At 49.6% G+C, this 72,089-nt stretch overlaps 1 protein-coding gene across 1 annotated transcript; it reads right to left on the bottom strand.

The window, feature by feature from the left end:
* Positions 1-34,165: 34,165 nt before the first annotated feature.
* Positions 34,166-58,352, bottom strand: BAX (BCL2 associated X, apoptosis regulator). The gene is made up of 6 exons (XM_075329436.1): positions 58,182-58,352; positions 44,435-44,483; positions 44,158-44,319; positions 41,330-41,465; positions 40,777-40,881; positions 34,166-37,332 (listed from the first exon to the last, which is right to left on the bottom strand). Exons 1-6 carry the CDS (start codon positions 58,285-58,287, stop codon positions 37,231-37,233), a joined length of 660 nt encoding a protein of 219 aa, XP_075185551.1. The 5' UTR covers positions 58,288-58,352; the 3' UTR covers positions 34,166-37,230.
* Between the last annotated feature and the right edge of the window lie 13,737 nt (positions 58,353-72,089).

The raw sequence follows: 72,089 nt of genomic DNA, 5'->3' as shown, positions 1-72,089 counted from the left end.
CGACCCCCATAGGGACTCAAAGTCGGGGTCACCCCAAACCACCAAGGGCTAAGGAAGGCGAGTCAGTAGTCACCCTCATAAAGTCAGCCTGAAGGATACCTGGTTCCAACCTGGTTCATCTCAGCTACGCCCGGGCTACTCACCCTGCCATCAGATGTGAGTAAAGCCCTTGAAAGACAGTTCTGCCTGTGTGAGTCATTCTGCGACTTGTGGTACTACAAACCTACATCGGGCCCTGGGGCTTGCCTCACTCTCAGGAGGCTATTCCAACTAACTGCACATACCATCAGCCCCAGGCGACCCTCAACCTGCAGTGGCGGTCTCTACTGGCCGCAATACTGAGAGTGGCGTCACGACAAGAAGATCTCCTACCTGTGACCAGAACCAGCTACGTGGAGTCCCTGAAGGTATGCACCGACACAACACCTGTGGGGCTTCACATCTGGCGTCACGAACAGGATAAGGACTAGACCTGTTCAGACAGGTGACCATGTGCCTAGGCGGTCCGCTTGAAAAATTGGAAGCGCCGCCATATTGCCACCATGAAAAGCGCGCTGAAAAACAACAGCAGCCCGCGCTGGAAGAAGTTACCGCCCACGAAGAGGTGTGGCTACCCAGAGATCCCCTGCAGAGTTCGGAGCTTGCCAGCAAAGAGAGTGGAAGCGTCCAGAGACGGCGGGAAGGAAAGGAAGCCACAAGCCTGCTGCTGGGAGAGGAGCTGCTGAAAGAGGCAGAGCAGAAACTGAACAGCTTGCTATCAGAGGCAACGGCGAGTCCACAGCTGGAGAGTCGTGCAGAAGAGGGCGCAGAAGAAATGGCGTCTGACCGCAGGAATCCAGAACCGGGCTCCGCTGCCTGGTGGTATCGGGAGCTGGCCCAGTTCTGCGACCGACTGGAGAACCGGGTCGTGGAGCAGATTAGAGAAGAACGAATGGAACTGCTGGAGATGGCTGCCGCGGTTCGGGCCTATGAAAGGAGAGCCGCGCGCCGAGTGCCAGACAGGACGGCGATGACGCAGACCCCGATGCTGCCACCGGTGGGTGAGTCGAGTGATGCCCCGGCCAGCGCAAGTGCCCCGACCCCTGCTGCCACGCCCGCGGTCCCCGAAGAGGCGTCCGGTGCGGCGACGCTGAAGCAGGCCGCAGCCACGCCAGGTGCGGCCTTCCAAGCCCCAGCGGCCGCAGCGATGCCCTGCTCGGCCCACCAAGACCCGGTCCCTGCAGCAACGCCCAGTCCGGCCCGCAAAGAACCGGCTGCCACCGCGACCCTCATCCGCGTCGCAGGCGTAACGCTGACCCAGGCCGCCGCCCTGCTAGGCCCGGCCCGCCGAGACCCCACCGCCGCAGCAACGCTCGTCCGCGCCGCAAGTGAGGTGCTGAACCAGGCCGCAGCCACGCCAGGCGCGGCCCGCCAAGCCCAGACTGCTGCAGCGACGTCCAGTCCAGCCTGCACAGAGCCCCCTGCAACAGCGACACAGATCCAGGCCGCCGCCAGCCAGGGCGCGGCCCGCCAAGACCAGGCCGCCGCCAGCCAGGGCGCGGCCCGCCAAGACCAGGCCGCCGCCATGCCAGGCGCGGCCCGCCAAGAAGAGATTACCTCATCATTTACCCCGGCCTGCAAGGCCAGAGCAGACACCGCTCCCCAGTCCAAAGAGGTCCCTGCTAGGAAGACCCTGATAGGGGAGGACCCCGAATACTGGAAGCTGAAGGCTGACCTAGAGGCCCAGTTCCCGCAAGAGATGGTGGATCGGTATCTGCTCCCTCCGCATACCCCCAAGGAGATTCAGGCAGCCCCTGCAGCCGCACCAGAGAGTCCACCGCCCAGACCAGCTGAAGAAAGCCCATCCCCAGCACTGCCACCAAAGGAGTGCCAAGAAGAACTAAGGGGGAGAGGAGGCCAGGCAGCTGAGGAGCTGACTCCGGAGCCACCAGCAGTGGATCTATACTCAGAGCCGGAGATGTTGCCCTATTCCCGTTGGGATGAGGAAGACCTGACACCGTCCGCTGACGAAGATCTGCCTAAAAGTCTCACCTGGGAGTTTGCAAGCTGTACCACGCAGAGTTCAAGCCGCAAGACAAGGCGTCGCAACAGAACAACGCTGTCCCCTGCACCACAATCTCCAGAGCAGAGGGAAGTTGCAGCCAGAGACCTACAGGAGAAAAGGTTACTGAGAAGGTCCAGAGCCCAGGTCAGAGGACCCCTTTGCAGAGGAGTAGTGGAGGATTTCAACTTGAAAAGCGGATACGGCTTTATTGTAGCCCCTGGTATCAAGGAAGGAATATTTGTCAACAGAAGAGATGTAAGCGCTCATCTGCCTAGAGGACACCCTGGCAGAAACCTAAAGATGGGGGATTCAGTACAATTCACTATGCATGAAGGCGAAAGAGGACTGTACGCGCTTGACGTAGCACTATGCTCTAGCAAACCTTACAGCCACCCCATGCTACAAGAAAGAAAAGACAGAGATAAAGACACAGATGAAGATCAAGAAAGAAAAGACAAGGAACCTACAGATGAAACGACCACAGACGATGATAAAGAGCAGGAAAGCAGCAGGTGCCGCCGCCATACAGGCTCAAGCCCTGGTAAAGAGGAGTAAAGTAAAGGAAAGTAAGAAGTTACTGTTTCGACCAGTTTGAAAGTTTTGTTTTGCAACGTTCACGTTTAAGCATGTGCCCACAAAAACTATTGTGAGAAAAACCATAAACCTTAAGGCTATGAACTGGCTATAGCCACAAACTCTCGCAGTGTAAATAGTTACACCAGAGGGCACCACCGCCACCAGAGTCAGCCTGTTTAGGGGCTTGGCTCGTCTGCAACCAGGAGGAGCCCGTCCGTATATAGGGCCTTGGCTCACCTGCGACCAGAGAGCACGCCTGTTTATGGGGCTTTGGCTCACCACCACAAAGAGGGTACCTGGTCAGCACCAACTGTGGAGGCCGCCTCTGCATCCTGCCAGAAGAGGCTGAAGGCGCGGATCCACCAGGCCAGGTATACCCTGAAGACCACCAGACCATGAAAGCCGCCTCTACATCCTGCCAGAAGTGGCTGAAGTCGCGGCCAACGTGAGAGGGTTTTGGGTGGGTTAACGGACTTGTGGGTGGAGGGTGGTGATGTATGGTACCTGGTGCTTTTAAATGTTTTTCATGTTTTAATGTTTTATGCATTTTAAAATGTTGTCTTGCAGCCCGAGGACGTGCTGGTGATAACTAAGGGGGAATGTGGCGCCCCTGACCTGGTCAGGCACCACTGAGTACTGCACCCATGCTGGGGACAGTACAATACAGGTAATCCAGAAGGCTGACAGGGGTGTGGTACACAGGCGCATAGTGATCAGGTCTCACACATGTACCCATGAGAGGACCCCTGGGGATCCCAGGAGGGGGAAAAGCCTTGACCTTCACTGGAATAGTGGAGGGGGCCAAAAGCCTCCATCTCCTCTCAAGGGGTGTGGTAAGAGAATCTGGTTGCTAGGTGGCGTAGGCAAGAACAGGAGAGGAGGGGCAGTGAGTCAGTTAGAGGAGAACTCCAGAGGGCTCGGTGAGGAGCAGACCTGTGGGGTTGATGCTGTCTAACAGCGCCCGCGCAGTGGCTACTGACGGGGGAGAACGGTCAACTAGGAGTGCTACCTGAAAGCCAGCTTCAGCTAGAGAGAAAGCACGGAGTGGGAAGTAAGGGGACTGCTAGAGAGCACCAGGCCCAACCGGGCGGCAGATCCCGGAGCGAAGATAGATCCAGCTTTCTTCTGCTAAACCTGCCGGTGTGGGGCTCTCAAAGCCCACACCACAACACCACAAAAGCCGCAGCCACGTAACCGCAGTGAGGGCCCATAGGTCACAGGAGGCAAGCAGCTGGAGTGGCCTGGTCCGGGGAACAAGCAAACGGCAAACAAAAGGGGGAGAGAGGCTGCAGCATCTTCCCTGGGCGACCCCCATAGGGACTCAAAGTCGGGGTCACCCCAAACCACCAAGGGCTAAGGAAGGCGAGTCAGTAGTCACCCTCATAAAGTCAGCCTGAAGGATACCTGGTTCCAACCTGGTTCATCTCAGCTACGCCCGGGCTACTCACCCTGCCATCAGATGTGAGTAAAGCCCTTGAAAGACAGTTCTGCCTGTGTGAGTCATTCTGCGACTTGTGGTACTACAAACCTACATCGGGCCCTGGGGCTTGCCTCACTCTCAGGAGGCTATTCCAACTAACTGCACATACCATCAGCCCCAGGCGACCCTCAACCTGCAGTGGCGGTCTCTACTGGCCGCAATACTGAGAGTGGCGTCACGACAAGAAGATCTCCTACCTGTGACCAGAACCAGCTACGTGGAGTCCCTGAAGGTATGCACCGACACAACACCTGTGGGGCTTCACATGGGCAGTGGCCAGGTCACGACGGGGTACGCGGACCCTAGGCCGGGAAGTAGCTTCAAGCATCCTGGTAATTTACCCGACGGGGGTGAAGTCTTCAAGATTCATCCCTCACCTGCTCCAAAATTGGGGTACTAGTGCAACAAGGGGATAGGACTTTTCCCAAAACACAGTCCATCAAATCCCAAGCGTGAACCCTGAGAGCAAGCTCACTCCGTTAGCCATACGGGTAAGCGGGACCCGATTAGTTCCACACTATAGGGTCCAAACAGTGAACAAGGTGCCACGGAAAAGGTCACAGGCTAACAAGCAACACCAACGGCACGAATCCAGGCGTGCTCCCTCCTTGCTGCAGCCGTGCTCAGAATTCTGGTTTACAAGCTGTCAGTGTCATTATTCTCGGACTGAGTACGCAGAAACCCCTCCTTTTCCCAACGGCACCCCTTCACTACTGCCACCGGGCCTCGGGGCACAACCCCCTACCCACGGAGGGGTTAGACACCTTGCTGCCATACCACCGCCACCGGGCTCCCCAACAGCAGCGGTGGTACTCCATATTACCACGCACCGTGGGTGGCGTCATGAACTTCTAACTCCCCTGTACATATCCCCCCCCCCTTTTCAAATTCGAGTGTACACACGGACCCCCGTATCCAGAGACCCCTCGAGCCACCGCCGCTCCGGATCCGAGCGGCTCGGCGCTGACACGGGGGCGGTAAATATACGCAGATATAGGATTACTCCATTCTAGGTGCATTATTTTACATTTTTCAATATTAAATCTCATTTGCCAAGTATCTGCCCATTCTGACATCTTATCCAGATCTTTTTGTAGTATTGTACTAACAAGGTCAGTTTTTAATATCCTACATAGTTTGGTGTCATCAGCAAAGACTGACACTGTACTATCAATCCCATCCACAAGGTCATTAATAAAGAGATTAAACAGAATCACTCCTAGCACAGATCCCTGCAGCACCCCACTGCTGACTATAGCCCATTTAGAGAATGTACCATTTATGACTACTCTTTGTTTCCTATCTTTTATAGTGTTGAGCGGATCCGGATCCACAAAATCCGGATCCGCACGGTTTGAGAGCCCGAACCGAGTCCGACCAGTAACCGGGATTCAGGGTACACGATCCGGATCCGTTTTTTTTTTTTTTTTCTCTCTCTCTCTCTCGTTCTCTCTCGTCCCGGATCCGGCTCCCCATTGATTTACATGGACGCGTATTCCGGATCGGATCCAGACTTCTGCGGTAACCCGATCCGGATCCGCCGAACCCGGATTATAAACGATCGACTCAACTCTACTAGAAACGCTTTGTGTGCACAGGGCCAATGTATGGAAGGGTTATAAACGCTCTGTGTGTACAGGACCAATGGATGGAAGGGCTAAAAACGCTCTGTGTGCACAGGACCAATGGATGGAAGGGCTAGAAACGCTCTGTGTGCACAGGGCCAATGGATGGAAGGGTTAAAAAAAACCGCTCTGTGTGCACAGGGCCAATGGATGGAAGGGCTAGAAACACTCTGTGTGCACAGGACCAATGGATGAAAGGGCTAGAAACACTCTGTGTGCACAGGACCAATGGATGAAAGGACTAGAAACGCTGTGTGCACAGGGCCATTGGATGAAAGGGCTAGAAACGCTCTGTGTGCACAGGGCCAATGGATGAAAGGGCTAGAAACGCTCTGTGTGCACAGGTCCAATGGATGAAAGGGCTAGAAATGCTCTGTGTGCAAAGGGCCAGATGGATGAAAGGGTTAGAAACGCTCTGTGTGCACAGGGCCAATGGATGAAAGGGTTAGAAACGCTCTGTGTACACAGGGCCAATGGATGAAAGGGCTAGAAACGCTCTGTGTGCACAGGGCCAATGGATGAAAGGGCTAGAAACGCACTGTGTGCACAGGGCCATTGGATGAAAGGGCTAGAAACGCTCTGTGTGCACAGGGCCAATGGATGAAAGGGCTAGAAATACTCTGTGTGCACAGGGCCAGATGGATGAAAGGGTTAGAAACGCTCTGTGTGCACAGGGCCAATGGATGAAAGGGTTAGAAACGCTCTGTGTGCACAGGGCCAATGGATGAAAGGGCTAGAAACGCACTGTGTGCACAGGGCCATTGGATGAAAGGGCTAGAAACGCACTGTGTGCACAGGGCCATTGGATGAAAGGGCTAGAAACGCTCTGTGTGCACAGGGCCAATGGATGAAAGGGCTAGAAACGCACTGTGTGCACAGGGCCATTGGATGAAAGGGTTAGAAATGCTCTATGTGCACAGGGCCAATGGATGAAAGGGCTAGAAACGCTCTGTGTGCACAGGGCCAATGGATGAAAGGGCTAGAAACGCTCTGTGTGCACAGGGCCATTGGATGAAAGGGCCATTGGATGAAAGGGCTAGAAACGCTCTCTGTGCACAGGGCAATTGGATGAAAGGGCTAGAAACGCTCTCTGTGCACAGGGCCATTGGATGAAAGGGCTAGAAACGCTCTGTGTGCACAGGGCCATTGGATGAAAGGGCTAGAAACACACTGTGTGCACAGGGCCATTGGATGAAAGGGCTAGAAACACACTGTGTGCACAGGGCCAATGGATGGAAGGGCTATAAACGCACTGTGTGCACAGGGCCAATGGATGGAAGGGCTATAAATGCACTGTGTGCACAGGGCCAATGGATGAAAAGGCTAGAAATGCTCTGTGTGCACAAGGCCATTGGATGAAAGGGATAGAAACGCTCTGTGTGCACAGGGCCATTGGATCACAGGGCCATTGGATCACAGGGCCATTGGATGAAAGGGCTACAAACGCTCTGTGTGCACAGGGCCATTGGATGAAAGGGCTACAAACGCTCTGTGTGCACAGGGCCATTGGATGAAAGGGCTACAAACGCTCTGTGTGCACAGGGCCATTGGATGAAAGGGCTACAAACGCTCTGTGTGCACAGGGCCATTGGATGAAAGGGCTACAAACGCTCTGTGTGCACAGGGCCATTGGATGAAAGGGCTATAAACACACTGTGTGCACAGGGCCAATGGATGGAAGGGCTAGAAACACACTGTGTGCACAGGGCCATTGGATGAAAGGGCTAGAAACACACTGTGTGCACAGGGCCAATGGATGGAAGGGCTATAAACGCACTGTGTGCACAGGGCCATTGGATGAAAGGGCTACAAACGCTCTGTGTGCACAGGGCCATTGGATGAAAGGGCTACAAACGCTCTGTGTGCACAGGGCCATTGGATGAAAGGGCTACAAACGCTCTGTGTGCACAGGGCCATTGGATGAAAGGGCTACAAACGCTCTGTGTGCACAGGGCCATTGGATGAAAGGGCTACAAACGCTCTGTGTGCACAGGGCCATTGGATGAAAGGGCTATAAACACACTGTGTGCACAGGGCCAATGGATGGAAGGGCTAGAATTGCTCTGTGTGCACAGGGCCATTGGATGAAAGGGCTAGAAACACACTGTGTGCACAGGGCCAATGGATGGAAGGGCTATAAACGCACTGTGTGCACTGGCCCATTGGATGAAAGGGCTAGAATTGCTCTGTGTGCACAGGGCCATTGGATGAAAGGGCTAGAAACGCTCTGTGTGCACAGGGCCATTGGATGAAAGGGCTAGAAACGCTCTGTGTGCACAGGGCCATTGGATGAAAGGGCTAGAAACGCTCTGTGTGCACTGGCCCATTGGATGGAAGAGTTATAAACGCTCTGTGTGCACAGGGCCATTGGATGAAAGGGCTAGAAACGCTCTGTGTGCACAGGGCCATTGGATGAAAGGGCTAGAAATGCTCTGTGTGCACAGGCCCATTGGATGAAAGGGCTAGAAACGCTCTGTGTGCACAGGCCCATTGGATGAAAGGGATAGAAACGCTCTGTGTGCACAGGGCCATTGGATGAAAGGGCTAGAATTGCTCTGTCTGCACAGGGCCATTGGATGAAAGGGCTAGAAACGCTCTGTGTGCACAGGGCCATTGGATGAAAGGGCTAGAAACGCTCTGTGTGCACAGGCCCATTGGATGAAAGGGATAGAAACGCTCTGTGTGCACAGGGCCATTGGATGAAAGGGCTAGAAATGCTCTGTCTGCACAGGGCCATTGGATGAAAGGGCTAGAAACGCTCTGTGTGCACAGGGCCATTGGATGAAAGGGCTAGAAACGCTCTGTGTGCACAGGGCCATTGGATGAAAGGGATAGAAACGCTCTGTGTGCACAGGGCCATTGGATGAAAGGGATAGAAACGCTCTGTGTGCACAGGGCCATTGGATAAAAGGGCTAGAAACGCTCTGTGTGCACAGGGCCAATGGATGAAAGCGCTAGAAACGCTCTGTGTGCACAGGGCCAATGGATGAAAGCGCTAGAATTGCTCTGTGTGCACAGGGCCATTGGATGAAAGGGCTAGAAACGCTCTGTGTGCAAAGGGCCAATGGATGGAAGAGTTATAAACGCTCTGTGTGCACAGGGCCAATGGATGAAAGGGCTAGAAACACACAGTGTGCACAGGGCCAATGGATGAAAGGGCGATAAACGCACTGTGTGCACAGGGCCAATGGATGAAAAGGCTAGAAATGCTCTGTATGCACAGGGCCATTGGATGAAAGGGCTAGAAACGCTCTGTGTGCACAGGGCCATTGGATGAAAGGGCTAGAAACGCTCTGTGTGCACAGGGCCATTGGATGAAAGGGCTAGAAACGCTCTGTGTGCACAGGGCCAATGGATGAAAGCGCTAGAATTGCTCTGTGTGCACAGGGCCATTGGATGAAAGGGCTAGAAACGCTCTGTGTGCACTGGCCCATTGGATGGAAGAGTTATAAACGCTCTGTGTGCACAGGGCCATTGGATGAAAGGGCTAGAAACGCTCTGTGTGCACAGGGCCATTGGATGAAAGGGATAGAAACGCTCTGTGTGCACAGGGCCATTGGATGAAAGGGCTAGAATTGCTCTGTCTGCACAGGGCCATTGGATGAAAGGGCTAGAAACGCTCTGTGTGCACAGGGTCATTGGATGAAAGGGCTAGAAACGCTCTGTGTGCACAGGCCCATTGGATGATAGGGCTAGAAACGCTCTGTGTGCACAGGCCCATTGGATGAAAGGGCTAGAAACGCTGTGTGCGCACAGGGCCAATGGATGAAAGCGCTAGAAACGCTCTGTGTGCACAGGGCCAATGGATGAAAGGGCTAGAAACGCTCTGTGTGCAAAGGGCCAATGGATGGAAGAGTTATAAACGCTCTGTGTGCACAGGGCCAATGGATGAAAGGGCTAGAAACACACAGTGTGCACAGGGCCAATGGATGAAAGGGCGATAAACGCACTGTGTGCACAGGGCCAATGGATGAAAAGGCTAGAAATGCTCTGTGTGCACAGGGCCATTGGATGAAAGGGCTAGAAACGCTCTGTGTGCACAGGGCCATTGGATGAAAGGGCTAGAAACGCTCTGTGTGCACAGGGCCATTGGATGAAAGGGCTAGAAACGCTCTGTGTGCACAGGGCCATTGGATGAAAGGGCTAGAAACGCTCTGTGTGCACAGGGCCAATGGATGAAAGCGCTAGAATTGCTCTGTGTGCACAGGGCCATTGGATGAAAGGGCTAGAAACGCTCTGTGTGCACTGGCCCATTGGATGGAAGAGTTATAAACGCTCTGTGTGCACAGGGCCATTGGATGAAAGGGCTAGAAACGCTCTGTGTGCACAGGGCCATTGGATGAAAGGGCTAGAAACGCTCTGTGTGCACAGGGCCATTGGATGAAAGGGCTAGAAACGCTCTGTGTGCACAGGGCCATTGGATGAAAGGGCTAGAAACGCTCTGTGTGCACAGGGCCATTGGATGAAAGGGCTAGAAACGCTCTGTGTGCACAGGGCCATTGGATGAAAGGGCTAGAAACACACTGTGTGCACAGGGCCAATGGATAGAAGGGCTATAAACGCACTGTGTGCACAGGGCCAATGGATAGAAGGGCTATAAACGCACTGTGTGCACAGGGCCAATGGATGAAAAGGCTAGAAATGCTCTGTGTGCACAGGGCCATTGGATGAAAGGGCTAGAAACGCTCTGTGTGCACAGGCCCATTGGATGAAAGGGCTAGAAACGCTCTGTGTGCACAGGGCCATTGGATGAAAGGGCTAGAAACGCTCTGTGTGCACAGGGCCATTGGATGAAAGGGCTAGAAACGATCTGTGTGCAAAGGGCCAATGGATGGAAGAGTTATAAACGCTCTGTGTGCACAGGGCCATTGGATGAAAGGGCTAGAAACACACTGTGTGCACAGGGCCAATGGATGGAAGGGCTATAAACGCACTGTGTGCACAGGGCCAATGGATGAAAAGGCTAGAAATGCTCTGTGTGCACAGGGCCATTGGATGAAAGGGCTAGAAACGCTCTGTGTGCACAGGGCCATTGGATGAAAGGGCTAGAAACGCTCTGTGTGCACAGGGCCATTGGATGAAAGGGCTAGAAACGCTCTGTGTGCACAGGGCCATTGGATGAAAGGGCTAGAAACGCTCTGTGTGCACAGGGCCATTGGATGAAGGGCTAGAAACGCTCTGTGTGCACAGGGCCATTGGATGAAAGGGCTAGAAACGATCTGTGTGCAAAGGGCCAATGGATGGAAGAGTTATAAACGCTCTGTGTGCACAGGGCCATTGGATGAAAGGGCTAGAAACACACTGTGTGCACAGGGCCAATGGATGGAAGGGCTATAAACGCACTGTGTGCACAGGGCCAATGGATGAAAAGGCTAGAAATGCTCTGTGTGCACAGGGCCATTGGATGAAAGGGATAGAAACGCTCTGTGTGCACAGGGCCATTGGATGAAAGGGATAGAAACGCTCTGTGTGCACAGGGCCATTGGATGAAAGGGATAGAAACGCTTTGTGTGCACAGGGCCATTGGATGAAAGGGCTAGAATTGCTCTGTCTGCACAGGGCCATTGGATGAAAGGGATAGAAACGCTCTGTGTGCACAGGGCCATTGGATGAAAGGGCTAGAATTGCTCTGTCTGCACAGGGCCATTGGATGAAAGGGCTAGAAACGCTCTGTGTGCACTGGCCCATTGGATGAAAGGGCTAGAAACGCTCTGTGTGCACAGGTCCATTGGATGAAAGGGCTAGAAACGCTCTGTGTGCACAGGGCCATTGGATGAAAGGGCTAGAAACGCTCTGTGTGCACAGGGCCAATGGATGAAAGCGCTAGAAACGCTCTGTGTGCACAGGGCCAATGGATGAAAGCGCTAGAAACGCTCTGTGTGCACAGGGCCAATGGATGAAAGCGCTAGAATTGCTCTGTGTGCACAGGGCCATTGGATGAAAGGGCTAGAAACGCTCTGTGTGCACAGGGCCATTGGATGAAAGGGCTAGAAACGCTCTGTGTGCACAGGGCCATTGGATGAAAGGGCTAGAAACGCTCTGTGTGCACAGGGCCATTGGATGAAAGGGCTAGAAACGCTCTGTGTGCAAAGGGCCAATGGATGGAAGAGTTATAAACGCTCTGTGTGCACAGGGCCATTGGATGAAAGGGCTAGAAACACACAGTGTGCACAGGGCCAATGGATGGAAGGGCTATAAACGCACTGTGTGCACTGGCCCATTGGATGAAAGGGCTAGAAACGCTCTGTGTGCACAGGGCCATTGGATGAAAGGGCTAGAAACGCTCTGTGTGCACAGGGCCATTGGATGAAAGGGCTAGAAACGCTCTGTGTGCACAGGGCCATTGGATGAAAGGGCTAGAAACGCTCTGTGTGCACAGGGCCATTGGATGAAAGGGCTAGAAACGCTCTGTGTGCACAGGGCCATTGGATGAAAGGGCTAGAAACGCTCTGTGTGCACAGGGCCATTGGATGAAAGGGCTAGAAACGCTCTGTGTGCACAGGGCCATTGGATGAAAGGGCTAGAAACGCTCTGTGTGCACAGGGCCATTGGATGAAAGGGCTAGAAACGCTCTGTGTGCACAGGGCCATTGGATGAAAGGGCTAGAAACGCTCTGTGTGCACAGGGCCATTGGATGAAAGGGCTAGAAACGCTCTGTGTGCACAGGGCCATTGGATGAAAGGGCTAGAAACACACTGTGTGCACAGGGCCAATGGATAGAAGGGCTATAAACGCACTGTGTGCACAGGGCCAATGGATAGAAGGGCTATAAACGCACTGTGTGCACAGGGCCAATGGATGAAAAGGCTAGAAATGCTCTGTGTGCACAGGGCCATTGGATGAAAGGGCTAGAAACGCTCTGTGTGCACAGGCCCATTGGATGAAAGGGCTAGAAACGCTCTGTGTGCACAGGTCCATTGGATGAAAGGGCTAGAAACGCTCTGTGTGCACAGGGCCATTGGATGAAAGGGCTAGAAACGCTCTGTGTGCACAGGGCCAATGGATGAAAGCGCTAGAAACGCTCTGTGTGCACAGGGCCAATGGATGAAAGCGCTAGAAACGCTCTGTGTGCACAGGGCCAATGGATGAAAGCGCTAGAATTGCTCTGTGTGCACAGGGCCATTGGATGAAAGGGCTAGAAACGCTCTGTGTGCACAGGGCCATTGGATGAAAGGGCTAGAAACGCTCTGTGTGCACAGGGCCATTGGATGAAAGGGCTAGAAACGCTCTGTGTGCAAAGGGCCAATGGATGGAAGAGTTATAAACGCTCTGTGTGCACAGGGCCATTGGATGAAAGGGCTAGAAACACACAGTGTGCACAGGGCCAATGGATGGAAGGGCTATAAACGCACTGTGTGCACTGGCCCATTGGATGAAAGGGCTAGAAACGCTCTGTGTGCACAGGGCCATTGGATGAAAGGGCTAGAAACGCTCTGTGTGCACAGGGCCATTGGATGAAAGGGCTAGAAACGCTCTGTGTGCACAGGGCCATTGGATGAAAGGGCTAGAAACGCTCTGTGTGCACAGGGCCATTGGATGAAAGGGCTAGAAACGCTCTGTGTGCACAGGGCCATTGGATGAAAGGGCTAGAAACGCTCTGTGTGCACAGGGCCATTGGATGAAAGGGCTAGAAACGCTCTGTGTGCACAGGGCCATTGGATGAAAGGGCTAGAAACGCTCTGTGTGCACAGGGCCATTGGATGAAAGGGCTAGAAACGCTCTGTGTGCACAGGGCCATTGGATGAAAGGGCTAGAAACGCTCTGTGTGCACAGGGCCATTGGATGAAAGGGCTAGAAACACACTGTGTGCACAGGGCCAATGGATAGAAGGGCTATAAACGCACTGTGTGCACAGGGCCAATGGATAGAAGGGCTATAAACGCACTGTGTGCACAGGGCCAATGGATGAAAAGGCTAGCAATGCTCTGTGTGCACAGGGCCATTGGATGAAAGGGCTAGAAACGCTCTGTGTGCACAGGCCCATTGGATGAAAGGGCTAGAAACGCTCTGTGTGCACAGGGCCATTGGATGAAAGGGCTAGAAACGCTCTGTGTGCACAGGGCCATTGGATGAAAGGGCTAGAAACGATCTGTGTGCAAAGGGCCAATGGATGGAAGAGTTATAAACGCTCTGTGTGCACAGGGCCATTGGATGAAAGGGCTAGAAACACACTGTGTGCACAGGGCCAATGGATGGAAGGGCTATAAACGCACTGTGTGCACAGGGCCAATGGATGAAAAGGCTAGAAATGCTCTGTGTGCACAGGGCCATTGGATGAAAGGGCTAGAAACGCTCTGTGTGCACAGGGCCATTGGATGAAAGGGCTAGAAACGCTCTGTGTGCACAGGGCCATTGGATGAAAGGGCTAGAAACGCTCTGTGTGCACAGGGCCATTGGATGAAAGGGCTAGAAACGCTCTGTGTGCACAGGGCCATTGGATGAAAGGGCTAGAAACGCTCTGTGTGCACTGGCCCATTGGATGAAAGGGCTTGAAACGCTCTGTGTGCACTGGCCCATTGGATGAAAGGGCTAGAAACGCTCTGTGTGCACTGGCCCATTAGATGAAAGGGCTAGAAACGCTCTGTGTGCACTGGCCCATTGGATGAAAGGGCTAGAAACGCTCTGTGTGCACAGGGCCATTGGATGAAAGGGCTAGAAACGCTCTGTGTGCACAGGGCCATTGGATGAAAGGGCTAGAAACGCTCTGTGTGCACAGGGCCATTGGATGAAAGGGCTAGAAACGCTCTGTGTGCACAGGGCCATTGGATGAAAGGGCTAGAAACGCTCTGTGTGCACAGGGCCAATGGATGAAAGGGCTAGAAACGCTCTGTGTGCACAGGGTCATTGGATGGAAGAGCTAGAAACTAGTGTTGAGCGGATCCGGATCCACAAAATCCGGATCCTCACGGTTTGAGAGCCCGAACCGAGTCTGACCAGTAACTGGGATTCGGGGAGCACGATCCGGATCCGTTTTTTTTTCTCTCTCTCTCTCTTGTTCTCTCGTTCTCTCTCGTTCCGGATCCGGCTCCCCATTGATTTACATGGACGCGTATTCCGGATCGGATCCGGACTTCTGCGGCAACCCGATCCGGATCCGCCGAACCCGGATTATAATCGATCCGCTCAACTCTAATCTTTTAGCCAATTCCTTACCCAGTTGCATATTGTTTCCCCCAGTCCTTGCTTCTGGAGCTTTAGTATAAGGCTATTGTGTGGTACAGTATCAAATGCCTTTGCAAAGTCCAAATAAATCACATCAGCTGCATTACCAATATCCAGGTTTGCACTTACCCCCTCATAGAACCCCAACAGGTTGGTTAGACACGACTTATCTTTCATGAATCCATGCTGTCTGTCAGTTATTATATTATTTTCTGCAATATATTTTTGCATGTCATCCCTTAATATGCCCTCAAAAACTTTGCATACTACTGATATCAGCCTTACTGTATGCACCCTCTTACCTTTCTTAAGTATCGGGACCAAATCAGCAAGCCTTCAATTCTGAGACACCAACCCTGTTACAAGCGAGTCTAAGAAGATGAGATACAGCGGTCTGTCGATTACTGAGCTCTGTATTAAGAATTCATATCTCAATAATGGGTTTTCAATAAAAAAAAAAACCTCTTCACATCTTTTTTTCCTAAAGAACGCTTTAAGTGCTTAATATCATTATCTGGCCCTACCCTAACAAAACATTATTGACGCATCGCGCCAAGGGTAGACCTGTAATAGGTGTGTGCTTCCAGGATTTACCCATGAAACGAAGATTTGGCTGCAAGCCTAAAAGCTTTCTGATGATGATCTCTCTTTTTCTTCTTTACCTTGTCATTTTGAGAATGACAAGTACTTACTTGAGTTGAGTGGAGTCACCACCTCGGAAAGCCAAATGGGCACAATCTAAGTAACCTGAGTCATAACCGATTGTCAGTTTCCATCAGGTGTATTGTTGAAATTCTCAAGAAGTCGAGGACATTCAATGCCCTGTCCAGATCAAATTGCTGACATCCTGTTGTTCTATGGCAAGAGGATTGTCTAGAACCTTTCATTTAAGGTGTAAAATTTAAATCATCTAAAGTTGAAATTTTCTTGGCCAAAGGTACTTCGGTCCTCGTGTTTGAGGAGGAACCTAAGGCTTCGGTATGGCACATGGAGTCCTGTTACCGATTTTACACTAGGCCGATTCGGTCCTGGTGCTTGAGGAGGAATCCAAGGCTTCTGTATGGCCCATGGAGTCCTGTTACCGATTTTACACTAGGCCGATTCGGTCCTGATGCTTGAGGAGGAACCCAAGGCTTTCGTATGACACATGGAGTCCTGTTACTGGTTTTACACTGGGCCATTTCGGTCCTGGTGCTTCAGGAGGAACCCAAGGCTCCTGTATGGAGCATAGAGTCTATTACCAATTTTACACTGGCCCGATTTGGTCCTGATTCTTGAGGAGGAACTTAAGGCTTCTGTATGGCACATGGAGTCCTGTTACCGATTTTACACTGGGCCGATTCGGTCCTGATGCTTCAGGAAGAACCCAAGGCTTTGGTATGGCACATGGAGTCCTGTTACTGGTTTTACACTGGGCCAATTCGGTCCTGGTGCTTCAGGAGGAACCCAAGGCTCCTGTATGGAAATTGAGTCCTGTTACCGATTTTACTCTGGGCTGATTCAGTCCTGGTGTTTGAGGAGGAACCCAAGGCTTCTATATGGCACATGGAGTCCAGTTACCGATTTTACCCTGGGGCCGATGAGCTTTTAGGGCGAACCTCTGCATGGAAAAACCCTATTTGTAACCTGTACAATTGGATAGTGGCTCACAAGATTAGGTGTCACTATCACTTTAATTTAATTATAGCTCCATCAAAAATAAACTTGTTAACTCACTTTCCTGATGCCACTTAAATTATGCTAATGTCACAATGTGACTACAGCATAGCGAGGGACAGGGGGCTGCTATGCTGTAAAGGACCCTATGGTAGAGGACCCTAGGCTATCCCTAACCTCAGGGTTACCCCTAATGGTGCAGATGCTGGAGTCCCATGCCTGGCTATTCTCTATTCTCCCACCAGATCTAATCTATTACATCCCCCCATCCCAGGGAAGGGAAGGTCAAAAGTGTGACAGTATCATAAATTAATAGAGACAAGCAGAAACCAAAACTCAGACACACTGCAAACTCACAGGAACAAACAGTAAGAGACTGAGGAGAGAAGCAAGAGAAGGAAGGCAGCAACAAAAAGACAACAAGGGTTAACACCACAACAATAATGCACAACAACCACGAGTAAGTCTGGATCACAACACCTCACCAGACCAGTATAGGTAAACTATAGCTAGCATTAATGAAATAGTCCAGCCAGCATATATAGGAATGGAGAAAACATGATTGGCTCCCACACAACATGTGATCAAAGGGACTAACAAGCAGCCGAGCAGAGATTAACTCTTTCTAGCATGCCTAAGTTTGTGGGTTGACGCCTGCGTCTCCCTGCACTGATCACAGACATCAAAGAAGTTAGCAGACAAGGTGCCAGAATCTGTAGCTTCCCCAAATCCTGACCCCGCCATGACAGTTGGCGATATTTGCAAAAATCTCCCTGCAACAGCCACCTTATCTAAATGATAGGATGACTTGGTATAGCAATCTGGCAATAAAGGCATAAAAATACTAAATTGTTCCTAGTCTTTGATTGACTGATGAGTAATTTATAGTGAGAATAGTCAGGGGGTTTTCTCCGGTCATTCTCACTCTGACATCTTCTCTCAAGTGAGAACTTCCGTGACTGATGGAGTTAATAATAATATTCGTTTTAAAGGAATTGTCCAATAAAGGCTAGCCCTGTGCATCTGCCTAATCAGGAAGGTGCCTGTCAGACCAACGTCTATGAAGAAAACCCGGCCTATGCACACAATATATGAATGCTTACTCTTCTTGACTGGATTGATCCCAGGACTACCTGACCACTCTCTTTGCCAAAGTATGCTGCAAGCAAAGTGAGCTTTATCTCTGCAGCATTGAAAGAGCGCAGCGGCACAGAAACTGAGGGATCCAGTGATCTGGCCAGATGAAGAGCAGTAATTACAGGGATCAAACAATAATCGGTAAGATTAAGGATCGCTGCTGTAGGATGACACACAAGGGATTAAAACTTAAACACTTGTCATAACTTTTTCTTTATGAAACAGGTAATAAGACTTTATGTGATCACGCAATTATAGTTCAGCTATTATTCTGAAATTATTAGAAGGAACCATTATGCCTCCCCACCGTCCTGGATGCAGTGTGATCGTCCCAGATTTGAGGGACATCATTCTGTGTGTGGAGGCATCATACTATGTGGGGGCCCTATACTTTCTTAGGTGGCACTGTAGAGACATCATACTATGTAGAGGCCCTATACTTTCTTAGTTGGCACTGTAGACACATCACACTGTGTGGGGGGGAACCATAGGAGGCACTGTAGAGGCATCATACTGTGTATGGGGCACCATACTTTCTTAGGGGGCACTGTAGAGACATCATAATATGTTTGGGGGCACCATACTTTGTTAGGGGGCACTGTAGAGACATCATACTTTGTGTGGGGCACCATACTTTCTTAGGGGGCTCTGTAGAGACATCATGCTGTGTATGGGACACCATACTTTCTTAGGGGGCACTGTAGTGACATCATTCTGTGTGTGGGGGGCATTATACTTTCTTAGTGATCACTGTAGAGACATCATACTTTGTGTGGGGCACCATACTTTCTTAGGGGGCACTGTAGAGACATCATACTTTGTGTGGGGCACCATACTTTCTTAGTGATCACTGTAGAGACATCATACTTTGTGTGGGGCACCATACTTTCTTAGGGGGCACTGTAGAGACATCATACTTTGCGTGGGGCACCATACTTTCTTAGGGGGCACTGTAGAGACATCATTCTGTGTGTGAGGCACCATACTTTCTTAGAGGGCACTGTAGAGACATCATGCTGTGTATGGGACACTATACTTTCTTAGGGGGCACTGTAGGGACATCATTCTGTGTGTGAGGCATCATACTTACTTAGGGGGCACTGTAGGGACATCATTCTGTGTGTGAGGCACCATACTTTCTTAGTGGGCCCCAACGTGAAGGATGATCTTCCCTAGGGTCCTGCCGCCCTGCATGGTGTCGGTTCCGAGGGGAGCAGATTCACTCTCCCCACAGCAACAGTGTGAACTTTCTCCTCCTTCCCACTGGAGAACCCCTGAGATGTGACTGCTTCCTTTCCTGCTGGAGAACTCTCTAAACTGCCTGCCTGAGTCTGACTTGCTCACTAGTTTTGTTAACTGTTGTGTGACTCCCCCCTCCCAGGCCCTAAGCTAGTGGGATTGAGGTCCCTGTTTGAGGACATCCTATAAAGACCACTCTGTCGGCAACTCTTTTATTACCTTACCCTACCCTAGCCCAGTCACCAGTGGGAACAGGGCAACCTGGTGTGCATTTGTGTGTAGGTGGTGAAACTGGGCCGGACCTCCTCAGGATCCGAGTTTAGCATTACACCCAAATTTGGGTGCAATACTCTGTGGCGACTGAAGCCTCAGGGGCGCCACAGTTATATCAGAATTTGGGGTGTTTCCATTACACTTTCCTCTGATTGTTGCACTGCTGATTTTGGCTACAAACACTGATGTAAAATATTGAACTTGAGAACCTAAGAGAAAGTCCCCTACAAATGTGTGGGAGACAATGACGGGCAGGATGTGATCTCTGCAGGCAGCTTAGTATATAACTAGTGTTGAGTGGATCCAAACTGTAAAAATCCGGATCCGCGCGGTTTCAGCGTCTGATCTCTCCCCCCCACCAATTCACATATATGGGTCCGGATTCCGGATCGGCTCCAGACTTCTTTTCCAACCCGAGACGGATCCGCCGGACCCAGATTATTAGAAGTCCGCTCAACTCTATCTATAACATAACATGTAAGAGCCAAGAAGGAAAACAGAAGGGCGTTATCAAACATCAGAAACCATGAATTTCTCGTCAGGGACAAGAAAATCAATTCAAAGCAAGAAAACTTCAGAGTAGAAGAAAAATTAACATTATTTTTGGGAGATTCGCGTTGCTAAAATGCAGCAAAATGGCAGTTGGACATCAAGGGATTAAAAAAGGCTATCACTCCTCTGTAGCTCTTCAGCCTCTTGGCTGTCAAGATGTTATTGAGGACAAGTCATTACCGCAGAGCCCGGAAGAGTGACCGTAGCCGGAGGGAACTTTGCGGCAGGACAATTCCAATTCCCGCAGAGTCACGCGCACACATCTTCTTACGGTCCATGAAGATGTGAAGGGGATAGCGGATGTATGGAGTTTCAAGGTTGACTTTTCAGGACTATTCCACCACCTGGAGGTAGAAGCAGGTTTCACAAGTAACTAAAAGGGAAGAAAGTCTAGGGCAACACGTCGCTCGACGCTTTAATATAGTCTAATCACGGACAAGTTGCACCGATGTTTTTAGATCGCCCAGCGTGGCTGTGAAATGCGGGGTCGTGGCACCTGTCTGTAACGAGGACGAACACGCAGAGCAATCTGCAGACACGGATGGTCTATTTTTCAATACACCATCTGATCACGGCCTTAAAGGAATAATTTTGGATGGAAATGTACCCAACCACATTAGAGCAGGACGGTTACCTGATGTTCTAACGTATAAATGTAGAACCAATGTCCATTCTTTTGAGATGACATTTATAAGGAGTATTCCATATTTTTCAGACTATGAGAAATGTTACGGGGGGCTGTCTGATAATAACCTAAAGGAGTATCAGACAGTCAGGGTCCACCGTGCAAAGACTCTGCTGCAGACGATGGCAGAGTGCAATACCTCTGTTAACTCACAGAAGGATATAATAAGTAAGTAAAGCAATTCCTCCCTTACTTGGAGGGTGTGTGGAATGATCTCTGTTAATAATCACAGAGACAAAGGCAATGTGTGCGAAATGGCACCTACCTAGGTCCGCTCTTCTAGTGGTGCAAAAGAGACGAACAGCAGCGTAAGCCGCACAAAGCTCCTACCTGCGTTCGCCCCACTAGTGTAGGAGGACACGAACCACTAGATATGGCACCTACCTAGGTCCGCTCTTCTAGTGGTGCAAAAGAGACGAACAGCAGCGTAAGCCGCACAAAGCTCCTACCTGCGTTCGCTCCACTAGTGTGCGAGGACACGAACCACTAGATATGGCACCTGCCTAGGTCCGCTCTTCTAGTGGTGCAAAAGAGGCGAACAGCAGCGTAAGCCGCACAAAGCTCCTACCTCTGTTCGCTCCCCTAGTGTGCGAGGATACGAACAACTGCCACAAAAGGATGGGAAGGGCACCACCCAGTGGGATCTCCAGGTATACAGACGAATAATGGGAAACAAAGAAAAAGAAGTATACCAAGCGCGGGATCACCACAGTATTAAATGATGAAAATTAAATTTTATTAGGTCATTAGATAACCAAAACACGAGACACATGTCTCCACACTGAAAAAATTACTAGAAAACACACAGTGACACAGGATAAAAACACTTAAAAAGCCATAGGCGTAAAAAACATGTCCGCCAGGAACCAATTATATAATGATGAATAAATATAACAGGGACACTCCAATCAATATTGCACAGGGCCCGTATCTGGCATGAAAGAATAAATGCGATAAGATACGCTGATGGGTATAGATGGTAAACATGTAATACGTTATTATATAGAGACGCTTGAAACTACACAAATACAACGGATCCCCAATAATGTGTAGTTAGCAACACGTAATAGGTTATTATGTGGAAACACTATACAGATACAAGGAATCTCCAATTATATATGGACGGCATGGGCTTTTATAGAGAGGCACTTAAACCTATACAGATACAAAAAATCTCCAATACTGTGTGGATGGTAACATGTAATAGGTTATAGTATAGAGACACTTAAATTGCACAGATATAAGGGATCTTCACTATGTACGTGAAGTAATATAAATCAGTAAATAGATCTAGCAACAAAGTACATGCGGGTCCCTATCAACACACAGTAACTCTATAACCACAGTATCCTTACATAAGTGTATCCTGAAAAAGAGCCCATATAGTACATAACAACATTAGGTCAGTAATTCTATCTGCATAGTATATATACCCGTATTTTACCACCACACATAGCCAGAGTCCCGGATGCTTAAGGCCACCAAAGAAATGTATGGGGCAGGTAAATGCAGCAACCAGGCTAAAAGCAGCACAGAAGCGGACCTACATCCATCGTCCCATTAAATAAATAGCAACCAAGCTAGTGGGGTGGATGAGAGGAGCGACCAAAGGGGTTCCTGGCATGGACACCCCACGCGTATCGCCACGCCATTTTCAATACTAATGCGGGCTCTCAAAAGGTTTTTTTTGCCCTATGTGTATGTGACAAAGAGCGGGCTCCCCTCTGCTCTTGCTTTGGATTCATCTTATCTTATTTGTCTATACTGACTGTATATGTTAATACATAATGACCTAAATATAATCTAGTCTATGGCAATTCTATCTCCTGGTATTACTTAGGTTAATCATATGAGACTTTACCAACTTTCCCTGTGCCTCTGGGTGATATTATATATCTACGCAATTTCTGCATGCCGTTCCAATCTGTATGCCGCCCCAATCTTTATCTGATTCTTGCATCTCAAGCATGTATACTTTACGGTATCCTTGGAAATGCTATCATATGGTATGTCTCTACGGTGTCCTTAGTGGTGCCGATTTGGAATGAGTACAGTACGCCATTACTCACTATCTAGGGGTGTTCATTCAAGAGACTCATCTTCGGTGCCCCGTAGATGATGAGTGGTATACGCCACCATTTGACACCTATTGATTTTTCCCTTGTTGGATCTACTTGATCCATTTTGACACCTAGTGATTTGTTCCTTGTAGGAACCATGAAGGCTACTGTATGGGTACAGGGTTGTTTACACAAACCTCTCCAAAAAAAAGATCAGAAAAATGATGGCACTCTGTATTGCTCAGTTGAGGATTCACTGATGCATATGGACATGTCCCTTGTCCCCCTCACATGTAGTATTGACAAAATTCCTGATAGAATCTATCCGAGGGGATAGGTTCTTATGGTCACTCTACCGTGTGTTTTCTTGAGAAATCTCCTCTCAAAGAAACTAGTATGAGTCTATAGGCACTTGAAAGTGCTCCGTCTACAAAGGGGTTAATACACCATCTTTTTTCCTCTTTACCTCCCTCCCCTTTGTTTGTTTAGCGCATGCGCACAGCACCGACTGGGTTACTGAGGGTATCAGCATATTGCGATGCGCTTATAATTATAATAGTAATTTCTCAGGTATGAATCTCGCTAACAAACAGCAAGGATAAGCGCCGCTCCTTGAGCATATTCTGTGTGTATTCAAGCGGTATTGGATTCGCGCATGCGCAATAAAAGATAGGGGAGGACGCTCTCCATGTCATGTGATCAAGCAAGATGGCGGCCGCCATCGGAGCTTCACCTCCAGCATGAAAAATCTTGCAGCTGCGAATACTGGTAAGCACTGATTATACTCCCTTAAATAGGACACACATGGCCATATCACATCGCCTTCTTTTCCCCTGAGTAAGCCACTGTATACGTGGCGATACGCGTGGGGTGTCCATGCCAGGAACCCCTTTGGTCGCTCCTCTCATCCACCCCACTAGCTTGGTTGCTATTTATTTAATGGGACGATGGATGTAGGTCCGCTTCTGTGCTGCTTTTAGCCTGGTTGCTGCATTTACCTGCCCCATACATTTCTTTGGTGGCCTTAAGCATCCGGGACTCTGGCTATGTGTGGTGGTAAAATACGGGTATATATACTATGCAGATAGAATTACTGACCTAATGTTGTTATGTACTATATGGGCTCTTTTTCAGGATACACTTATGTAAGGATACTGTGGTTATAGAGTTACTGTGTGTTGATAGGGACCCGCATGTACTTTGTTGCTAGATCTATTTACTGATTTATATTACTTCACGTACATAGTGAAGATCCCTTATATCTGTGCAATTTAAGTGTCTCTATACTATAACCTATTACATGTTACCATCCACACAGTATTGGAGATTTTTTGTATCTGTATAGGTTTAAGTGCCTCTCTATAAAAGCCCATGCCGTCCATATATAATTGGAGATTCCTTGTATCTGTATAGTGTTTCCACATAATAACCTATTACATTTTGCTAACTACACATTATTGGGGATCCGTTGTATTTGTGTAGTTTCAAGCGTCTCTATATAATAACGTATTACATGTTTACCATCTATACCCATCAGCGTATCTTATCGCATTTATTCTTTCATGCCAGATACGGGCCCTGTGCAATATTGATTGGAGTGTCCCTGTTATATTTATTCATCATTATATAATTGGTTCCTGGCGGACATGTTTTTTACGCCTATGGCTTTTTAAGTGTTTTTATCCTGTGTCACTGTGTGTTTTCTAGTAATTTTTTCAGTGTGGAGACATGTGTCTCGTGTTTTGGTTATCTAATGACCTAATAAAATTTAATTTTCATCATTTAATAGTGTGGTGATCCCGCGCTTGGTATGATACGAACAACTGCCAGACGCAGTATAAGGAACGTTACCCTAGCGGCAACGTCCACCTACGAGTCGAATCACAAGGCCCAGCCAGACCATGTGCCTCAGGCACCTGCCTATGTCCGCTCCCCTAAGAGGTAAGGATACGGACTGCAGCCAAAGCTGTAAGGTATAAGAACGCTACCCTGCCGGTAGCGCTCACCTAGCATAGACAGAGGAATGCTTAGAGGAACGCGCACAGAGCGTCTACTCTTATGCATGAACCAAGAGGACTGAGCGCCATGCGGCGTGTCAGGGTCTTATATAGACTCTGTGCCTCATCCAAGATGGAGGACACCAGAGCCAATCCGCTGCCAGAACAACAGGAGTGACGTCATGCTGGCCTATCACCGAGCAAGGCATCACAAGCACATGACCAGCGACCAATCGGCATAGAAGGTGTCAGAGACATGTGACCTCGTGTCAGCGATGGTGTCACCCGCACATGTGCAATGGCTCCAAGATAGGACTTAGTCTCCAGCGCTCGCACATGTGCAGTAGCAAGAAATCTGGACTTAGTCTCCGGCGCTCGCACATGTGCAGTAGCAAGAAATCTGGACATAGTCTCCAGTGCTCGCAGCAACCGTAACAAGAAGCCTTGTAGCCCATCTTCAGGGGGTTCAGGCAGTGACAGAACCCCTTTCCCACCCTCCAACCGCTTCCTGGGCAGTGACAGAACCCCTTTTCCACCTTCCAACCACTTCCTAGGCAGCGACAGAACCCCTTTCCCAACCTCCAACCACTTTCCAAGCAGCGACAGAACCCCTTTCCCAACCTCCAACCACTTTCCAAGCAGCGACAGAACCCCATCCCCCACACTGACCACTTTCCAAGCAGCGACAGAACCCCTTCCCCCAACACTGACCACTTTCCAAGCAGCGACAGAACCCCTTCCCCCACACTGACCACTTCCCGGGCAGCGACAGAACCCCATCCCCCACACTGACCACTTCCCGGGCAGCGACAGAACCCCTTCCTCCACACTGACCACTTCACAGGCAGCGACAGAATCCCATCCCCCACACTGACCACTTCACAGGCAGCGACAGAACCCCTTCCCCTACAATGACCACTTCCCGGGCAGCGACAGAACCCCTTCCCCCACACTGACCACTTCCCGGGCAGCGACAGAACCCCTTCCCCCACACTGGCCACTTCCCGGGCAGCGACAGAACCCCTTCCCCCACACTGGCCACTTCCCGGGCAGCAACAGAACCCCTTCCCCCACACTGACCACTTCCTGGGCAGAGACAGAACCCCATCCCCCACACTGACCACTTCACAGGCAGCGACAGAACCCCTTCCTCCACACTGACCACTTCACAGGCAGCGACAGAACCCCTTCCCCCACACTGGCCACTTCCCGGGCAGCGACAGAACCCCTTCCCCCACAATGACCACTTCCCGGGCAGCGACAGAACCCCTTCCCCCACACTGGCCACTTCCCGGGCAGCGACAGAACCCCTTCCCCCACACTGACCACTTCCTGGGCAGCGACAGAACACCATCCCCCACACTGACCACTTCACAGGCAGCGACAGAACCCCTTCCTCCACACTGACCACTTCACAGGCAGCGACAGAACCCCTTCCCCCACACTGACCACTTCACAGGCAGCGACAGAACCCCTTCCTCCACACTGACCACTTCACAGGCAGCGACAGAACCCCTTCCCCCACACTGACCACTTCACAGGCAGCGACAGAACCCCTTCCCCCACACTGACCACTTCACAGGCAGCGACAGAACCCCTTCCTCCACACTGACCACTTCACGGGCAGCGACAGAACCCCTTCCTCCACACTGACCACTTCCCGGGCAGCGACAGAACCCCTTCCCCCACAATGACCACTTCCCGGGCAGCGACAGAACCCCATCCCCCACACTGGCCACTTCCCGGGCAGCGACAGAACCCCTTCCCCCACACTGACCACTTCACGGGCAGCGACAGAACCCCTTCCCCTACAATGACCACTTCCCGGGCAGCGACAGAACCCCTTCCCCCACACTGGCCACTTCCCGGGCAGCGACAGAACCCCTTCCCCCACACTGACCACTTCCTGGGCAGAGACAGAACCCCCTCCCCCACACTGACCACTTCCTGGGCAGCGACAGAACCCCTTCCCCCACACTGACCACTTCCCGGGCAGCGACAGAACCCCTTCCCCCACACTGACCACTTCCTGGGCAGAGACAGAACCCCATCCCCCACACTGACCACTTCACAGGCAGCGACAGAACCCCTTCCTCCACACTGACCACTTCACAGGCAGCGACAGAACCCCTTCCCCCACACTGGCCACTTCCCGGGCAGCGACAGAACCCCTTCCCCCACACTGGCCACTTCCCGGGCAGCGACAGAACCCCTTCCCCCACAATGACCACTTCCCGGGCAGCGACAGAACCCCTTCCCCCACACTGACCACTTCCCGGGCAGCGACAGAACCCCTTCCCCCACACTGGCCACTTCCCGGGCAGCGACAGAACCCCTTCCCCCACAATGACCACTTCCCGGGCAGCGACAGAACCCCTTCCCCCACACTGGCCACTTCCCGGGCAGCGACAGAACCCCTTCCCCCACACTGACCACTTCCTGGGCAGAGACAGAACCCCATCCCCCACACTGACCACTTCACAGGCAGCGACAGAACCCCTTCCCCCACACTGACCACTTCCTGGGCAGAGACAGAACCCCATCCCCCACACTGACCACTTCACAGGCAGCGACAGAACCCCTTCCCCCACACTGGCCACTTCCCGGGCAGCGACAGAACCCCTTCCCCCACAATGACCACTTCCCGGGCAGCGACAGAACCCCTTCCCCCACACTGGCCACTTCCCAGGCAGCGACAGAACCCCTTCCCCCACACTGACCACTTCACAGGCAGCGACAGAACCCCTTCCTCCACACTGACCACTTCACAGGCAGCGACAGAACCCCTTCCCCCACACTGACCACTTCACAGGCAGCGACAGAACCCCTTCCTCCACACTGACCACTTCACAGGCAGCGACAGAACCCCTTCCCCCACACTGACCACTTCACAGGCAGCGACAGAACCCCTTCCCCCACACTGACCACTTCACAGGCAGCGACAGAACCCCTTCCTCCACACTGACCACTTCACAGGCAGCGACAGAACCCCTTCCTCCACACTGACCACTTCCCGGGCAGCGACAGAACCCCTTCCCCCACAATGACCACTTCCCGGGCAGCGACAGAACCCCATCCCCCACACTGGCCACTTCCCGGGCAGCGACAGAACCCCTTCCCCCACACTGACCACTTCACAGGCAGCGACAGAACCCCTTCCCCTACAATGACCACTTCCCGGGCAGCGACAGAACCCCTTCCCCCACAATGACCACTTCCCGGGCAGCGACAGAACCCCTTCCCCCACACTGGCCACTTCCCGGGCAGCGACAGAACCCCTTCCCCCACACTGACCACTTCCTGGGCAGAGACAGAACCCCCTCCCCCACACTGACCACTTCCTGGGCAGCGACAGAACCCCTTCCCCCACACTGACCACTTCCCGGGCAGCGACAGAACCCCTTCCCCCACACTGACCACTTCCTGGGCAGCGACAGAACCCCTTCCCCCACACTGACCACTTCCCGGGCAGCGACAGAACCCCTTCCCCCATAATGACCACTTCCTGGGCAGCGACAGAACCCCCTCCCCCACACTGACCACTTCCTGGGCAGAGACAGAACCTCTTTCCCACCCTCTGACCACATCCTGGACTGTATATTTGCCTTTATATATTTATTTTTTTTTATTCACTGCAGAATCTGTTTGGATTTTTAGACATGTTTATATTTAATTTTATATTTTAATTTTATATATTTAAATTTTATTTTTCATTCAGTGTGCAGAATCTGTTAATTTTGATTTTTATATATTTGTTATTTTATTCACTGCAGAATCGTTTATTTTTAGCCATTATATATTTTATTTATATATGTTATATTTTTATATTTGCTTTTTTTATATATTTTTTTATTCACTGCAGGATCTGTTTTGTTCAGACATTTTAATTGTTTTAATTTTATTTTTTATTCAGTGTGCAGAAATGATTTTTTTTATAATTTGACTTTTTATATATTTTTTATTCACTGCAGAATGTTGATTTTTAGCCATTTTTATATATTTTAATTTTATGTTTTAATTTTATTTTTTATTCAGTGTGCAGAATCTGTTAATTTTTTTTTATATATATGTGCTTTTTTATATTTTTTTATTCACTGCAGAATCATTTATTTTTAGACCTTTTTTATATATTTTATATTTTAAATTTTATATATGTTTTATATTTTTATATATTTTTTTTTATTCACTGCAGGATCTGTTTTGTTTAGACTTTAATATTTTAATTTTTTGTTTTAATTTTATTTTTTATTCAGAGTGCAGAAATGATTTTTTTATTTTTATATTTGCCTTTTTATATATTTTTTTATTGACAGCAGAATGTTGATTTTTAGACATTTATATATTTTAGTATACATTTTATAAAAGAAGGGAATTTTGTTACTTACCGTAAATTCCTTTTCTTCTAGCTCCTATTGGGAGACCCAGACGATTGGGTGTATAGCACTGCCTCCGGAGGCCACACAAAGCAATTACACTAAAAAGTGTAAGGCCCCTCCCCTTCTGGCTATACACCCCCAGTGGGATCACGGGCTGCTTCAGTTTTAGTGCAAAAGCAAGAAGGAGGAAAGCCAATAACTGGTTAAACAAGTCAATCCGAAGGAACATCGGAGAACTGAAACCATTCAACATGAACAACATGTGTACCCGAACAACCAAAAATCCCGAAGGAACAGGGGCGGGTGCTGGGTCTCCCAATTGGAGCTAGAAGAAAAGGAATTTACGGTAAGTAACAAAATTCCCTTCTTCTTCGGCGCTCCATTGGGAGACCCAGACGATTGGGACGTCCAAAAGCAGTCCCTGGGTGGGTAAATTAATACCTCAAGTTTGGACTGTAAAAACAGCCCTTCCCTACATGGAGGCAACCGCCGCCTGCAGGACTCTTCTACTTAGGCTGGCATCCGCCTAAGCGTAGGCATGCACCTGATAACGCTTGGTGAAGGTGTGCAGACTCGCCCAGGTAGCCGCCTGGCACACCTGCTGAGCCGTAGCCTGGTGCCGTAATGTCCAGGACGCACCCACGGCTCTGGAAGAATGGGCCTTCAGCCCTGATGGAACCGGAAGCCCAGCAGAACGGTAGTCTTCAAGAATTGGTTCCTTGATCCATCGAGCCAGGGTGGATTTGGAAGCCTGCGACCCTTTGCGCTGACCAGCGACAAGTACAAAGAGTGCATCCGAGCGGCGCAGGGGCGCCGTGCGGGAAATGTAGATTCTGAGCGTTCTCATCAGATCCAACAAATGCAAATCCACTTCATATCGATGAACTGGATGAGGACAAAAGGAAGGTAAGGAGATATCCTGACTGAGATGAAAAGGGGGATACCACCTTAGGGAGAAACCCCGGAATCAGGCGCAGCACTACCTTGTCTTGGTGAAACACCAGGAAGGGAGCTTTGGATGACCGCGCTGCTAGCTCGGACACTCTCTGAAGAGACGTGACCGCTACCAAAAAGGCCACTTTCTGTGAAAGTCGAGAAAGTGAAACCTCCCTCAGAGGCTCAAAGGGCGGCTCCTGGAGAGCAATTAGTACCCTGTTCAGATCCCATGGGTCTAACGGCCTCTTGTACGGAGGGACAATGTGACAAACCCCCTGCAGGAACGTGCGTACCTGAGGAAGTCGTACTATGCGCCTCTGAAAGAATACAGACAGCGCTGGGACTCGTCCGTTAAGGGAGCCGAGCGACAAACCTTTTCCCAAACCAGATTGCAGGAAGGAAGGAAAAGTAGGCAATGCAAATGGCCAGGGAGAGACTTCCTGAGCAGAGCACTAAGATAAGAATATCTTCCACGTCTTGTGGTAGATCTTGGCAGACGTCGGCTTCCTAGCCCGTCTCATGGTGACAATGACGTCTTGAGATAATCCTGAAGACGCTAGGATCCAGGACTCAATGGCCACACAGTCAGGTTCAGGGCTGTAGAATTCAGATGGAAAAAACGGCCCTTGGGACAGTAAGTCTGGTCGGTCTGGTAGTGCCCACGGTTGGCCGACCGTGAGATGCCCCAGATGCAGGTACCACGACCTCCTCGGCCAGTCTGGGGCGACGAGGATGGCGCGGCGGCAATCGGAGCTGATCATGCGTAGCCCTCTGGGCAACAGTGTCAGAGGGGGAAACACATAGGGTAGCTGGAACTGCGACCAATCCTGAACTAAGGCGCCCGTCGCCAGAGCTCTTTGATCGTGAGACCGCGCCATGAAAATCGGGCCCTTGTTGTGCCGAGACGCCATTAGGTCGACGTCCGGCCTCCCCCAGCGGCTACAGATTTCTTGAAACCCGTCCGGGTGCAGAGACCATTCCCCTGCGTCCATGCCCTGGCGACTGAGGAAGTCTGCTTCCCAGTTTTCTACGCCCGGGATGTGAACTGCGGATATGGTGAAGCTGACTCCTCCACCGGAGGAGCTGAGGGAGAAATATCCAACATTCCCTTGATGGACGCTAGAAGATCATTCACTATGGCGTCACCATCCGGAGTATCCGGATTGAGAGCGGTCTCAGGATCAGAGTCCTGATCAGCTACGTCTGCCTCATCATACAGAGAGTCCTGCTGGGACCCTAACCAGTGATGAAGCCGAGTGCCGCTCCCAGCGAGCTCGCTTAGACTGTCTGGGACTGTCGTCCGTGTCAGAGCCTGCGCCCTGGGATGCATGGGACCCCCCGGAGCACTGATTTGTTCCAAATGAGGGCGGCCAGGGAGCATTGTATCAACATTGCCCATGGTCCGTCTGGACTGCAAAGTCTCTAAGATGTTAGTCACAGTCACAGACAATCTATCAGCCGAAACTGCAACTCTGTCCCTGTCCCTGGACAGGGTTCACAGGTGGTTCCTTTGGCCACCTCTAGCAGAGACCCCTGCTGACCAAGTGCTACAGGGGAGCATTGCACACAATGGGGACAGTGGAACCTGCCGTGTGGAACAGTATCACGTGCAGTACAAGCAGCATAGAAAGCCTGTGCCTTGGCACCCTTGCTTTTTTGCTGCTGTTGTCTAGCCATCTAGAAGCATATAGCCAAGAATAGCGACCGTACAGTGCAATGTATAGCATACAAGCAGAAAGTACAAATGAACACTTCAGCACATGCAGTACAAGCAGCATAGAAAGCCTGTGCCTTAGCACCCTTGCTTTTTTGCTGCTGTTGTCCAGCCATCTAGGAGTATATAGCCAAGAATAGCGACCGTACAGTGCAGTGTATAGCATACCAGCATAAAGTACAAATGAACACTTCAGCACATGCAATACAAGCAGCCTAGAAAGCCTGTGCCTTAGCACCCTTGCTTTTTGCTGCTGTAGTCTAGCCATCTAGGCATAAAGTACAAATGGCATTAGTGGGGTCAGCACTTCAGGTGCTGCTTACCGCCCGCACAAAGGCGGGTGTGTGGTCGCCCGAATCCTGTGACTGGTTGCCCAGAGCTTGTCTCCCTTCTCCAGTGTCCATTATTCTAGCCCATTTTCTCGTCTCCAACAGGGATGACATTCCTTGTACAATTTTTTTTTTCTTCCACAGATAGTCTACTCTAATGCTCAGTGCTCCTGCTATTCTTTGGTCACTTAAACCGTCCAGGACCTGACATTATATAATTGGGGACCACTGAGCCCCCCGTTCTTTCTCTCGGTAGTCCTGGATGGTAAACCTTTACCCGCAGCGCCGCGCTACTACAAGAAAAAACTCAGACGCAAAAGTTCAGAATCTGATATTCAAGATTTTATTTCAATTGGACTGAACAGACATGAAAACCACAATTAAAAAGCCGTACAAAATATTACACACTCCTGAAAAGAAAAAAAAAAAGGATTCATGGTTATTAGGATATTGTGGAAATGGTTTGTTTGCATAGAGCCCACCATGATTGATCAGGGGAAGCACCGGGTACAGAAGGAACGAACCGGGGGCCGTCATTTATTACAGAAATTAAGGTCACAAAATATACTGGTAATGTAATGTCATTGTCAGTTCTGTATCCAGCCACTAGATGGCGAACAATGCCAACTAGAGATATAGAACCTGCATATTTGCTCCCTCTTGTGGCAGCAAAGCGTAAATACACTGTTTAAATTGGACATTTTCTCATATTAGGGGGTCTTTCCTCTACAAAACTCACTTTGGTGGTCCTGAGTTGAGCTTTCTTTACATAATTTCAATAGGAACTGTGCAGTGCTTCATTTACCCTGCGAGGGGGCACCGCAGGGAAAGTGAGTATTTAGTTCCCCACCTGTAACAAACGAAACCTTACATTATAGTATTATGGGGTGTTGTCCACTTTTGGGGACTTTTCTTTCACTTAAGTACTTGTATATGGGGCTAAAAAATCATTTTTGCAATTGGATTTCATTACAAATGTTAGCAGTTTCCCCTTCTATACCCTTAGTGTTGTACGGCTTATTGCTGGCTGTAGGAGTTGACTGAGAAGCAATCAGTGAGTTCCTCCTGACAACTGGTATGTGTCTTAGATTTATGACCACATCAAAGCATTTTTGTTGTATGGCCTATTGCTGAGTTGCAGAAGGAGTTGACTGAGAAACCATCAGTGAGCTCATTTATGACAACATAAAAGCATCTGTGTTGTATTGTCTTTTGCTCTCTGGAGGAGTTGACTGAGAACCCATCAGTGAGCTCCTGACAACTCATATGTGTCTTCAACGATTTATGACCACATCAAAGCATCTGTGTTGTACGGTCTATTGCCAGCTGCAGAAGGAGTTGACTGAGATTCTATCAGTGAGTTCCATCTGACAACACCTGTGTGTCTTAGATGATTTATGGCCACATCAAAGCATCTGTCTTGCACAGTATTGCTGACTGTACAAGGAGTTGTCTGAGAAACCATCAGTGAGCTCCTTCTGACAACGTGTATGTGTCTTACACGATTTATAACATCAAAGCATGTATTGTACGTTCTATTGCTGGCTGCATAAAGAGTTGACTGAGAAACCATCAGTGAACTCCTTCTGACAACTCATATTCAGAAATTATCTAAGACACATAGGAGCTGTCAGAAGGAGCTCACTGATGGTTTCGCAGTCAACTCCTTTTGCAAGGAGCAAACGACTGTATAACACTGATGCTTAGATTTCTGACCACATCAAAGCATCTGTGTTGTACAGTCTTTTGCTCCCTGTAGAGTTGACTGAGATACCATCAGTGAGTTCCATCTGACAATGCATGTGTCTTAGATGATTCATGACCACATCAAAGCATCTATGTTGTTCGGTCTACTGCAGGAGTTGACTGAGATACCATCAGTGAGCTCCTTCTGACAACTCGTATCTCTCTTAGATGATTTATGACCACATCAAAGCATGTATTGTACAGTCCTACTTCAGAAGGAGTTGACTGAGAAACTATCAGTGAGCTCCTGACAACGCCAATGTGAAACGGTGCACAATTTCTAATGAAACCGAATTGCAAAAATTATTTTTGACCCAAAATACATGCAGTTAAGAAACAAAATGATCCCCAAAAGGTGGTAAAATTGATCATGGATGATAAGAGTAGGCACAAACAAAACCTGATGTTTCCTGTGCGGCTCCACCTTTGGAGCAAAGGATCATCTATCTGCAACGGAGGGGCAAGAGGACATCCAAATCCGGCACTGCCGCATGTTACAGACATCTCCAAAGGTGGGGAGCGGATACACAATGTCATTTATTGTCCTTGGAACCAAAGCGTTGATTTCCATCTTTTCCATCTTTAATTTAAAAAAAAAAAGGCAGAATATGGCAACGGAGATAAAGTCGTAAATGGCAAAAAAAAATGTAAAGCATTAAATGATTGTCTATTCCTAAAAAATAAAAATATAGATCAATGGTACTGTGTGTGTTCAGTCCCAGTAAAGCTGGTATTGAGTGGTCACTGCCCACCATCCGGAAAAAGGCTGCACAGCGTGAGGCTGAGGTATAGTGGTATCAAGTATTTGTCCAGTAAAAAGTCCATCATTGCACTGACACATCCATCTACACCTACCGGTAAAGGAAAAAAATATACAAAAAAAGTGAAATAAATTAAAAAAAAAAAAAAATACAGGAGTGTTTAATAAAAATTAAAAAAAAAAATAATTCACAGATGGGATCGAATCGTTATTCCAATGTGAACTCTTTTCCCATGTTAAGTCCTACACAAAAAAAAAATAAAAAATTGGTGATTAACCCAGAAAGCATTTTAACACATGGCCAAGGTCATAATAAGCAGCAGTAACACATCTGCTATACTGCTTATGGCCTGTAGGTGGCACTGATGCACTACAGGTCATAAGAGAGAATTTAAAGGGGTTATATAGACTATATGCTACACAGCTCTTGGCCTGTAGGTGGCACTGATGTTCTATAGGTAAAAAGAGAGAATTTAAAGGGATTGTACAGATTATATGGTTTACTGCGAATAGCCTGTAGGTGGCACTGATGCTCTACAGGTCACAAAGGGATTGTACTGACTTTCTGCTATTCTGCTCTTGACCTGTAGGTGGCACTGATGCTCTACAGGTCACAAGAATTTAAAGGGATTGTACAGACTATATGCTAATGGCCTGTAGGTGGCACTGATGCTATACAGATCCCAATAGCAGTAATGAGAAAATTTAAAGGAATTGTACAGAATATATGCCATACTGCTCATGGCCTGTAGGTGGCACTGATGCTATACAGATCCCAATAGCAGTAATGAGAAAATTTAAAGGAATTGTACAGAATATATGCCATACTGCTCATAGCCTGTAGGTGGCACTGATGCTCTACAGGTCACAATAGAGAGAATTTAAAGGGATTGTACAGACTATATGCTATACTGCTAATGGCCTGTAGGTGGCACTGATGCTCTACAAGTCACAAGAATTTAAAGGGATTGTACAGACTATAAGCTAATGGCCTGTAGGTGGCACTGATGCTATACAGATCACAATAGCAGTAATGAATTTAAAGGGATTGTACAGACTATATGCTATACTGCTCATAGCCTGTAGGTGGCACTGATGCTCTACAGGTCAGAATAGAGAATTTAAAGGGATTGTACAGACTATATGCTATACTGCTAATGGCCTGTAGGTGGCACTGATGCTCTACAAGTCACAAGAATTTAAAGGGATTGTACAGACTATATGCTATACTGCTAATGGCCTGTAGGTGGCACTGATGCTCTACAGGTCACAAGAATTTAAAAGGGATTGTACAGACTATATGCTATACTGCTAATGGCCTGTAGGTGGCACTGATGCTATACAGATCACAATAGCAGTAATGAATTTAAAGGGATTGTACAGAATATATGCCATACTGCTCATAGCCTGTAGGTGGCACTGATGCTCTACAGGTCAGAATAGGGAGAATTTAAAGGGATTGTACACTTTCTGCTATACTGCTAATGGCCTGTAGATGGCACTAATGCTATACAGATCACAATATCAGTAATGAGAGAAATTAAAGGGATTGTACAGAATATATGCCATACTGCTCATGGCCTGTAGGTGAACCTGATGCTCTACAGGTCATAACCGGTATAGACAAGATAATTTAAAGGGATTGTACAGACTAAAATAGAGAGGGGAAAAAAATTACATTATAAAAAAAAATACTACTCCCATCACTCCCTGGCAGTCTGCGTACACAGCTCCTATGCAAACCAATGACTACAGGATTCACCTATAGTGTTTAGGATGCAGCCGTACGTCCGTCAGACTTCAAACTAGCGCTTCGGAGGGAGCATGACGGCCATATTTGACCCTGTTTGGGTTGGTCATCAAAACACACATACCGGCTTGGGAGCTGTAGATGCAAAATGACATGTTGGAAAGGGATCCTATGGGGGAGGGGGATGTATAAAGCCTGAACAGGGCAAAAATTAGCTAAACATTGAGGGGAGGGAGACACCTGTCAATCAAGCGCGCTCTTAGCTGTGACCGTACAGTCCCTTTAAATTCCTTCCATGCCGGCTGGTGCAGATCTGAGCTTGAAATTGGGAAAATCTGGATTTTTCTTCATTTCTTGATGTCTCAGCCAATCACAGATCAGTTCACAGTATGCAAATGAATGTCTAATTAGCCTAACGATATGGACTTTTGGTATTAGCACCTACTCCAGTTCTATTACAAATATTAGTCCTTGATGAACCAAATGTAAAATGCTTTCTTATTGCGGTTTAACATGGACCGACATGGGAAAAGCCACTTCCACCCGGTACCGACATGTACGGGAGGCTTCAGCCGGGTTCACATTGACCCCCGACGCGCAGGACGCGCAGGACCGTACGTCATCGCACTACGTCACCAATATTGCTCCGTACAGAACTGAAGCCGTAACCATTTTTTTCCTTTTACTTAAATAACGGAATTCATCTTCTTAAAAATAAAAAGGTGCAAACTCAGCGACGTGGAAAATTAAAACCCCATACTAAATCCATGAAAATCCAAGAGGGGGGAGGGAAGGAAGGGGGGGGGATAGATGTACATTCTAGGACTATGGTCCTCACCCTCCGACACCGAAAGGTAAGAGGCACAAATTCAAGTATTAAATTAAAAAGAGGCTTATTAAAAAGGCACGTGTTTAATGTAAAAAAAAAAAGGGAGGAAAAAAAAAAAAAAAAAAAGAAAAAAAGTAGACGCTATCCCAAAAACTGGTGCCAGAGGCCACGTGAGAGCCATTCTCGTGCAGCATGGTGGAAGCACGCGCTTTCAAGCTTTGCTGTCGTCAATGCTGGAGTGAATCCGGGGAGACGTTTGTGCTTCCAGACGAGCTGATGAAAGCTTCAGGACTGCGAGAAGTTCTTAAGAATATCGGAGGTAGGCAAAAGTGGCAGTGAGAACACCGGCTAGGAAGACCCCGACAGTCTGCCAGGTCGGGGTGCCAAAGTAAGACTGAAGACTCTCCTGTGGGGGGGAAAGAAAGAATAAAAAGAAAGACTTAGAGGAGAAGCTGTGACCATCGGTTTAGGGACACACAATTACTGAATTCGTTTTTTTCATTCAACCGCTCCTCGGCGGATAACATCCGGCCCCTCGCCCCCCACTGGCAGATAATGAGCTTTATGGCCAAGCCCGGTGACCCCCAAGCACAGTGCCGGGCCCCCCCCCCCAACCACAGTGTCGGGCGCCCCGCCCCCCCCCCCCCCCCAAGCATAGCTCCGGGCGCCGCCCCAACCACAGTGTCGGGCGCCCCGCCCCCCCCCCCATGCATAGTTCCGGGCGCTCCCCCCCCCCCCCCAAGCATAATGCCAGCGGCCCCCCCCCCCCCCCCCAGCACAGTGCCGGCGCCCCCCCCCCCCCCAAGCATAGTGCCGGGTTCCCCCCCCCCCCCAAGCATAGTGCCGGCGCCCCCCCCCCCCAGGCATAGTGCCGGGCGCCCCCCCTCCCCAGGCATAGTGCCGGGCGCCCCCCCCCCCAGGCATAGTGCCGGGGCGCGCCCCCCCCCCCGGGCATAGTGCCGGGCGACCCCCCCAGGCATAGTGCCGGGCGACCCCCCCAAGCACAGTGCCGGGCGACCCCCCCCAAGCACAGTGCCGGGCGACCCCCCCCAAGCACAGTGCCGGGCGACCCCCCCAAGCACAGTGCCGGGCGACCCCCCCCAAGCACAGTGCCGGGCGACCCCCCCAAGCACAGTGCCGGGCGACCCCCCCAAGCACAGTGCCGGGCGACCCCCCCCAAGCACAGTGCCGGGCGACCCCCCCCAAGCACAGTGCCGGGCGACCCCCCCAAGCACAGTGCCGGGCGACCCCCCCCAAGCACAGTGCCGGGCGACCCCCCCAAGCACAGTGCCGGGCGACCCCCCCAAGCACAGTGCCGGGCGACCCCCCCAAGCACAGTGCCGGGCGACCCCCCCCAAGCACAGTGCCGGGCGACCCCCCCAAGCACAGTGCCGGGCGACCCCCCCAAGCACAGTGCCGGGCGACCCCAAGCCGGTGTCGAACATCGGATGGAGCAGTGTAAAGCCGCCACCAGTGGACTTTGGAGGAGACGTTCTGTGCAGTGATGGATCGCACTGCTCTGTGTCTGATGGAGGAGTCTGGGGCTGGTGAATGGAGAACATCACCCCCTGACTGCATTGAGCCCAGAGCACAGTTTGGCGGAGGGGGATAATGCTCTGGGCTGTTATCGTGGGTCGGCCTCTTTTTTACAGTGAAGCAAAACCTTAACCCTTCAGCACAAGACATTAAGAACAATTGTATCTTCCAGATTTGTGGGAACAGTTTTGGGGGGGGGGGGGGAGGGAGACCCTTTTCTGCTCCCCATGACTGTGCCCAGTGCACACGGCCCATACAGACATGGAGGGGGAGTTTGGTGGAAGAACATGAGGACCTCACCCGTATAAATGAGGACTATCCGTCCACTCACACAAGAGCTTTTAGGTCCCCTTGTTCTTGTGATCAGTGAGGGGCACAGAGGCCGGACCCCCAGTGCTCACACATTAATCCAATTGATAAGGAAAGTGGTAAAAGCAGAAAAAGTGTGACCAGTAATATAATGTATCCGCAGTGCCCATACACCGGCAGAGGACAGCGAGCAGCCACCTCACTGCCCTGGAGATCGCTGCACACAACACTCTGCATTGTCCTCCATTGTTCCCGTGAGGCCGGCGGCCGTGTCGGGGGAGGGGCGCAGACATCTCTCCACCAGAAACACATGCAATAGGAAAGCCAAAACCTGCCCTAGTCTATGGTCAGGAGGGGGTACAGGGAGTACATGGAAAACGCCTCACTCATGATGAGCTCGCTCCACCCCCCGCGCTTATGCCATCGCGAGAGCTCGCTCCACCCCCCGCTTATGTCATCGTGAGAGCTCGCTCCAACCCCCCCCCCCCCGCTTATGTCATCGCGAGAGCTCACTCCACCCCCCCCCCGCTTATGTCATCGCGAGAGCTCGCTCCACCCCCCCGCTTATGTCATCGCCAGAGCTCGCTCTACCCCCCGCTTATGTCATCGCCAGAGCTCGCTCCACCCCCCGCTTATGTCATCGCCAGAGCCCGCTCCACCCCCCGCTTATGTCATCGCGAGAGCTCGCTCCACCCCCCCGCTTATGTCATCGCCAGAGATCGCTCCACCCCCCGCTTATGTCATCGCCAGAGCTCGCTCCACCCCCCGCTTATGTCATCGCCAGAGCTCGCTCCACCCCCAGCTTATGTCATCGCCAGAGCTCGCTCCACCCCCCGCTTATGTCATCGTGAGCGCTCGCTCCACCCCCCGCTAATGTCATCGTGAGAGTTCGCCCCACCCCCCGCTAATGTCATCGTGAGTTCGGTCCAGCCCCGCTAATGTCATCGTGAGTTCGCTCCACCCCCCGCTAATGTCATCGTGAGTTCGCTCCACCCCCGCTAATGTCATCGTGAGTTCGCTCCACCCCCCGCTAATGTCATCGTGAGTTCGCTCCACCCCCCGCTAATGTCAATGTGAGTTCGCTCCACCCCCCGCTAATGTGTCATCGTGAGAGTTTGCTCCATCCCCCGCTAATGTCACCGTGAGTTCGCTCCACCCCCCGCTAATGTCATCGTGAGTTCGCTCCACCCCCCGCTTATGTCATCGCGAGAGCTCGCTCCACCCCCCTGCTTATGTCATCGCCAGAGCTCGCTCCACCCCCCGCTTATGTCATCGCCAGAGCTCGCTCCACTCCCCCTTATGTCATCGTGAGAGCTCGCTCCACCCCCCACTAATGTCATCGCGAGAGCTCGCTCCACTCCCCGCTAATGTCATCGCGAGAGCTCGCTCCACCCCCCGCTAATGTCATCGCGAGAGCTCGCTCCACTCCCCCTTATGTCATCGTGAGAGCTCGCTCCACCCCCGCTTATGTCATCATGAGAGCTCGCTCCACCTCATGATTGTTTTCATAGTGTTCACTATATGGTAAAACTGATGTGTTGGTGGGATGCCTCTGGTCGGTACAAGTTGTTTTTTTTATTTTACTAGTTCCCTGCTGAGTTCTTTTCTGCTCTGGCGGCTGTAACAGGAACTACGCAAGGATAGCGACAGGAGTCATCACATGACCCTGTGTTACCATGGCCTCTGATGGCGGTGGGGAAAGGGGCATTCCCCGCCGCGGCCATTTAATTTGCGCGATTTAAGGGGTTAATAGGCACAGGAGGATCGCAGATCCATCTGTGCCTGCGAGACACACGTCTGCTGTTCAAATCAGAAGATGTGCGGTGATCACCAGCGGCTCATCGCAGCAGCCGGCAGTGATTACTCCTTCATGATTTAGGACGTAGCGGTACATCTTTAGTAGTGAAGGGGTTCTGTGAACAAAGCATTCAGCAAATTAAATAATGTACATTGTCCAACACATAAAATCTGATCAAATATATAAAAAGTAAGACCCCGAACTCACCCAGCCTCCTTGATCTCGTATCCACTGGACAACATGATCCCTGAGGTACTCCATGGTCCAGTCTATGATTGTGCGAATTATTTCTGGAACTCGCGACCACAGTGCCTGCAGGAGATTGACCACCATCAGCTAATTCATAACACTCAAAACACTACAAGTATGTTATTTGTATACATGCGGTCACGTGCCGACTAGACGTGCAGTTGGGCATGTCTAGTCAGAATGTGGACGGAAGTATTCAAATGCCATACGGCACACGCCCCGTATGGAGGATCCTGACAGTGTGCACGCCCCACATGGAGGATCCTGACAGTGTGCACGCCCCACATGGAGGATCCTGACAGTGTGCACGCCCCACATGGAGGATCCTGACAGTGTGCACGCCCCCCATGGAGGATCCTGACAGTGTGCACGCCCCACATGGTGGATCCTGACAGTGTGCACTGTGAGGAATCACAAGTCTGCAGTCACAGATTGTGACCTCAAGTCTGGACAACCCCTTTAAATGCAAGTAAGTTACTATACTATAGGAATCAGGAAACATGACGCTCACCTTAAGAACCAGTTTGCAGGCAAAGTAAAAGAGGGCTACTACACGACCCCAGTTGAAGTTGCCGTCTGCAAACATTTCAGTAGCCACTTTAAAGAAGACCTCCTTGGGGGGGTTGCCCTGGACCTGCTCAATCATCCTAAGCAGAAAGCAGCAGATAGAAAGAGGTCAGATACATAACACAGGTAAGATAGAGGAAGTCACATGTAAACACGTCTGATTAGTTCCAGCAGGACACCCGAGCTTCTCATGCAATAGCTCTGCGGGTAACAAGTCCCGTGATGTTCGGCCACTCCATTTTTATACAGTTTTCCAAACTGTGAGCAGAAAGCTAAAAGGTACAAGTAGCACAGGAGAGGCTGCAGAGTGCTCTGCATAGGCACCAAGTATGTAACAGGTAGTAGGAAGCAGCATGGAGAACATTCAGTGCTCAGAGCAGACCCACAGGTACCGGCATCCAGTGCACCCCAACATTGCTGCTGTTTAAGAAACCAGGCCCGTCAGGCCCAATGCATGGTAAAAACGAAAAACAAAAAAGCACTGTATTTTTCAGGCTATAAGACGCTCCTTCCAATAAACTGAAAATAGGAAACATTTTTCCTATTAATTTAAACTTCAATGGTGGTGTAAAGTGAAGGGGTTACCAACACTAATTTTAATGTACTATGGTAGAATAGGGAGGTAATAAATTTATTGATGGAGTTTCTCTTCAGTGTTACACACAGTTCTGCTACATGCACATTTGTGTGTGCGCACACAGTTCTGCTACCTGCACATTTGCATGCACGCACACACAGCTCTGCTACATGCACATTTGCATGCGCGCACACAGCTCTACTACATGCACATATGCATGCACACACAAAGCTCTACTACATGCACATATGAATGCACACACAAAGCTAGCTCTACTACATGCACATTTGCATGCACACAGCTAGCTCTACTACATGCACATTTGCATGCGCACACACAGCTAGCTCTACTACATGCACATTTGCATGCGCACACACAGCTCTACTACATGCACATTTGCATGTGCACACACAGCTCTACTACATGCACATTTGCATGTGCACACACAGCTCTACTACATGCACATTTGCATGTGCACACACAGCTCTACTACATGCACATTTGCATGTGCACACACAGCTCTACTACATGTACATTTGCATGCACACACAAAGCTAGCTCTACTACATGCACATTTGCATGCACACAGCTAGCTCTACTACATGCACATTTGCATGCGCACACACAGCTAGCTCTACTACATGCACATTTGCATGCGCACACACAGCTCTACTACATGCACATTTGCATGTGCACACACAGCTCTACTACATGCACATTTGCATGTGCACACACAGCTCTACTACATGCACATTTGCATGTGCACACACAGCTCTACTACATGCACATTTGCATGTGCACACACAGCTCTACTACATGCACATTTGCATGCACACACAAAGCTAGCTCTACTACATGCACATTTGCATGCACACACAAAGCTCTACTACATGCACATTTGCATGCACACACAAAGCTCTACTACATGCACATTTGCATGCGCACACACAGCTAGCTCTACTACATGCACATTTGCATGCACACAGCTAGCTCTACTACATGCACATTTGCATGCACACACACAGCTAGCTCTACTACATGCACATATGCATGCACACACAAAGCTCTACTACATGTACATTTGCATGCGCACACACAGCTAGCTCTACTACATGCACATTTGCATGCACACACAGCTCTACTACATGCACATTTACATGCGCACACACAGCTCTACTACATGCACATTTGCATGCGCGCACACAGCTCTACTACATGCACATTTGCATGCGCACACACACAGCTCTACTACATGCACATTTGCATGCGCACACACAGCTCTACTACATGCACATTTGCATGCGCACACACAGCTCTACTACATGCACATTTGCATGCGCACACACAGCTCTACTACATGCACATTTGCATGCGCACACACACAGCTCTACTACGTGCACATTTGCATGCGCACACACACAGCTCTACTACGTGCACATTTGCATGCGCACACACAGCTCTACTACGTGCACATTTGCATGCGCACACACAGCTCTACTACGTGCACATTTGCATGCGCACACACAGCTCTACTACGTGCACATTTGCATGCGCACACACAGCTCTACTACGTGCACATTTGCATGCGCACACACAGCTCTACTACGTGCACATTTGCATGCGCACACACAGCTCTACTACGTGCACATTTGCATGCGCACACACAGTTCTACTACGTGCACATTTGCATGCGCACACACAGCTCTACTATGTGCACATTTGCATGCGCACACACAGCTCTACTACGTGCACATTTGCATGCGCACACACAGCTCTACTACGTGCACATTTGCACAGACACATACTATACATTACCACATCTTACAGTCCTTGCTGGCATCTGAACGGCGGCTGCAGGAGCTGAGTGTCTGAAGGACCTTCTCTATTAATTTAAGGTCATTTCAGGTCCTGCATGCGCTGAAAGTTCTTTGAGTTATTTTATTGGCAGGTCCTTCATCTGCTCAGCTCCTTCAGCCTTCGTTCAGGCCTCTATAGCTTCCTCTCCTGCTCTGCACCGGTCACATAGATCAGTGTGCGGCAGGAGGGGAAAGTGCAACTCTCTGCAATCGGGGAGGACATAGCGTCAGCGTTCTTCTCCATCACAGGACACCGCCTTCAGACTATAAGATGCACACTCCTTTTTTACATTTAGCATTTTATACTGTTCAAAAGGGTACATTTTGGGGAGTCCATACCTCTGCAGCTCCATGTTCCCGTCCAACTCGTCCCCAATCTTTCGGAGGCAGTCGCACAGCCTTTTGGTGGAAGAATTCTCCTGTATCTGCTCCATCCCTCCCAGCTCGGGAACTCCCGGCGTATCCGAAGCCGAACTGCGCTGCACCCGATCCATGATGAACCTGACGAGGAAGAGGAGTAGAAAGACGGGACGGAACGTAATCAATGGGGGAAAGCTCCTGCGTGAAAATAATCACAAAGGGCTACAATTCGACCTTGCAATTTATTAATACTCACCCGCGCAGGAGTAGATCACCGGTCTGCATGATTTGCTCTGTCGATACACCTGCGATGGAAATTAAAAAAAAAAAAAAAGGATGAATTTATTTCAGCAAATATGCAACATAAAATTGAAAATATTCGACAAAAAAAAAACAAATAAATAATGAACATATCTACACTATTGGAAAATTTGCAAGAAAAAAAAAACAAACCAAAAGATGCTTCTTGAAAGTATTTTTCTGGACGTGCAGATGGCGCGCGCTCGCTGAATTTCCTGCTATGACTCGCTCTCCCATCTCGGTGTGTTGACGCACAGTCACCCGGTCTCCAAGACCACAGACGGCTCCTGTCCTCCTACCGGGACCGCAGCACCGAGCTCCGGTTACAACACTGAAGTCTGCGAGGAGGAGTGAGGTCACCGCCACTTCAAGGGGCTCTCCACGTCACACGGATGAGTCAGCTCCAGACACTCATGTGAGCGCTGCAGGCGATCACTGGCCTCCGCTCAGCCGAGAGACACTTTTCTTCCCGCTAACGAACATGTCAATTCTTTTCAGGGCTTTTTCTGCGGTTTTCACCATAGGATCGGTGGGTCTAATGGGTTAATTAAAAACCCCAGTTAGGCCCGGAATTGATCCAGGGTATCTGACCGGCACGTAAATGGTGCTGGGGATAGGGGAATATTTACCGAATCACCGGTGCGGCTGTACACTCCTGCAGCTCCTCCACTTCCCGGCTCATTCCATATTCACTGCGTTCATCTGTGATTGACTGCAGTCAGACGCGCCCCCATCTGACTGCAACCAATCACAGGCCCGGTCTACGGGTCTACACAGATAATGAATGAGCCGCGCATTCAGCGGTGACCTCACTCAGGCTATTTACGGTCACAGGTATCGCCTGTGACCGCGAGTGAAGTGACCGCTGATCCTGCGGCTCATTAATTCTCTGGAGATCACAGCGGGCAGTCATGTTTTATGGCCGCCCGCTGCGATGTTCAGATGTAGCAGAGCTGAATCGTCATGGGACCTCGTGTGGATTACGTCGGAGCTGCAGGGGTGATTATAGGGTTAAAAAAGAGGTGAAAGAGGGTGGGCTTTTTGCATTTTATTTCAAATAAAGGATTTTTCGGTGTTTTGTGTTTATGTCACTTATTACAGATTGGTAATGGCAGGCGTGTGAGACACCCCCATCACCAATCTAGGGCTTATTCGCAGGTATGAGCTGAGATTAACCCCTTATTACCCCGATTGCCACCGCACCTGGCCAATTCAGGAAGAGCCGGGTAAAGTGCTGGGATTGTCGCATCTAATGGATGCGACAATTCTGGGCGGCTGCAGGTTGATATTTTTAGGCTGGGTCTCTCCAGCCTGAGAATACCAGCCTCCATCTGTGGGCTTTATCATGGCTGGGTATCAAATTTGGAGGGTATCACACGCTGTTTTTGTTTTATGGGTCCCTCATATATTGATAGCCATCCAAGCCTGTAGCTGTAAGTTTCTTCTGTGCTGGGGATCAAAATATGGGGGGACCCCCCATGTAATTTTTTATTTATTTCTTTTTAACTGTACAATAGACCCACAGACTCCAGTGGGGGGATGGGGGGGGCAGAGAATATGCATGAGGCTAATGAGCAGCACTGGAAGTAGGAGGGGCCGCGGGAGCAGGTATGGATGATCCTAGAATGTATGAGCTCCTTCCAGGTTAGTGGGTGTGACATTGGCCATGTTTTCTCCCTTCCACTACAATCATACTTCATGTGATAAGGGCCTGTTGAAGACGTCATACCTGAAAGGAGCCCATACAGTCTAGCATCTACCGGAGACTAGGAAGTATAGCATGCTTGCTTTACTTTTTTTTTTTTACTACCAGAGTGCCGGATGCAGGTCCGTACCGTCCCAACCCAGCACTCTGGTACTCTTGAACCCTTAAATGTCTTGACATCACGGAAGAAACTGCTGTAAAAACGCCACAAAAAACGCACCAAAACTGCAGATGACTCCCAGGAGACATCCTGCCACAAGATCAGGGTTTGGTCAGGGAAAAAAGCACCATAGTGAACCAGACAGGACTAGCAAAGCGGCAGCCAAGGAGGTAAACCCCAGTCCACCAGTTGCCCCCCAGACGGATCAGGCGGGGGAGGTGCTGAGTATCCTCCTCTTCATTTCCCGCTACTAGTTGATGAGCTTTTCATGTTTTTGAGTCATAAAACTCAGCAGAGACTGGAGAGCAATAAACCTGGGGCTGAGCTTCCCGCGGTTTCTGTGGCAAAAACAGATTAAGTTTCAATGGTATTCAGCTACATAAGAGTGAATGGGAAACATCAGATCTACGGAAGGGCAACAAGGACCCGGGGTACAACAGGTGGCAGGAGAGTCTGTGTACAAGGGGCAATTCCCGAACCAGCTCCGTGGACCCTGACCAAACACCCTCAAACATCTATAAGGCCCGAGCCCGGCCCGACACAGAGGCCCGAGCCCGGCCCGACACAGAGGCCCGAGCCCGGCCCGACACAGAGGCCCGAGCCCGGCCCGACACAGAGGCCCGAGCCCGGCCCGACACAGAGGCCCGACACAGCGGCCCGACACAGCGGCCCGACACAGCGGCCCGACACAGAGGCCCGCGCCCGACACAGCGGCCCGACACAGAGGCCCGCGCCCGACACAGCGGCCCGACACAGAGGCCCGCGCCCGGCCCCTCATAGCACCAAAGCCCATGGCGGGCCGCTCCAGACACCACAATCCATGCCCAGTCATACAAATAGACTGGGACCACGGGTGACCATTCACTGCAGATTTAACCCATCCATTGATTGGGGTAAAAGTTAAAAAAACAAATTTGCAATAAGGTGTAGATTTCAACAAATTCATCAGTCTATGGAGATTTGGTGAAATGTCAACCTTCCAATTGACATTTTAATTTATTGGTGGATATTCTATGCAAAAAATGATATTATAAAATATATATATATATATATATATATATATATATATATATATATATATATATATATACACACACGCACACACACACACACATATATATATACACATACATATACATACATACATACATACATACATACACACATATATATATTACACACACACATACATTTACACACACACACACACACATACATATAATATATCTACAGTGCCTTGCAAAAGTATTCAGCCCCCTTGAATTTTCAACCTTTTCCCACATTTCAGGCTTCAAGCAAAAGGTAAAAATGTTAATGTTCTGGTAAAGAATCAACAACAAGTGGACACAATTGTGAAGTTGAACAAAATTTATTGCTTATTTTAAACTTTTGTAAAAAAAGAATAAACTGAAAATTGGGGCGTGCAATATTATTCATCCCCTTTACTTTCAGTGCAGCAAACTCACTCCAGAAGTTCATTGAGGATCTCTGAATGATCCAATGTTGTCCTAAATGACTGATGATGATAAATATAATCCCCTGTGTGTAATCAAGTCTCCGTATAAATGCCCCTGCTCTGTGATAGTCTCAGTGTTCTGTTTAAAGCACAGAGAGCATCATGAAGGCCAAGGAACACAACAGGCAGGTCCATGATACTGTTGTGGAGAAGTTTAAAGCCAGATTTGGTTACAAAAAGATTCCCAAAACTTTAAACATCCCAAGTAGCACTGTGCAAGCGATCATATTGAAATGGAAGGAGAATCATACCACTGCAAATCTACCAAGACCCGGCCGTCCATCCAAACTGTCATCTCACACAAGGAGAAGACTGATCAGAGATGCAGCCAAGAGGCCCATGATCACTCTGGATGAACTGCAGAGATCTACAGCTGAGGTGGGAGAGTCTGTCCATAGGACAACAATCAGTCATACACTGCACAAATCTGGCCTTTATGGAAGAGTGGCAAGAAGAAAGCCATTTCTCAAAGATATCCATAAAAAGTGCCATTTGTTTGGTGTCTCCCAGGTGGCTTGTGGCAAACATGTGGAAGAAGGTGCTCTGCTCAGATGAAACCAAAATCTAACTTTTTGTGCACAATGCCAAACGATATGTTTGGCGTAAAAACAACAAAGCTCATCACCCTGAACACACCATCCCCACTGTCAAACATGGTGGTGGCAGCATCATGGTTTGGGCCTGCTTTTCTTCAGCAGGGACAGGGAAGATTGTTGAAATTGATGGGAAGATGGATGGAGCCAAATACAGGACCATTCTTGAAGAAAACCTGCTGGAGTCTGCCAGAGACCTGAGACTGGGACGGAGATTTGTCTTCCAACAAGACAATGATCCCAAACATAAAGCAAATCTACAATGGAATGGTTCACAAATAAACGTATCCAGGTGTTAGAATGGCCAAGTCACAGTCCAGACCTGAACCCAATCGAGAATCTGTGGAAAGAGCTGAAAACTGCTGTTCACAAACGCCTCCATCCAACCTCACTCAGCTCCAGCTGTTTACAAAGGAAAAATGGGCGAGAATTTCAGCCTCTCCATGTGCAAAACTGATAGACACATCCCCCAAGCGACTGCAGCTGTAATCGCAGCAAAAGGGGGCGCTACAAAGTATTAACTTAAAGGGGATGAATAATATTGCACGCCCCAATTTCAGTTTATTATTGTTTATAAAAGTTTAAAATAAGCAATAAATTTCCTTCAACGTCACAATTGTGTCCACTTGTTGATTCTTCTCCAGAACATTAACATTTTTATCTATATGTTTGAAGCCTGAAAAGTGGGAAAAGGTTGAAAAAAAAAATCAAAGGGGCCGAATACTTTCGCAAGGCACTGATATATAGATATATATATATATATATATATATATATATATAATTACACACATAAATACAGTTAGGTCCAGAAATATTTGGACAGTGACACAATTTTCGCGAGTTGGGCTCTGCATGCCACCACATTGGATTTGAAATGAAAACTCTACAACAGAATTCAAGTGCAGATTGTAACGTTTAATTTGAAGGTTTGAACAAAAATATCTGATAGAAATTGTAGGAATTGTCACATTTCTTTACAAACACTCCACATTTTAGGAGGTCAAAAGTAATTGGACAAATAAACCAAACCCAAACAAAATATAAAATAAATAAAAATATTTTTATTTTCAATATTTTGTTGTGAATCCTTTGGAGGCAATCACTGCCTTAAGTCTGGAACCCATGGACATCACCAAACGCTGGGTTTCTTCCTTCTTAATGCTTTGCCAGGCCTTTACAGCCGCAGCCTTCAGGTCTTGCTTGTTTGTGGGTCTTTCCGTCTTAAGTCTGGATTTGAGCAAGTGAAATGCATGCTCAATTGGGTTAAGATCTGGTGATTGACTTGGCCATTGCAGAATGTTCCACTTTTTTGCACTCATGAACTCCTGGGTAGCTTTGGCTGTATGCTTGGGGTCATTGTCCATCTGTAGTATGAAGCGCCGTCCGATCAACTTTGCGGCATTTGGCTGAATCTGGGCTGAAAGTATATCCCGGTACACTTCAGAATTCATCCGGCTACTCTTGTCTGCTGTTATGTCATCAATAAACACAAGTGACCCAGTGCCATTGAAAGCCATGCATGCCCATGCCATCACGGTGCCTCCACCATGTTTTACAGAGGATGTGGTGTGCCTTGGATCATGTGCCGTTCCCTTTCTTCTCCAAACTTTTTTCTTCCCATCATTCTGGTACAGGTTGATCTTGGTCTCATCTGTCCATAGAATACTTTTCCAGAACTGAGCTGGCTTCATGAGGTGTTTTTCAGCAAATTTAACTCTGGCCTGTCTATTTTTGGAATTGATGAATGGTTTGCATCTAGATGTGAACCCTTTGTATTTACTTTCATGGAGTCTTCTCTTTACTGTTGACTTAGAGACAGATACACCTACTTCACTGAGAGTGTTCTAGACTTCAGTTGATGTTGTGAACGGGTTCTTCTTCACCAAAGAAAGTATGCGGCGATCATCCACCACTGTTGTCATCCGTGGACGCCCAGGCCTTTTTGAGTTCCCAAGATCACCAGTCAATTCCTTTTTTCTCAGAATGTACCCGACTGTTGATTTTGCTACTCCAAGCATGTCTGCTATCTCTCTGAGGGATTTTTTCTTTTTTTTAGCCTCAGGATGTTCTGCTTCATCTCAATTGAGAGTTCCTTAGACCGCATGTTGTCTGGTCACAGCAACAGCTTCCAAATGCAAAACCACACACCTGTAATCAACCCCAGACCTTTTAACTACTTCATTGATTACAGGTTAACGAGGGAGATGCCTTCAGAGTTAATTGCAGCCCTTAGAGTCCCTTGTCCAATTACTTTTGGTCCCTTGAAAAAGAGGAGGCTATGCATTACAGAGCTATGATTCCTAAACCCTTTCTCCGATTTGGATGTGAAAACTCTCATATTGCAGCTGGGAGTGTGCACTTTCAGCCCATATTATATATATAATTGTATTTCTGAACATGTTTTTGTAAACAGCTAAAATAACAAAACTTGTGTCACTGTCCAAATATTTCTGGACCTAACTGTACATATATATATATATACTGTACAAACATACATACATACACACACAGATACATACACATATATACACACACACACACGAGGCTGTTTAGCGAGAATTTCCTGAATTGCTTTTTGCACAAGCTGAAACGATTGGGAAACATTTGTGGAGAATCCAGAGCAGGATCTAATGATCCGACCGAGGAGCTTCACGATTATGTAACCCCTCCACAGCGATGACTATTAATGAGCTCCAGAGTCGGCGAGCTGCTCGACCAGATCCACACCTCCAACAATTACTGGTGGCTGTAGTGCGGCACGGCGGCTCAGTGGTTAGCACTGCAATCTTGCGGCGCCTCAGTGGTTAGCACTGCAATCTTGCGGCGCCTCAGTGGTTAGCACTGCAATCTTGCGGCGCCTCAGTGGTTAGCACTGCAATCTTGCGGCGCCTCAGTGGTTAGCACTGCAATCTTGCGGCGCCTCAGTGGTTAGCACTGCAATCTTGCGGCGCCTCAGTGGTTAGCACTGCAATCTTGCGGCGCCTCAGTGGTTAGCACTGCAATCTTGCGGCGCCTCAGTGGTTAGCACTGCAATCTTGCGGCGCCTCAGTGGTTAGCACTGCAATCTTGCGGCGCCTCAGTGGTTAGCACTGCAATCTTGCGGCGCCTCAGTGGTTAGCACTGCAATCTTGCGGCGCCTCAGTGGTTAGCACTGCAATCTTGCGGCGCCTCAGTGGTTAGCACTGCAATCTTGCGGCGCCTCAGTGGTTAGCACTGCAATCTTGCGGCGCCTCAGTGGTTAGCACTGCAATCTTGCGGCGCCTCAGTGGTTAGCACTGCAATCTTGCGGCGCCTCAGTGGTTAGCACTGCAATCTTGCGGCGCCTCAGTGGTTAGCACTGCAATCTTGCGGCGCCTCAGTGGTTAGCACTGCAATCTTGCGGCGCCTCAGTGGTTAGCACTGCAATCTTGCGGCGCCTCAGTGGTTAGCACTGCAATCTTGCAGCGCCTCAGTGGTTAGCACTGCAATCTTGCAGCGCCTCAGTGGTTAGCACTGCAATCTTGCAGCGCCTCAGTGGTTAGCACTGCAATCTTGCAGCGCCTCAGTGGTTAGCACTGCAATCTTGCAGCAATGGGGTCCTGGGTTCAAATCCCAAGGACAACATCTGCAAGGAGTTTGTATGTTCTCCCCGTGTTTGCGTGGGTTTCCTCCGGGGTCTCCGGTTTCCTCCCACACTCCAAAGACATACAGATATGGACTCTAGATTGTGAGCCCCAATGGGGACAGTGTTGCCAATGTATGTAAAGCGCTGTGGAATTAATAGCGCTATATAAATGAATAAAATTAAATTAAATTTCCGATCCGAGGGTGTCCTGCAATGTGAGGGGGGGGGTTCTCCCAAGCCAAAAATTAATAGCTCCATATATGTCTACGCCACTGCCGAGTTCAGGTCGGAGCATCAAGGGTCGTCCTCAAACCCTCCATGACAATGGCAGGATCCCATGATTGCATGGAGCCTCCAATTACCATACTGATACACAAATGAGCGGTGCTACTAAACTCGCCCATCTATGGATGTATTGTGGCTAAACACACGGCCTTCTTTGCTTTTTCAGGCTCTTCTGTTTTCTCTGCTGTTTGGCTCCCTGGAGCCCCCTAAACATTTTTTTTTTTGGGGGGGTTGTGTTATTGGCCACATTTGACAAGATCGCTGCAGCATGTGACCAAACCCTTACACCTCACTTCTGATAATTAAAGAATTAAAGGGATCTTTCAAAGGTTTTCCAAAAAGTTGGCCAATAGTAGGGATCAAGTCAGAAAATCACAAATTACCTAACATGGTAAAACATGTATTAGTTCGGGCTACCAGCATAGTTGCACCCCTGGCCTCAACTGTCCGCTCTGCTGCAGGGCAAGGCAGGGGAAGACGGAGGTGCAGAGGGAATAGCAGAGAGGCAGCCGCTGAAGAGGAGGGGCAGGCGCTGGAGGGCAGTGGGCAGCCGCCAGAGCGGAGGGGCATAGGAAATCAGAGGGGCAGCCACCAGAGTGCAGAGGCAGGGGGCAGCTGCCAAAGCGGAGGCAGGGAATCATAGAGAGACAACCGCAGAAGTGAGGGGGCAGGGGCCAATCAGAAGGGCAGCCGCTGAAGCAGAGGGGAAGGGGGAATTGGATGGGCAGCCGCTGGAACAGAGAGGCAGCCAATGGAGGGGCAAGGGGCAGCCACCGAAGCGGAGGGTCAGGGGGAATCAGAGGGGCAGCCGCCAAAGCAGAGGGGCAGGGAAAATCGAAGAGGCAGCCGTCGGAAAGGGGGGTAGGGAGTCGGGGGGGAATCGGAATTGTAGAGAGGCAGCCGCCGAAGTGAGGTGGGCAGGGGGAATCGTAGAGAGGCAGCCGCCGAAGTGAGGTGGGCAGGGGGAATCGTAGAGAGGCAGCCGCCGAAGTGAGGTGGGCAGGGGGAATCGTAGAGTGGCAGCCGCCGAAGTGAGGTGGGCAGGGGGAATCGTAGAGTGGCAGCCGCCGAAGTGAGGTGGGCAGGGGGAATCGTAGAGTGGCAGCCGCCGAAGTGAGGTGGGCAGGGGGAATCGTAGAGAGGCAGCCGCCGAAGTGAGGTGGGCAGGGGGAATCGTAGAGAGGCAGCCGCCGAAGTGAGGTGGGCAGGGGGAATCATAGAGAGGCAGCCGCCAAAGCAAAGGGGGGGGGGGGCAGGTGGAGTCGTAGAGAGGCAGCCGCCGAAGCGGAGGGGAGGGGGCATGGGGGAATCGTAGAGAGGCAGCCACCGAAGCGGAGGGGAGGGGGCAAGGGGGAATTGTAGAGAGGCAGCCGCCGAAGTGAGGTGGGCAGGGGGAATCATAGAGAGGCAGCCGCCAAAGCAAAGGGGGGGGGGGGCAGGTGGAGTCGTAGAGAGGCAGCCGCCGAAGCGGAGGGGGGGGGGGGCATGGGGGAATTGTAGAGAGGCAGCCGCCGAAGCAGAGGGGGAGGGGGCAGGGGGAATCAGAGAGGCAGCCGCCAAAGCAAAGGGGGGGGGGGCAGGGGGAATCGTAGAGAGGCAGCCGCCGGAGGGGGGGGGGGGCATGGGGGAATCGTAGAGAGGCAGCCGCCGAAGCAGAGGGGGGGGCAGGGGGAATCGTAGAGAGGCAGCCGCCAAAGCAAAGAGGAGGGCAGCGGGAATCGTAGAGAGACAGTCGTCGAAATGGAGGGGGGGCAGGGGGAAACGTAGAGAGGCAGCCGCCAAAGCAAAGGGGGGGGCAGGGGGAATCGTAGAGAGGCAGCCGCCAAAGCAAAGGGGTGGGGGAGGGGGAATCGTAGAGAGGCAGCCGCCAAAGCAAAGGGGTGGGGGAGGGGGAATCGTAGAGAGGCAGCCGCCGAAGCGGAGGGGAGGGGGCATGGGGGAATCGTAGAGAGGCAGCCACCGAAGCGGAGGGGAGGGGGCAAGGGGGAATTGTAGAGAGGCAGCCGCCGAAGTGAGGTGGGCAGGGGGAATCGTAGAGAGGCAGCCGCCAAAGCAAAGGGGGGGGCAGGTGGAATCGTAGAGAGGCAGCCGCCGAAGCGGAGGGGGGGGCATGGGGGAATCGTAGAGAGGCAGCCGCCGAAGCGGAGGGGGAGGGGGCAGGGGGAATCATAGAGAGGCAGCCGCCAAAGCAAAGGGGGGGGCAGGGGGAATCGTAGAGAGGCAGCCGCCGGAGGGGGGGGGCATGGGGGAATCGTAGAGAGGCAGCCGCCGAAGCAGAGGGGGGGGGGGGGCAGGGGGAATCGTAGAGAGGCAGCCGCCAAAGCAAAGAGGAGGGCAGGGGGAATCGTAGAGAGACAGTCGTCGAAATGGAGGGGGGGGCAGGGGGAATCGTAGAGAGGCAGCCGCCGGAGGGGGAGGGGGGGGGGCAGGGGGAATCGTAGAGAGGCAGCCGCCAAAGCAAAGGGGGGGGCAGGGGGAATCGTAGAGAGGCAGCCGCCAAAGCAAAGGGGGGGGCAGGGGGAATCGTAGAGAGGCAGCCGCCAAAGCAAAGGGGGGGCAGGGGGAATCGTAGAGAGGCAGCCGCCAAAGCAAAGGGGGGGGGCAGGGGGAATCGTAGAGAGGCAGCCGCCGAAGCGAAGGGGGAGCAGGGGGAATCATAGAGAGGCAGCCGCCGAAGCGAAGAGGGAGCAGGGGGAATCGTAGAGAGGCAACCGCCGAAGCGAAGAGGGAGCAGGGGGAATCGTAGAGAGGCAGCCGCCGAAGCGAAGATGGAGCAGGGGGAATCGTAGAGAGGCAACCGCCGAAGCGGAGGGGGGAATCGTAGAGAGGCAGCCGCCGAAGCGGAGGGGGGAATCGTAGAGAGGCAGCCGCCGAAGCGGAGGGGGGAATCGTAGAGAGGCAGCCGCCGAAGCGGAGGGGGGAATCGTAGAGAGGCAGCCGCCGAAGCGGAGGGGGGGGGGCAGGGGGAATTGGAGGGACAGCAGGAATTGGAGGGGCAGCCGCCAGAGCAGACAGGCAGGGTGAATCAGAGGGGCAGCCGCAGGAGCGGCAATCGGAGCGAAAGCCAACAGTGCAGACAGCTTCAAGGCAGCACTGACAAGCTCTATAGAAAAGAGCTAGTAAGCACCGTACACATGCCACCACCATTGCTAAACTGCAGAGGTTGTAGCTTAAGCAACAAGGTGTATTCTCAAATTTTTAACAAGCCGCTTCTTTTTACAACCACTGTGCAATTTCAGCAATAAAAACATAACTAACCCTTTGTATGCCAGGAAGCCCCTAGGCAGCGGAGGATTTAACAGATAAGTAACCTTATAACATTTTCTACTACTGGCCATCTTAAAAAACAAAAAACTTTAACCTGAAAGGTTTATTCAGTTTTTGTTTTGTTTTTTTTACAGGGAGTTTGAGGCAGATTCGCTCCACAATCCTCATCGCATCCTCGCAGTAGAGCCCCATTCATTTCATTGGGGACAAACTACAGAGAACCTGCCCCTGTTTTCTTTACATGCGGGAAAAAAAGCAGCAACATCAATTCTTACAACTGTTTGGAAGAAAAAAAACTGCACAAAATGTAACTTCAGATACAAGAGAAACAGAAACAGAAACAGAAAGCCCAGCCCAACTACAAAAACATCATAAAAAAATAAACACAAAAGAAGTATTTGGTTATTTTTGGATGTGAATTTTTTCAGACAGAAAAATGTAAGTTCAAAAACTTTGAAGGGCCCCAAAAGTGTTATGTATCCAGTCCAATCCCAGGGCTATCTAGATACACAGACACCACAGATGGGGGGCTCTCCGCTAAGCAGCTGCACAGACAAGTCCCCCACACAGCTATGTAAAACGACAGTGGGGGGGCCCAGGTCAATTCCCTCCCCTACACACCTATAGGTCCCTCTAGTACACACATTGGGGTCCCTACCATTACGGCGGTCAGAGACCCTCCCGTTATTGAGATCAGGGTGGCAGCCACTGGGCATCTCCCCAGCATTGCCCCCTCTCCACCTGGGCATCTTCACGGCCAGCGCACCGTTTTCATCGGGCAGCTTAGCGGCACCGCCACCTGTCCCCTGGGCATCTTTTGCAGCATCGCCCCATCTCACTGGGCGGCATCAACCCCTTTTCCCCAAGTAGCCCCGCATTCCCCTTGGACATCTGTGGCATTGCCCCTTATCTCCATGAGCATCAGACCCTTTGCCAAGCAGCCTTGCGGCATCGCATCTTTACCTTGGCATCTCCGCAGTATCGTCCCCTCTCCCCAATGGGAATCTCCACGGTATCTGGCCCTTTCCCCCTGGGCAGCATCTCCCTGTTTCCCCCTGGGTAGTTTTGCGGCATCACCCCTCTCCTCAGCGCATCTCTGCCCTATCACCTCCTTTGCAGCATTGTCCCCCTTAACCCCTGGGCATTTCCACAGCATCACCCCCTTTTCACAGTCAGCTCTCTGGCATCACCCCTTGTCTCCATGGGCGGCATTAGCCCCTTTTCCCAGGCAACCCTGCAGCAATTGCCCCCTCTCTCCTGGGCATCTCCAGAGTATCACTCCTTCTCCCCCGGGCATCTCCGCGGCGTTGCCCCCTTTCTCCTGGGCATCTCCCCCTTTCTCCCGGGCATCTCCGCGGCGTCGCCCCCCCCCTCTCCCGGGGCATCTCCGCGGCGTCGCCCCCCCCCCTCTCCCGGGCATCTCCGCGGCGTCGCCCCCCCCCTCTCCCGGGCATCTCCGCGGCGTCGCCCCCCCCTCTCCCGGGCATCTCCGCGGCGTCGCCCCCCCCCTCTCCCGGGCATCTCCGCGGCGTCGCCCCCCCCTCTCCCGGGCATCTCCGCGGCGTCGCCCCCCCCTCTCCCGGGCATCTCCGCGGCGTCGCCCCCCCCTCTCCCGGGCATCTCCGCGGCGTCGCCCCCCCCTCTCCCGGGCATCTCCGCGGCGTCGCCCCCCCCCTCTCCCGGGCATCTCCGCGGCGTCGCCCCCCCCTCTCCCGGGCATCTCCGCGGCGTCGCCCCCCCCCCCTCTCCCGGGCATCTCCGCGGCGTCGCCCCCCCTCTCCCGGGCATCTCCGCGGCGTCGCCCCCCCTCTCCCGGGCATCTCCGCGGCGTCGCCCCCCCCTCTCCCGGGCATCTCCGCGGCGTCGCCCCCCCCTCTCCCGGGCATCTCCGCGGCGTCGCCCCCCCTCTCCCGGGCATCTCCGCGGCGTCGCCCCCCCTCTCCCGGGCATCTCCGCGGCGTCGCCCCCCCTCTCCCGGGCATCTCTGCGGCGTCGCCCCCTTTCCCCTGGGCATCTGCGCGGCATCGCCCCCTTTCCCCTGGGCATCTGCGCGGCATCGCCCCCTTTCCCCTGGGCATCTCCACGGCATCGCCCCCTTTCCCCCGGGCATCCCCGCGACATCGCCCCCTTTCTCCTGGGCATCTCCGCGGCATCGCCCACTCTCTCCCGGGACAGCATCACCCCTGGTCCCCGGGCATCTCTGGCACCGTCAGCTCCTCATAGGCGGCGTGCTGGAGGGTCAGCCTTTTCTGGCGGTTTGCAGGCTGCTCTGATCCATCCCCTGCGCTGCTGCTCTTCGCCGCCCCTGCCTCGCATAACCCCCATACACATACAACACGCAGTGCCCCCCTCTGTAGAGCGCCAGCTCTTGGGACAGGATCTTATATTCCAGTTCAGGGGGGCTGTGTGTACAGCACACATTATGTCACCACAACCCCCCAATAAGAAGCTGGGAGTTGTAGTCCCACAGCAACTACTGAGAATCCCCATATACCACTGTATACAGGGAAGAGGCCCGGGCAGGTCCATGCACTGCCTCCCATCCCCCACCCTGCTGTGTGTATACACCTCACCCGCTCCGCTGCTGCTCTCCCTCCGTCCAGCTCCTCCCGGGGCTCCGCCGCTGGCTCCTTCGCACTCTTCCTGAGGCCGATCCCCGCCGGCTCCCTGCTCCGCCATGCTTCCTTCGCACTGTGACTACCTAACTACGTTGCTGCCGCCAAGACACTACAGAGCGGCCAAGCTAAACCACGCCTCTCAGGTGACCGAATTGCGTCGTTGCGTCACGACGCCGAGATGGCAACGCTGCAGTGGGCGCCATCTTGACTACTGGCAAGTGTAGAGAAGCGCTGTGTCATTGTGTGCGGACTTGTGCCTGGCAAGTGACATCATCAGAGGGAGACGATATAAGTCTATCTGAGGAGTGAACCCAGTCACGTGACAGCGCGGCGGCTACAGCGTATATGGCCCCTCTGTGGTTTTTGTGCCTTTTTTTCCCTCCTGCCTCGTTTTTTTATAGGTTTTTCTTGTGTTAAGGTGTAGTTTTTATGTTTTTATTATTACAATGTTGGTGTCTGATATATATATATATATATATATATATATATATATATATATAAAAAAAATATATAAAATATATATATATATTAAATAAATATATATATATATAAAATAAATTAAATATATATATATAAAGTAAATATATATATATTTATATATAAAATAAATATATATATATATATTTATATATAAAATATATATATATTATGGATAATATAATAATATATAATATATAAAAATATAATAAAAATAAATTAAGGTATATTAAAAAATATTTATATTTATTTATTATATTTATTACTATTCTGTTGTCTTGATTATTATAGTATTATTTCTTGTTTACTTTTTATTTACATTGTGATATTAATTTTTATATATCACCCTACTCTCTTCTCATAATGTCATAAAAATCTAATAATGAACAATAATTAAAGAATAGAACTGTAAAGCGCTGGGGAATATGTTGGCGCTATATAAATAAAAATTATAATAAAAAATGATAAAAAATAAAAAACATAGAAATGTTCACGTCACCTCCCTATCACAGAATTTAGATAACATCTAAAAAACAAACAAACTAATAACAATTAAAACTTAACCTAGCCAGTATTTTTCCTACAAGATGAGCGGCAAAACAGACAAATAAGAAAAAACCTAAATGACATAATTGCTGTTTGTATATATATATATATATATATATATATATATATATATATAGTACCATTACAAAAAATAGTAATTAAAAATATATATACGTCCATATCATCTCCTCTTCTTAGAATGTAAATAAAAGCCATAATTTATCATGAAAATTGTAAAATATAGGAACCATTTCACCCCCGGGCGATTTTCCGTTTTTTTTCCCCCTTTCTTCCGAGAGTAGTAACTTTTTTTATTCTTCCATCAATCTTGCCATATGAGGGCTTATTTTTTGCAGGACGAGCTGTACTTTTAAATTAAATCATGAGTTTTATCACATAGTGTACTGGAAAATGGTCAACAAATTCCAAGTACGGAAAATTGGAAAAAAAAAGTGCAATTGCATGATTGTTTTAGGGAAATTTTATTCATCGTCTTCACTATATGGTAAAACTGATGTGTCGGGGTGATGCCTCAGGTCGGTGCGAGTTCGTAGATATCAAACGTATTGGTTTACTTTTATCTAAGGGGTTAAAAAAATTCAGAAGTTTGTCCCCAAAAAAGTGGCACACTTTTTGTGCCATTTTTCGCGTTCTAATTTTTCAAGGTATGGGGCTCAGTGACGGCTTATTTTTTGCGTCTCGAGCTGACGTTTTAACAGTACCATATTTGCGTAGATGATACATTTTGATCACCTGTTATTGCATATTGTGCAACATTTTCGACAATCAAAAAAATTTAACTTTGGCGTTTGGAATTTATTTGCCGCTACGCCGTTTACTGATCAGATTAATTGATTTTATATTTTGATAGCTCGAGCATTTCTGAACACAACGATACCAAATGTTTGTATATTTTGTATTTATTTAACTGTTTAATTTTCAGTGGGGCAAATGAGCGTGATTTGAACTTTTATTTATTATTTTTTTTTGTTTTAGAACTTTGTTTCTTTCCTTTTTTTTATTTTTCTAGGCCCCCTAAGGGACTATAAGGATCAGCAGTCTGATCACTGATTGATTTCTGTTGATCAGAGTTGCACAGCTCTGATCAGCAGAAATGCTGCTCTCCTGTTACAGCCGGTAGCGTGGCTCTCGCTCGCTATATGGCTTTGCCACTCTGTCAATCTTTTCACTGGCTTCCCATTGCCCAACGACTCCAGTTCAAAACACTAACCATGACATATAAAGTCATCCACAACCTGTCACCTCCATCCTAGTCTCCAGTACCTACCTACACGCAACCTCAGATCCTCACAAGATCTCCTTCTCTCCTCCCCTCTTTTCTCCTCTTCCCACAATCATATCCAAGATTTCTCAAGCGCTTCCCCCATACTCTAGAACGCTCTACCCCAGGATATTAGACTCTCACCTACCTTGGAAAGCTTCAAAAGGAATCTGAAGAACAACCTCTTCCGACAAGCCTACAACCTACAGTAACCCTTACTCCACCATAGTGTTGCATGACCCTCACCTACTGTACCCTCACCCATCGCCCTCACCCCACTATACCGCTGTACAACCAGCTCTGTCCCATCTACTGTAACCTTACCCATCCCCCTCACCCCACTTTACCGCTGAATGTCCAGCTCTGTCCCATCTACTGTACCCTTACCCATCCCCTCACACCACTATACCGCTGCACAACCAGCTCTGTCCCATCTACTGTACCCTTACCCATCCCCCTCACCCCACTTTACCGCTGAATGTCCAGCTCTGTCCCATCTACTGTACCCTCATACATCCCCCTCACCCCACTATACTGCTGCACAACCAGCTCTACCCCATCTACTGTACCCTCACCCATCCCCCTCACCCCACTATACGGCTGCACACCCAGCTCTTCCCCATCTACTGTACTCTGGCTCATCCCCACTATACCGCTGCATTTCCAGCTCTGACCCATCTACTGTACCCTCACCCATCCCCCTCACCCCACTATACCGCTGCACAACCAGCTCTGCCCCATCTACTGTACCCTCACCCATCCCCTCACCCCACTATACTGCTGCACAACCAGCTTTGCCCCATCTACTGTACTCTCACCTATCCCCACTATACCGCTGCATTTCCAGCTCTGCCCCATCTACTGTACCCTCACCCATCCCCCTCACCCCACTATACCGCTGCACAACCAGCTCTGCCCCATCTACTGTACCCTCACCCATCCCCTCACCCCACTATACTGCTGCACAACCAGCTTTGCCCCATCTACTGTACTCTCACCTATCCCCACTATACCGCTGCATTTCCAGCTCTGCCCCCATCTACTGTACCCTCACCCATCCCCCTCAGTTCGGCATCGCCTCCCTCTCCCCATGGGCGGCATCAAAGCACACTGGGTTCATAATTTACAATAATTTATAACTATTTTAATTCTTTTCTTTCTTAATTTCCTTTTTTTTCGGCACCCTGATAAGGGCACATTTTTCACTGAATGTAGGGTAGATTAGGGCACTGCAGGCCTGGGAAGACACATTTGTATAGCTCATACTTCTATGTTAAGTTTTCATTCATTTTGAAGAACTTTAGAGGGTCTCTTGTATATTCTAATAAAAATTTAATATTTAAAAAAAAATTTGGGCAACTTACTCATGTACTTTTTTGTTTTGGATCCTTACAATTTTTAGGACCCTTGACAGATTACGTGGCAGATTTTCTATCCAGGGGTTTTTAGAGTCTTGGGTGACCACTGAGGTTTCCCGAAAATCAATTAATTTTTACAGGAAGGGTAAGAAACCTATTAAAGATTTCCGGTAAATTACTTCCTTACCCATTAGTTGATTACCGTACATGCGGATATTCGGAGGTGTTTACAGCATTGTTATCACAGGTGATAAGCGGTGGAGCCCCATAGACAGTTCCGCTTCTACATTCCTTGCATTGCTCACTCACGTCTCGGGGTTATGACTAATGCTGTTGTTTGTGTCATTTTTAGGTGCGGTCACTAAATCTGTCTATTAGGTAATATTTACATAATAATTCCCGACCTGATGACGGATCTGTCTGTTCCTAATAACATTTGGATGGTGCCTATACGTTAGAGATGAGCAAATATATTCGAGTTGAGTTGAATGTTGCAAAAATCCTCATTCGCCAAAATGTGGATTTTTTGTGTGCGAGGATTACAGGAATTGTAATGGGCTATCAATAGGTTAAAAAAAAACCTTATATGCACTACACTGCTCCTAATCGTTACCTGTCCGGTCCTTGTCATATCTTCTGAAATCCCCGGCAGTCTCACACTGAGCTGGTACTTCCAGCTCTGATGAGACTTGGGATGCTTCTGCGCATGCGCATGAAAGTCAACATCAGAACCCTCAAGGGCTTCATAAGGGTCCCAGGGGTTTCAGCTGTCAAGGTGGGGATCCGAAGATGCAATGGAGCGGCCGGTCCTTGTCGCATCTTCTGATCCCCGCTGTGAGCCCTGAAATCCCTGGCAGTCACACACTGAGCTGGGACTTCCAGGTCTGATGAGACTCAGAATGGTTCTGCGCATGCGCACCCAAGACAACGTCAGAACCGTCAAAGGCCTCATAAGGGCCCCGGGTTTTTCAGCCCTCAAGGCGGGGATCCGAAGATGCAATGAGGACCACCTATGGGGTGGTCCGGTCCTTGTCACATCTTCTGATCCCCACCGTGAGCACTGAAATGTCCAACATTCTCACACTGAGCCAGAACTTCCAGCTCTGATGTGACCCGGGATGGTTCTACACATGCGCATGCAAGTCAATGTCAGAACCCAACAGGGCCTCATAAGAGCCCTGAGGGTTTCAGCCCTCAAGGCGGTGATCCAAAGATGAAATGAGGACCACCTATGGGGCGGTCCAGTCCGATGGGTGTCTCTGGTCTTGATCAGGCGCTTCCTCTCTCCTTGCGATCGCTATCCTCCTTCTTGCCTCGTGTGGATGACGCGTCCTACATCATCCACACTATGTCATCTATTGTGCTCCTGCACAGGCACACTTCTCTGCCCTGCCGAGGGCAGAGCAAAGTACTGTAATGCACATGCACTGAGGTCATTACATCATATGTCACAACCAGCATAGCTCTGGTGACATTGGTGACTCAAATTTAGTTGAAATAGACGGTATAGTGGGTTAATAAATGATAAATTCTAGAGATGAAACTTATCACCTAATTCGTGGTTGTACGGCACATGGCTTTTTCCGGCAGTCTCATCTATGGACAGCACTTGGCTTTTTCCAGCAGTCTCATCCATGGTACGGTGCTTGGCTTTCTCAATCATTCTCGTCCATGGTACAGCGCTTCGCTTTTTCCGACAGTCTCATCCATAGTACGGCGCTTGGCTTTTTCCGGTAGTCCCATCCATGGGACGGCACTTGAGTTTTTACGGCAGTCTCATCCATGGTACGGCGCTTGGCTTTTTCCGGCAGTCCCATATAGAAAGAATGTGGTGGTTGTGCGCATGTCTGGCCACCGCTCTGCAAAGTCACATTCTCAGGATTGGTGGGGGTCCCAGCAACCAGCCCCCAATAATCAGTAAGTTATCATCTATTCAATGGACAGGTGATAACGTTTAAAGATATGGATAAATGTTTCAAGCAGATGAGGTGAGTTGGTGGGTGAACATGGGAAGAACGGTTCCTCAAGAATCCTACTGATTCGGATTTTGTCTAGTTCACGTGCTGGGCCATTATCAGAGCTGTTAGACCCCCACCCACCATACCCTCTATCCTATTACTTTCTAAATTCTTTCAGTCATCCACATTTTTCTTTACTTCTGTCCCTACCGAATGCTGTAGACTGTGGACACGAAAAAAAGAGTGCTTTTGGGCCAAATCTTTATAGAACAGGAATTATATATAGAAGCCTAAAGATCCCTGTACAGCCAAGGACAAAATTCGTGAACAGACATGTTGTGGAGGAAACCAAAACCTGTCTAACAGGCTTTCCTTTCATAGCTATCATGCAGTTTATTGGTTACTACTGATTGTTATTTTTGACAGCTTGTTCCCAAGAGCATGGCCAAAGGCCACGCTGAAAGGTACTGGAGGGAACTGCAATGAAGTAGTAAGTGCGAATGATACTTGGATCACTCCTATGGGGAGCAGTGTCAGCGAGGCACAATAATAGCCCAATTATAGGGTGGTTCTCAGATATTAGGTACGGACAGACTGTTTTCTGTTGGCTTCTCTATGGCTGTCACTGCCGGCTTCAAGCTACTGCACCAAGTCTGGTGGCCCTATCTCCCTACTCTGCCCGCAACAAAAGCAAATTGAGCAAAATCAATAGAACGTGTGTCCTGCCTGGCGGGAGAAGAGAAAGCCGTTGAGCGACATCTCTGAAAGTAGTGAGAGCAAAAGAATCAGGCAAGTAAAATTCAACATGCTCAAGCAATCTTTTTCCCTGATGTCATCTGTCAGTGGAGAGTCAAGAGGCCATCTGCTCGCACCAAAATCTCACCAGACCCTGCTCCAGTGATGACTGCCTCTGTGGCACGTGTATCGGGACAGCTTCAGGGCTAGTTCTCATCTTACTATCTAGGCCATGTGTGGCGCCCCTGAGGCTTCAGCCGCCACAGAGTATTGCACCCAAATTTGGGTGTAATGCTAAACCCGGTTTCTAAGGAGGTCAGTCCCGGTTTCACCACATTACACACTCAAATACACACTAGGTTGCCCTGCTCCCACTGGGGACTGGGCTAGGGTTGGGTAATAAAGGGATCGCCAACAGAGAGGCATTTTCACGATGCCCTCAACAGGGGCCACAGTCCCATTAGCTTAGAACCTGGGAGGGGGAAGGTGCAGCCAGCAGGGGAAGTCAGGAGCCAACACAACAGTGAGTAAGTTCTCCAGCAGGAGAGCAACGGAGCAGTCACATCTACAGGTGCTCCGGTGGGAAGGAGGATAAGTTCACCACGTTTGCCGGTGGGGAGAGGGATCTCTGTTCCCCACGGAACCGACGCCACACAGGGTGGCAGGACCCTAGGGAAGATCATACTTCACATTGGTTTTCCAGAATCTGCCTGGACGGGGATGGTTTCAAGCCTCCCTGACCACACAGCCCCCGACAGCACAGTGCCATATAGGATCTGGGGCCTCGCCTCAAGCTGGACCCCACATCGGAACTGTGGCACCTGCATATAAGGACAAGAGTACATCTTGTGAAACCCCGGGTCCCCTCATAGCTTCAAGCCAGGGGGTCCAAAGACAGGCATTACAAGGAGGGAACCCACCGAACACCAAATCTGACTGATCTCCAAAGGGATTCGGGTTCGACGGAGCCCATCAAAGCAAGTGACCGGTATTACCCGGGTGAGCGGCATCGTACAAAAGTGAGTAAACAACCTGGAACTGCAGCCATAGACTCTGACTGTTTATTGCCCCCGCAGCCATTACTGCTCAACCCTTCTCATCATCCTCATCGGGGCCTGCTCTACCTGTGGAGAGCGATCCCATCCCTGGCTGCTATTAATATCTGCCCCGGAGGACAGTGACAGCAGCGGCGGCCCATTCCCTGGCCGCATACCACAGGTGGCATCACAACAAACAGCTCACAACTACCCCCAACATCCTATCTTTCCCAAGTCATCTCCTGTACGCCTCCACACAACGGAGCTGGGCTAGTCCGGCCGTGACAAGCGATAGTCGACGGCCCGGCGACAAGTAGGTTAAACCTCCGTCTGACCCATGGGGCGCAACACATGCACTTTAAATTGTTTTTTTTTTCTTTTAGCACTGGTGGGGTTAATGCACTTTCTTTTGCTCCAGCTGGTGGCAGTTAAGCAATTGCTGGCTGGGATATAAGCCCTCTGCTTCCTGGACTTGTTGCTGGTTATTGCGGCAGTTAAGCAATTGCCGGCTGGGATATAAGCCCTCTGCTTCCTGGACTTGTTGCTAGTTATTCATTCAGTTGGAGCTAGCCAGGGAGCAGAGTGGACGTGTCTTACTGCTGCTATTCTGTGATTATTGTAAGTGGTTTCTTCTACCTCCTTTTTTCGTTGTACCCTTACCCTTACTCCGTGGTCATCCCCTGGTGCTGGTTATTGGTCTGTATAGGATTTTGTTTAACCCCATCTGTTTTTATGTTGGTGGATTGTTGGGCTCAGTCTGGGTCCTCCCCTGGTTGGTGGGGACTTAGTTATTAGGGCCTGGACAGGAGACAGGGCCATGCTGGAGGCTCGACCCTGACTACCTCTAAGTCTACCAACGGGATAAGGGACAGCGCCGGGCCCTCAGAAGTATGTGAACATTTTGTTCTACATGTTTATTTCCTTTCTGTGTATTGGAACAACTAAAAAAACTAAACAAAAAAAAAAAAAAACAGATAAAAAGGCAAATTGGACATCATTTCACACAAAACCCCAAAAATGGGCCGGACAAAGTTGTTGGCATCCTCAATTTTAATATTTGGTTGCACACCCTTTACCCTTCGGAAAAAATAAATGCAATCAGTCGCTTCCTATAACCGTCCACAAGCTTCTTACTCTTCTCACCTGGAATCTCGGACTCTTCTTTATAAACGTCTTCAGGTCTCTCATATTTGAAGGCGTCTTCTCTTCTCCCAACAGCAATTTTAAGTTCTCTCCACAGGTGTCAATGGGATTTACATCCGGACTCATTGCTCCCAATTCAGGACTCTCTTTGTTTCCATCGATTTCTGGGTCTTCTTGAAGTATTTGTGGTCCTTGTCCTGCCGGAAGACCAATGACCTAGGACGCACATCCAGATATGGGACACTGGGAACTACATTGTGACTCAAAATCTTCAGATTTCATGATGCTTTGCACACAGTCAAGGTACTCAGTGCCAGAGGCAGCAAAACATCCCCAAAATATCTCTGACCTCCACCATGTGTGACTGTAGGTCCTGTGTTCTTTTCTTTGTAGGCCTCATTCTGTTTTATGGTAAACAGTAGAAGGATGTGCTTCACCAAAAAGCTCTATCTTGGTATCATCTGTCCACAAGAAACTTTCCCAGAAGGCTTTTGATTACTCACATACATTTTGGTAAACTGCAGTCTAGCTTTTTTATGTCTGTGTCAGCAGTGGGGTCCTCCTGGGTCTCCACCATAGCGTTTCACTCATATGTGGGCAGATACTGTAGTTCACGCTGACATTTATGACCCCTGAGCCTGAAGAAAAGCTTGAATTTCTTTGGAGCTTGATTAGGGGCATCTTATCCACCATCCAGGCTATCCTGCGTTGCAACCTTTCGTATTTAAACATTTTATTGATTTTCCCAGTAACCAAAGTTCAGCGCAATCAGGAAGAACAAATGTTAAAACACAGCATTACAACTCAAGTGCCACAACATGAGTAAAAAAGATATAAAGTCCAATCAAAAAAATAATTTCTTTTGCAGCCCGTTGTGGCAGTTGTCAGGGATAACCAACACAAAAAAGAAAATTATCAGAAATTCTAAGAAAAGAAGAAACCAGAAATTGAGAAAAAGGAGAGGGGTAAGTTAGAGAGAGTGTTGCAACCTTTCATCAATTTCTCTCTGCCGTCCACGTCGATTAGCTAAAGTTGTAAACTTCTTGACTATGTTCTACACCGTGGACAAAGGAACATCAAGATCCCTGGAGATGAACTTGTAACCTTGAGATTGTTGATATTTTTTTTTTTAGTTCTGAAGTCCTCAGACCGTTCTCTTCTCCTTTTTCTGTTCTTCATGCACACACAGATACACAATGCAAAGATTGCGTCAACTTCTCTCTTTTTATCTGGTTTCAGATGTGATTTTCACACTGCCCACACCTGTTAGGGTTCCAACACTTTTGGCACTTTTTTGTTGAGTAGTTTTCCACATTTTTGGTGCATTTTTTTCCCAATGTAGAGTTCTCTAGCTGTTGCTTCTAAATAGGTATAGCTCTCATTGTGCACTATAAGGGAAAGGAGTCATTTTTCCTCATCCCTATTGATTATTCAGGAATCCTACATGACTCAGTGGCAGAAACTCAGACGTTTGAGCTCCCCGCAACAACAGAGACCTAATACATGATGTAATTCACAAGCGATGAAGGATTCCTTTTCCTCCGCTGCCTGATACTACTGCCCTGCAGCCAGTCTAGGTTCTGTTACACAAGAATGACACATAATACGATGAATAAGGCAAAAGGCATACTCTACATGCAAATTGTAGATAAATGAGCAAGTGTAAGGATTTGAGCAGCTCGGACGTGATAACTGGGTCAGAGTATCTCCAAAATGGCCCAAGTGGGGTGTTCCTGGTATGCATCGGTTGGTACCTACCGAAAGTCGTACATTGTAAGAGCACTGGGGAATTTGGACACAGGTCATCATCTCGATGACACCATTGATGGGCAATTTTTGGAGTATGGTAAGGGCATTATTCTGCTCAAAGTGGGCATTGCCATCAGTAATACCGCTGCCATAAAGAGGGGTACTTGTATAATAATTAGGTAGTTGATATGGCTGCAGGGGCGGGTGGGTAACGGGAACAGGTGAGTGGACCCACCGGGTCACGGAGCCCTGGAGGGGCCTGACTAAGCAGCTACCTGGTCTTCGCTAGAACCTCTGGTGGTGAAGTTAGGCTTGAGTTGCAGGTACCCGGCAGGTGTCACTCCAAGGCAGTCCCCGGATACGCAGTAGCTTACAGGCGGCAGACGGGACAGAGTCACGACTTGCAACAGGCAAGACAGAGTCAAAGATACAAGCTGGAATCTAGACTGGCAGCAAGCGAGATGGAGACAGAACAGGAACAGGATCATAGACTGGTTCAGGGTAGCAGGATGGGTCTGGGATCATGGCTGGTTTGGACAAGAGGGGTTCAGGTTCAGGCACAGGCAGTCACAGGACGGGTTGAAGTACACAGAAGATGGGTTCAGGTTCTGCCACAGACAGGGTCACAGGACAGGTACACAGAAGATGGGTTCAGGTTCTGCCACAGACAGGGTCACAGGACAGGTACACAGAAGATGGGTTCAGGTTCTAGCACAGACAGGGTCACAGGACAGGTACATAGAAGATGGGTTCAGGTTCTAGCAAAGACAGGGTCACAGGACAGGTACACAGATGATGGGTTCAGGTTCTGCCACAGACAGAGTCACAGGACAGGTACACAGATGATGGGTTCAGGTTCTGGCACAGACAGGGTCACGGGACAGGTTCAGGTACACAAGCAGGTCGGGTTCAGGTTTAGATACTGGGAGAGTTGAGTACGAACACAGGTTCAGGGACCTGACAGAAAAAAAACTATCTGTTTCAGGAACTCACAAGACACTTAAGGTGCTCAGGTACCTTCCTACAGGGGAGGGAGCCTCAAATGCCCAGTACCGCCTAGCCATTGGCTGGGGACACTTCTGGAGAACGCACCCTAAGCCCATTGCCAGGAGACCTGCGCGTAGTGCACAGCAATTAGGAGCTGCTTCGGGAACCATAGCAGTAGACGCAGCTGGGCAGCTGTGGCGGTGAGTATATTGGCGTCTCTGCCAGGTGGAGGAAGTGGGACAGGGTGAAGATACCTGTGTTACAGTAGGTGTAACTTTCGCATGATGCCAGGACCTAACATTTCCAGCAGAACATTGGCCAGAGCATGGCTTGTTGTCTCCCGATGGTGCACACTGCTGCCACCTCTTCTCCAGGTAAGTGATGCTCATGCACCTGGCTGTCCACATTGAGCAGAAGAAAATATATTTCATGAGACCCTTCTATCTTCCATTGCACCAAGGTCCAGTTCTGATGTACATTTGTTCCGTAGACAAATTTGGTGGTGGACAAGGGTCAACATTGGCACTCAGACCGTCCTCTTAATAAATTGACAACTGGGTGGTACCTGATGTATCCAAACACAAATTGACATTAACTTCATAAAAAAAATGTACGTGTGAATGTTACCTTTCCGCTAATGTTTTTGGGCATCGTTACTTATCATCAAGTTCTTTGCCTTAGAAAAGTCCAGGATTATTAGATTTTCTGGATTATCAGATGCCAGATTAAAGGAACTATTACTGTATACCACATAGAAATAGAAAAAAAAAGCAAAACAAGTGAGCGGTTGTGGAATCTCCGTAAACTGATTGACCTCTGAGATTTCCATCCACGTCACGAGCTGCATACCAACAGCTGCGCGGTCATATAAACATAGCGCGCACCGAATTAGATCCATATGTAGCTATATATATACGGCCACTGCAGTCTAGGCTCGCCTTCCTGATTGACAGTTATACAAGGGAACGTAAAAAATGCACTGAAAAAATGTATTAAACGTCCCCTCCCTACATATATATAGCAAATCAGCTGCTCGCCGGAGGTTTCGGTAACATGATGATTATGAATTGATGGCGGTAATGTGAGATGAATGCTTTTCATTTTTCTTTATGCAATTTTTGGACTTCCAATGGGAAAAAAATCCCCCATGTACTCAACATTTTGGGAATTTCCATCTATCTGCAGAATTTTCTCCAAGTGCCAAGCAGGATTCAAGCATATGGCTCCGAGATGCTTGTTTTTGGATGGAGCCCTGATGCCCAGATGGGGGGCAGCAAACAAGGACATGGGATAAGGGAGCAATGACCCAAAATGTTGCTAATGTGATTTGCTTATTACTATTATATATTACTGCTTATAATATTATCACTATTACTACTACTGCTCCACTCCTCCCACGTTACCAAAAATTGGCAAGAATGGTATCACGATTCCTATGTGCAGAACATTCTGAATTGTTCTGCTATGCTCTCCTGCACAGCCGGTATATGTTGCCTATGGTTCAGAGCGTTTTGCAATATGAATGCTCTGTAGGTTGTTTCACAAGCACTGGGTTTCACGTTGGTCCTGGGAGGTGCTCTCGCAGATGCTTCTCGTTCCCGGTGAATGCTATTCTTCATTAGGGAGTATTGACACTGCCAGTCGTAGTTCCTGGTTACAGTTGTGCTGTTCGCTCCCATGGTGCTCAGTGTTCAGATCTTGGTCTCTCAACTCCGGACTGCTGTTTACCCGTCGCTGCTTGTCCTCTCCTGTTTCTGTTGTGACTTCCCAGCTTCTAACCTCGGACTTCCTCCTGACCACGTCCCCGCCTGCTCCCTGTATTTTGTAACCCTGACCTTCGGCTTGTATCTTCTGACCTCGTCTCTGTCTGCCCCCTGTGTACTCTCGTGCCCTCCTGGTTTATGATCTCGGCCTGTCTGACTGCCTCTCCATTTACTGCATACAAGTAGTGTCTAACTCCAACTAGTGACAGTCATCACAGATGGACCAGAATGTAACAGTCTTCTAGGTGAGGTTCATCTGAGGACATTGTGAGTAATGCACCAAACTCCTGAGTCACTTTTCTTTCGGCTTTTTTTAGTCATTGCTATGTTTTGTGCCGAGTTCCGATGGTGCATGTAGGTCATGAATGTTGTGAAAAGTCAAAAGTACAGTTTGTTTTTTACTAATTTTAGAGCAAAAAGTTGCATCTTGCGTTGGGATGGAAGAACAGAAAAGTCATAAAATCACTGGAGAACATTTGGTCAAACATTTAGCAACTTTTTAAAGGGAACCGGTCTCCAGATTTTGGCCTTCTAAACTAAACCTTTACATACAGGGCAGATTTTATAAAGGCATTTGTGCGGTCTACAGGGGGGTCAGGGGGTAACGTGCACCTTTATAGAATGCAGCACAGGCGCTGCTTAAGGTGCTAGCTTTAGTTTATAAGGCCAAAATCTGGTGACAGGTTCCCTTTAAAAAGTTGAAGCCAAAAACATCTGCAAACTCAAGGCCCGGAATAATAAAAAAATGCCCTTTGTTTTTGTTATTAACCCTTTTAACAATTTTTTAGCGCAAAAATTAAAATAAAAAACTCCAAAAACAAAACAAAA

Source organism: Anomaloglossus baeobatrachus, chromosome 11 (assembly GCF_048569485.1).
Source record: "Anomaloglossus baeobatrachus isolate aAnoBae1 chromosome 11, aAnoBae1.hap1, whole genome shotgun sequence".
NCBI classification, from domain to species: Eukaryota; Metazoa; Chordata; class Amphibia; order Anura; family Aromobatidae; genus Anomaloglossus; species Anomaloglossus baeobatrachus.
The sequence above is the reverse complement of the archived record's forward strand: the minus strand, read 5'-3'. Positions and strand labels throughout refer to the sequence as shown.

Coding starts and splice junctions, on each gene's coding strand:
- BAX (XM_075329436.1), bottom strand. CDS start 58,287: ATGGCGGAGCAGGGAGCCGGCGGGGATCGGCCTCAGGAAGAGTGCGAA. Junction 44,320..44,434: donor GGTGATCTACTCCTGCGCGG/GTGAGTATTAAT, acceptor CTTCCTCGTCAG/GTTCATCATGGATCGGGTGC. Junction 41,466..44,157: donor GGGAACATGGAGCTGCAGAG/GTATGGACTCCC, acceptor CTTTCTGCTTAG/GATGATTGAGCAGGTCCAGG.